Source organism: Lactuca serriola, chromosome 4 (genome assembly GCF_051521515.1).
Source record: "Lactuca serriola cultivar US96UC23 chromosome 4, Lser_US96UC23_V15, whole genome shotgun sequence".
NCBI classification, from domain to species: domain Eukaryota; kingdom Viridiplantae; phylum Streptophyta; class Magnoliopsida; order Asterales; family Asteraceae; genus Lactuca; species Lactuca serriola.
Genome location: NC_136411.1, coordinates 301,166,831 through 301,229,891, shown reverse-complemented (window position 1 = coordinate 301,229,891; position 63,061 = coordinate 301,166,831). Strand labels below are relative to the sequence as shown.

General features: G+C 40.0%; 1 protein-coding gene across 1 annotated transcript; it reads left to right on the top strand.

The window, feature by feature from the left end:
- The first annotated feature begins 44,602 nt into the window (after positions 1-44,602).
- Positions 44,603-47,081, top strand: LOC145097205 (protein ALTERED PHOSPHATE STARVATION RESPONSE 1-like). The gene is made up of 4 exons (XM_079034726.1): positions 44,603-45,528; positions 45,618-45,847; positions 45,938-46,146; positions 46,257-47,081. The coding sequence occupies exons 1-4, from the start codon at positions 44,769-44,771 to the stop codon at positions 46,996-46,998; spliced, it is 1,941 nt and encodes a 646-aa protein (XP_078890852.1). The 5' UTR covers positions 44,603-44,768; the 3' UTR covers positions 46,999-47,081.
- The last annotated feature ends 15,980 nt before the right edge of the window (positions 47,082-63,061 follow it).

Below are 63,061 nucleotides of genomic sequence, written 5' to 3'. Positions count from 1 at the left end.
AGGAAAATAAAGTAATGGTGACGACTTGATACCTCCAAATGTTGCTAACTGAGGTAGATTTATGATTCCCACGCCTTCCTTGCTCCTAGTCTCTTGCTCTCCAAGTTCTTCCTATCCAAAAACCGCCTTTCTAAAGCTTAAGACACACAAGGATGAAGCACCACACAGATTAGGGTTTTTTGAGCCCTCAAAGGAATATAAAGAGGCCAAAGGAGGCTTATGCTTCCTTAAATAGGGTGCAAAACCCCGAGATCTAGGGTTTCTTCTGCCAGCTCCTACTCGTCGAGTTCTTCATGGACTCGGCGAGCAGGCCACTAAATACGCGATCCCACCCCGCTGCTTATCGACGAGTAGGGCAACCAACTCGTCGGGTGGATCTTAAAACCAAATAAACTTTCATTTAAGTCAATACCTGAAAATCGGGGCATTACAGTTAGGCTACGTCAATGCTGATTATAGGAGGATAATGAGATGGACGTCAAGGGATGGCGGGGGTCCCAAGGGTTAGAGACAGAGCTTATCATCTTACTACATAAGAGGTGAGAGCAGCATACGTCGATGTCGTTGATATGTATTCATTTATGTGATGTTACTTGTGTCCTTATTGTCCCGCATGTGGATTGGTACATTTTAGTTTTGTTAGACTCATAGGCGAGTTGTCCATCTAATTTGCTTGATGTTAGTTTATGATCTTAGTAGCCGATGGTAGGACGTTTATAAGTTTCTTTCTTTATCTGAGAGCTATTTATGATTAGAATTACACAGACTTAGCATTTTAGGCTTAGCCCAATGACATGTTCTTGTATGATTGGGGTTTTTGGAAGGAGTTAATTATTTTAAAGACTATTTGATTACATATTATTCATAGTTACTTAGGATCCATGTTAGTATGGGTTGATTAAGTGGGTTTAGGGCTTCAATTGATTAAGGGAGGTTAGTCGATTCGAAGTGAGGGAGAGCTATATTTTGAGGGGTAAGAATACGTGTAGCAACACAAATTTTTGTATAGATGAGAAGACCAGGAGGATACAACAGCAAATACACATGATTTCTGGCTTTTTTGGGTGATGTGTAGAGAAAAGAGAAAAAGAAGACAGTTGTTGGTGATCAAAGATCTAGCACAGTTTGTAGTGTGATATATGCTTAGAATATTGTTGGTGCCATTGTTTTAGTTGTCTATGAATGATGCATCTTTTATAGGAGTTGAGGTTCAACTGACATTTCGAGGACTTAAGAGAGTGATTCGGGGAGACTTTAGTTTTTTCTTTTAAAGAAGAATTGAGGATATCAGTGTTGAAGGATATGTAAAAGAAGGTTAGATAGGCTTGGGTTATGGACTGGGATGGGAACCCTTAGGCTATTCTTGTTTGATTAGGGCATGAGGATTTAAGGCACGATCCAAACACCTGATCGAAATTCCTTAAGTTTTTTAGGGTTTTGATTCATGTTCTTGTTAGAATATTCTTTTATAGTGTTAGTGGGGTGATGGTGGAATGGCTCCGAACACCAGTTCACAGTCTCGAAGTAGGATTATGACGGAATGGCTTAGGCTATAAACCATCAGGCTTGGGGTGGCATGCAAACTAAATGATGCTAGTTCGTTAGTCTTCAGGCCTGGTAAGAGTATGGCATCATTTTGGAATCATAAGCCTTTTATTGTATGCATTGAGTGGGTGGAACCCAAACGATGCTATTAGATGAGGTGTATAGGTCCAAAATTTCTATTCATTCTTATGAAAATAATATGTATAAATACTTGCAAGAGGATTTTATGTGGCAAGGTATGGACTGGTATATGGTAGAAGGATAACATAAGGTTATAGTGTGACTATAGTACACGTAAGTGGATGTAAGGCCATAGTTGGTCTATTGCATTTCATGAATGATAGGATGTGTGTATTCAATAGTGTTGAACGTCCGAAAGTCAATTCGAGCACCAAATGCCTTCTGGGCATATTTTTGGAATGTGGATTCCACTTGATTTATTATGGATGTATTAATCTAGGTTATTGGCTTCATAGTGGCTCAATAGTGTTCATCGTTGGAGCAAATAGTCTGAATCTATGCCAGGAGGGTGATTGCCAGTTTTAGAGTGGTAGTTTAAGAAGTTCCAGACTGATGAGTTCCTAGTATTTAGTGGTTTTGCAAGGATTCAGTTTGTCAAATGAACATGCAATGGACTTATCCAAAGCTATAAATTCTAGATTTAACATATTATAAACTGAATTAGGGTTTAGAGAATACATTTGATTGTTATGTAGCAATAACAATCTATTCCTCCTTGTAATTGGCTTCAGAAAGCTTAGTGCCTCAAGTGTTGCACCTCTAATGGAGTTATAAACACCACTAGCAATAAGGATGAAGAAGGAGAAGAGGAGAGGCACCCAAAAACGTCTATAAACCCTAACGAATCAGTTAGCCACGTTTTTGGTACCCTAGGGGTCCTTAAATATGCGAGGCTATTAGGGTTTTGAACTTAGGAGACCCAAATCTGACTGCTTAGGCTCTAAGCAGCCCATGGACTCCTTTCCTTAGAGCCATGGACAAAATCTTATGGGCTTCCCCATAAATTTCGTCCACTCCACTCTATGGAGTCCATTAGCCCATTCTTGCAACTATCTTATAATTGCAACATCAGTCCCCTTTATTTAATTAATCTCTTTTAACCACAAAATTAATTATCAATTAATTATTGACTAATATTAATTAAACAATATGATTTCTCCTTTAATATATTCTTCTTACACTATATTAATAATTCATAATTAATCCTTTCTCTCCTTAATTCTTCCTACAAGTTGCTATGGTGAAGGCAGCCCAAAAGGACCATGCTCATAATCGGTTGAAGAACATACCAAAATAGTTATGGACTTAGACACTAATCCAACACCCTCTACATCCTCCATCCTTATATTGAAAACCATTTTAGTAATTATTCCGAAAATTCCCTTGATTTGAGACTGGATTCACACGATCGTTCCTCCAATTCGCTCAAACCAAGGCTCTGATACCAACTTGACACATCCAAAAATATTACGCCAAATTTAAAATTTTTCAATCATAAATAAAACCAAATAGTATTTGTTTACAAAATGTTTTCAAGTCATTATTCATCAGAGTGTCCCAATAACTAGATCAAAAGGATGAGGAGCGGTATGGTCACGCCTTCGCCTTGCCATGATCTCCTAAAGTACCTGAAACAATAAACTGAAAACTGTAAGCCCGAGGGATTAATGAGCTACCCCCAAAATATAAATACCACACCGATAATACCATATCAGTAATAGACAATCAATAACATGCATATTGGGCCATCGGCCTGAATGGACCGCCCTGCAGGGCCTACAGTGTATTTGATCCTATCCCGAGCCTTCGGCATGACTGGACTGCCACGTGGGCCTATAGTCTCCCCGGACCGCTCATAGGGTATGTTGGCCTTCAGCACAAAGCAGGACCGCCTCAACCCAACCAACAAGCAAATAATCAAGTGCACATAACTATTATATACTGGCATATACAAACATCAAACTGATCATCAATCGTAGAAATCTCTCGTAACTAGAGCACCGACCTAGCAGGTCACTAACATACCAATCCCTACGGATCATAAGAGAATAATATACTGTCTATCCTGATTCCGATCTAATAGATCATAACCACATGTAGCACACCGTAACAATAACAACTTAAGGGCCGACCTTGGTGCCGTAGACCCTATTGGTATAGTGAGGATAACTCACTGTGCATATGTCGACTCGGTAGATGAACCCCAACCCTCGGATCACTGTCAAAAACTCCACCACCTATTACCATAATATAATCATACCCATAAGTTCTTAACCTTTCTAGGTACCCCAAAAGCCAACTAATCAAACCCTGGTCCAAGTCAAAGTCATCAGTCATGGTCAACAGTCCATGTTGACCCTAACTCGCCGAGTACCCTCGGCTACTCACCGAGTTCCTTAAAGTAATTGTCCACTCACCGAGTCACCGGAGTGACTCGTCGAGGTCCTTCGGTTTACGATCGAAACCCTAAGGCCACTCGTCGAGTTCCTTCTTGCAACTCGACGATTATACAAGCATACATAAATTAGGGAAACCTCAACCGACCTGCCGAGTTGTTCATACAACTCGTCGAGTTCTATGGCAATCTTCATCGAACTCGCCGAGTTATTTATCCAACTCGTCAGGTCCAGGCCTATCTTCATATGATCCCCCGAGCTGACCTTGCGACTCACCGAGTTCCTTTTGTCCTTAAGCCATAAAGACTCTTTTAAGCCATGCAGTGGCTCCAAATTATAGATCCAAGCTTCTAAGGCATGCATTTCACGTAAAGTTGCAAACTTTACATGCATGCATGGCTAAAAAGGCTCTTAATGTCAAATCCAAGCTCACAATCGGGGTTTCATACTCAAGGAGGCTTCAAACATGACCAAGCTCGAAGATTTATGACTCTAGAACCCAAGAAGGGTCCAGATCTGAAGTTACAACTTCTGATCTAGCTCATATTCCACACTATCATCTCCATCAAACCATAAAAACCCTAAATATCAACCAAATGAGGTTTAGAAGGAAAATGAAGTAAAGGTGATGACTTGATACCTCCAAATGATGCTAATTGAGGTAGATTTATGATTCCCACGCCTTCCTTGCTCCTAGTCTCTTGCCCTCTAAGTTCTTCCTTTCCAAAAACCTCCTTTCTAAAGCTTACGACACACAAGGATGAAGCACCACACATATTAGGGTTTTCTAAGCCCTCAAAGGACTATAAAGAGGCCAAAGGCGGCTTATGTTTCCATAAATAGGGTGCAAAACCCCAGGATCTAGGGCTTCTTCTGCCAGCTCCTACTCGTCGAGTTCTTCATGGACTCGGTGAGTAGGCCACTGAATACGCGATCCCACCCTGCTGCTACTCAACGAGTAGGGCAACCAACTCGTCGAGTGGATCTTAAAACCAAATAAACTTTCATTTAAGTCAATACCTGAAAATCGGGGTGTTACAGTTAGGCGACGTCAAGGCTGATTATAATAGGATAGTGAGATGGACGTCAAGGGATGGCGGGGGTCCCAAGGGTTAGAGACAGAGCTTATAATCTTACTACATAAGAGGTGAGAGCAGCATACGTCGATGTCGCTGATATGTATTCATTTATGTGATGTTATTACTTGTGTCCTTATTGTCCCGCATGTGGATTGGTACATTTTAGTTTTGTTAGACTCATAGGCGAGTGGTCCATCTAATTTTCTTGATGTTAGTTTACGAGCTTAGTAGCTGATGGTAGGACGTTTATAAGTTTCTTTCGTTATCTGAGAGATATTTATGATTAGAATTACATAGACTTAGAGTTTTAGGCTTAGCCCAATGACATGTTCTTGTATGATTGGGGTTTTTGGAAGGAGTTAATTATTTTAAAGACAATTTGATTACATATTATTCATAGTTACTTAGGATCCATGTTAGTATGGGTTGATTAAGCGGGTTTAGGGCTTCAATTGATTAAGGGAGGTTAGTCGATTCCAAGTGAGGGAGAGCTATATTTTGAGGGTAAGAATATGTGTAGCAACACAAATTTTTGTATAGATGAGAAGACCAGGAGGATACAATAGTGTTCATCGCTGGAAAAAAAAAATTTTCTGGGCATATTTTTGGAATGTGGATTCCACTTGATTTATTATGGATGTATTAATCTAGGTTATTGGCTTCATAGTGGCTCAATAGTGTTCATCGCTGGACCAAATAGTCTGAATCTATGCCAGGAGGGTGATTGCCAATTTTAGAGTGGTAGTTTAAGAAGTTCTAGACTGATGAGTTCCTTGTATTTAGTGGTTTTGCAAGGATTTAGTTTGTCAAATGAACATGTAATTGAATTATCCAAAGCTATAAACCCTAGATCTAACATATTATAAACTGAATTAGGGTTTAGAGAATACCTTTTATTGTTATGTAGCAATAACAATCTATTCCTCCTTTTAATTGGCTTCAGAAAGCTTAGTGCCTGAAGTGTTGCACCTCTAGTGGAATTAGAAACACCACTAGCAATAAGGATGAAGAAGGAGAAGAGGAGAGGCACCCAAAAACATCTATAAACCTGAGGAATCAGTTAGCCACGTTTTTGGTGCCCTAGGGGTCCTTAAATATGTGAGGCTATTAGGGTTTTGAACTTAGGAGACCCTAATCTAACTACTTAGGCTCTAAGCAGCCCATGGACTCCTTTCTTTAGAGCCATGGACGAAATCTTATGGGCTTCCCCATAAATTTCGTCCACTCCACTCTATGGAGTCCATTAGCCCATTCTTGCAACTATCTTATAATAGCAACATCAGTCCCCTTTATTTAATTAATCTCTTTTAACCACAAAATTAATTTTCAATTAATTCTTGACTAATATTAATTAAACATATGATTTCTCCTTTAATATATTATTCTTATAATATATTAATAAATCATAATTAATCCTTTCTTTCCTTAATTCTTCCTACAAGTTGCTATGGTGAAGGCAACCCAAAAGGACCATGCTCATAATCGGGTCAAGTACATACCAAAATAGTTATGGACTTAGACACTAATCCAACGGTCTCCCACTTGGATAAGTCTAATAACTATTATGCATAACTTTAGAACCTGATCAGCAATCGTAGCTTTCAAAAGCCGCTGTCAACTCTGATCTTATCAAATACGCATGTCCTTAAGATAAGGGATCATATATTCCTCTATTCTTCAAGATATTGTATAGACACGAAGCATGAATTTAAATCATTCTCTCTGTCTATGTATTGTTTCCTGACATCCAATTTATGACGACTGACAATAGGCTACAATTGAACACATCAACTTAGTCCCGACATGGCCAAGCGCTTAGGGTGTCATCACTAAATCATCGAGGGCCCCACATATATCGCTTTTATCCCACTTTGGGTAAAAGGAATGGATAAAGTTCGACTCAAATGCTCGCTTGCACCTACTGATTGAATCATACACAACAATAAGTTTTATAACACCAAATTACTAGTGCATTTACTTATTATCAATGTGCAACCGACCACCAAATAACAAATCACACGTCTCGGTTTCAAGAATATATAATGTTATCGTCTCACTAATCACCTGTGATAAATCCATGAAGTGATTCAAGTGAGCATGGGTTTAATCCAATACTTTAATCTTATCAAAGCACTCACGAAATCTGCAGCAAACTTGTGCTATGCCTAAACATTTTAGACAATCTGCAGACAGATTCATGACAGTCTTGCTTCATACCTACTTCCAATGTATGATCGACTGTGGAGGTTCGAATAACCTTGTTATTCTGGAAGTCAAAACATGCAAAGTGAAACACAACGATAATACTTAATCCTATATGGTCCCAAACTTTTGAGTATAAATAAAACACCTTTTATTTAATCACCATATTGATTACTCATTATTCATTGTTTAATGTTTCAGATAATCAACTTGACACTTGAATTATACTAAAAATTGTCCCATGCTCCAAGCATGCACACTTTGTTTACCTATGGTCCATACTTTGTGAAATAGATCAATGGAAAACTTTTCCAATGATGCTCATTTCACAATTCTTTATCCTCATTGTTAGTGTAAGAATACAAATTCTTGCCACGATTAGAATATGTTAGATTCTAACATTTTATGCAATGATCCTTTTCGTGAAGTCACAGCACAAAAATCACAAATACTTAGCCAATGACTTATGGAAGGCTCTATTGGAAATTGTTACAAAACAATTCTATAGATGTGATGTCTCTCACTCAAAGTACATTTCTTTGAACATCCTTCTTACATAAAAATTTCCAATCTTAGACATAAATTCCTAATTTCCAACTCCCAGTATGGAAACATTCCATATTTTCCATATGACAACTCATTTTAAATAGAATCTTATCTATCCATAATAATGTCAATCTGGTCCATCCAATACTATACTTCCAACTACTCACAAGCGAAAAATCCTCGGTGAACCTTAGATCATCCTTTGATATTTGTTTAATTATTTAGTCAAAACCAGTTCTAGTCTCTTTTCCCTTTTAATGCGCTAGGCATTCGGAAAATTTTAGAATGGTAAAATATTATAGCATACGTAATGGATCCTATACTCTAAACGTATGGGACATGATGCATAATGTCTTACATAAAGACGTGATACTTTACTAGTCTTATTGCCATAATATTTTGTTAACCATGTTCTCACAATTCGAACTATGAAGAGGGATGCCGTAATCATAATTGAATTTTGAGAACACACTATGTATCCTTAACTAAGTTTATTAACATTTCTCGATCTAAGCTTTAGATTTTGAAATGAAGTATAATATTCTCTCCCTTATTTATTGCAAAACAACTTTTCAACCCCTACAACTTTGCAAGGTGAATCTTTGTTTTCTACAATTAATATTGCTAACTCGCAATACTTAAAATAATAATCATGCTCCCATTAACATGATGATTATTACCACACAAGCATAACACTTATGCTCCCATTAGCTTTGAAATGTATTCAGAAAAACACTTGAACTTCTAGAAAACAATACTTATTGAATTCTACAAAATTCATATTTCTAATACTAGATGCTTCGATAAGACTTTATCAAGCTTCTTAAACTCATATAACTTTCCTTAAATAGCTTATATGTGTGTCTAAACAATTCTAGAACTCAAGTTACAAAGTCCCAAAATGTTCAGACTAATTGCCAAATCTCATAATTCGAACTATGAAAAGGGATGCCATAATCATAATCGAATTAGAGAATACAAATTTTTACAAACGCTATTTCCTTAAAATCTCTCTTAGTGAAAGCATTTCCTCACGATCATTATTACGAACGGAGAGAAACCTTATGACACTTAGATTTTATGGTGTATGTGTTCTTATCTATGTGAATTTGCCAAAACCAAGGTTGCGACAAATCCAAACTCATATGGACTGAACTTGTTCAAACTCGATTCCTTGCCTCATGGCAGCATGGATGCCTACCATGTCTTCCAAGCAATTCACCCTTACATATAAATGTACTTTCCATTGATCAAGGTGCTTTGTCTTTATGCAATCAAATGAGAACTCATATAACTCACATGCATAATTAACTCAACTGGACTGACACAGAAACAAGAGTATGTCTGCCACGGTAGGTTATAAACCTCAAGTCGCGAGCTAGTGATGATCAGGTTTATTATTGATTTGTTCTTGAACCTTTTCAAGACCATTAAGACTCCCACTATCTCCTTGACATATAAGATTCTCTTGCCAAGAAACATTTATTGACAAACAAATGTTCAAGAGTTAGTGTAGCTTTTTATCAAGTTTAACACACAATTGGTCCTAGTTGGAATTTGTCTTATCCAAGACATCACAACTTACCAATTTCAAATGTATAAGAAACTTTCTTATTCTACATTTTATAAGTGTTACAAACCTACCAAAAACATGTCACTCAATTCACAATCTTGGAGTATGACTCTAAGACTTGATTTTGGAACGAAGTATGATTGACTTCTTGATTTAACCATTTCAACAATTTTAAATTCCTCTTCTTAGTCAGACAAATGCACTAAGACCCACTTAGAGGATTAATTTGAGATATGGTTCTTAATCATTAAGACGATCATAAAACATGATAAAAGGTACTCTCCCTTCTTCTTAGAATGGATAAACTTTTATCTTTCTGCCTTATTGGTGCTTCTTATTCGTCCGCCTTTCATTGAGACCTTTCTAATGATGTAGAATTATACTTAAACTTATAAGCATAACCATATTCACCAAGCTTTTGGCAAATCACAACGAATCTATTATCTTTCTTTGTGGTGGACTAGAAAATTGCACAACATTGCAAACTTGATCTCTTAGTCCTTCACTTGACTCTTTGTCAATGAATTAGTCTTAAATTTTCAAATATAAAGTTTCTCATTCATCTCACAAACCAAGTTGCATGATTCCAAGTTTCTGTCCAATTTGAGACTTGGGCGATGAGAAACTCTCCCTATTTGGTAAATTCTCGACATTTCCACAAATAACCTAATTAAGGATCAAATCCATCACTGTTAATAATAGAAACGTTCAAACATCAATTTTTCATACAAGCCATCGCAAGGATAAATAAATAAGACAAAATAAAAATTTATTTTATTGCAGAAAAATTTGTCCTTACAATGCAATTCAACTGAAAACTATGCTATTACATATTTCTTAGCAATCTATTCTAACTCTAAAGTAGCGGCTCAAAAATCCGATCTTTGAATCCATGTGATCGAAATCCATTTCTTCATGATCAGATTCAACACATTTCTTCCTTAAGCTTCCTTTCTTTTCTTCGATCCTGCAAAACATCAAAATTTAATCTTATCACATCATGTATTAAGAATCAAAAAGTAGGAACTTATAAAGTTAGCTAACGGATTTTACCTGAAGTAGAGTCATACGTCTTGACTCTCCCATCTCTTAGATCTCTCAGGTAAACAGGGCAGCTTCGTCTCCAATGCCCCTTCTTTTGGCAGTAAAAGAAAATAAACTTCTTTGGCACAACACATGGGTCAATCTCATCCTTTTCTGGACTTCCAATATTGCCAATGTCCTATGAAGTTTGGGAGTTCGATTGACCAATCAATTTTGCTTTACCATTGCGCCAAATCATTGCTGATTCGGACGCAATAAGCAAATAGGTCAAATCCATGAGGGTCACGTCGTGTTCCATCATATAGTACTCTCTTACGAACTCACTATATGAGTCAGGAAGTGTTTGAAGAACCCAGTCTACAGCCATCTTCCTTGAGAAATCGACACCCAACATTCTTAACCTGTCAATATGTGACTTCATCTTTAAGACGTGTGCACACATAGGTTGCCCATCTTCATGTTTTATTGCCATTAGGTCTTCAGTGAGCTTGAACTTTCCTTCGATCACGTGGGTTAGGGAGAGCAGTAGGAGGAGGTGGAGGAAGTGAAGAATGAATCTCATTTCCTTGATCGTATATTGGAACGTCATCTTCATTTGGAAATTAAGCTTGTTCCAAGGGAATTGGGAAGACCATTGTTAGATTTAGACATCTACAAAACGGGAGAAAATTCAAGTCAGTTGATAAGAATCCTTGATGTAACACCCAAATGAAACATCAAGGCTAGGATCCAACACAATACTCTACAACCTAGAAGAGGGATGTCGTAATCTAGTTGCAGAATATTTGAAGGTTGGTAAATGACGATTTACCAATTTCCACCATGAAAAACAAAAATGAAGTTTAAGTTTTCAATGAATTGAAACTCCTAGATCTTTTGGAATTCACTAAACTTTTCAATGGCATGTTTAGTCTCGATTATTCCCTTCAAGTTTGCGACTGGGATGCCGAGGATCACAAACAAGGTGTGAATAACCATGCGAATCAACATGGTGCACTTAATGCTATTATCACCTAATCAATGTGCCGGTTAGCAACACACGCTCCATTGATCTATGATAAACATCAAGACACCATTCTCTACCAACGTCAACCCCAAATTAGTTTGCCGGTTAACCACGCACGCTCCACTAACGTTTGACGAGGGTACGAAGTGTAATTCCATGGATTAGCATACAATTTCACATTTTACCTAAAGTAACTATGATTTGGGAATTTGTAAAAGCATTTAGTTACTTTGTACTTCATTATACTTATAATGGAAGTTTTCGTCCTATCCTACATGTTCAGCTAATGACCCTCCACCAGTTAAGAGTGCGGTGGGTAAGAGTGGATACCCATTCAATCGCCATTTTATAGGCAATTTCCTTAAACACCCCTTATAGACCAGCTTCGTGAATGAGGCCTACTAACTTACATATAGTATAAGGGTGTATTTTATACTTTTAAAATACTAGGTGGTCTAATTTAATAAAGTATACGTTTAATTTAGTTAAATGTAAACCAAAACTTTATGGAATTATTAACTCCCTTTTAATTATACATTTAGTTAACTTAATAAGATCATAAGGATTTAATTTGAACTTTTCAAAAATACTAGGGTTTTAGAATTTTATATTTCAAAATTAAACTTTTAATCAAATTTTAAATTCCAAAACTTGAGGGCAAGTTTTTAAACTTTTCAAAACATTATGGTTTAACTATTTAAATTTCAAAACCTAAAACTATTAAGTTCAAATTTAAAACTATAAAACCTTAAGTGTGTAAGTTGAAACTTTTTCAAACTTTATCAACAACATTCTAGATCAACAATTCAAATAAGGCAATTAACAATTAATAGATGGTTATCTAATTTTGACCTAGTCCAATTATATGCAAGATAATTCACCAAATAACTTAAATAATTAAACATTATCTTATAAGGAAACAAATATTTGATTAATTGGTAGTTATCTTATATTTTGGTAAGGGTATTCACCGAAAATCGGATTTTATCAATTAAAAACGTTTTTGGTAATAATCCTAAGCCAAAACAGCAAGAAAATTGCGAAAATCAGCTGGCAGACTCGCTGACTCGTTGAGTCAGCACTGGACTAGTCGAGTACCCAGTCTCTAAGCAGCCCATGGACTCCTTTCCTTAGAGCCATGGACGAAATCTTATGGGCTTTCCCATAAATTTTGTCCACTCCACTCTATGGAATCCATTAGCCCATTCTTGCAACTATCTTATAATTGCAACATCAGTCCCCTTTATTTAATTAATCTCTTTTAACCACAAAATTAATTATCAATTAATTCTTGACTAATATTAATTAAACAATATGATTTCTCCTTAAATATATTCTTCTTACAATATATTAATAAATCATAATTAATCCTTTCACTCCTTAATTCTTCCTATTGTAACGACCGAAAAATACAACCAATTTTAAATTTTTCAAAACAGCTCGATTTCATTAAAATCTTTACAGAAAGGTTTACAATACAAATCATTTAACGTGTTCCCAGAATCACATCACTATAAAATCATGAGGAGCGGTACGATCACGCCTTCGCCTTGTCACAGTCTCCTGAAGAACCTGAAAAACATGAAACCACAACTGTAAGCCCGAAAGATTAGTGACATATCCCCAAAATACCAACCACAAATACCATATACACATAACATGCCATAACATATTCGATCACAGAACAACCATGCACTTTGGGTCCCCTGTGTGACTAGTCCGCCGCACCGGCCTACAGTCCACCTGGTCCACCCTCCGAGTCTATCCACATACATCGAGTCTACAGTGTGATTGGTCCGCTCGCTCCCGGGCCTTCAATCCACCTGGTCCACTCTCTGAGTCTATAGTATGACTGGTCCGCCCGTACCGGGCCTTCAGTCTCTCTGGTCCACTCTCCGAGCCTTCGGCATGTCTGGTCCGCCCTTTCGGGGCCTACAGCCTATCCGGGCCGCTCGCTGGGCCTTCGGGACAACCGGTCCGCCCTGGGTATCTTGGCCTACAGCACACAGTAGGACCCGCCTCAACCCAACTCCAGTCCAAACAACCATGTGCACATATACATACAATCATACAACAATCCACAGTCAACAAGCAGATCAACAGATCACATAGCATATCATCATCCTAACCAGGATACCAACCTAACAGGTCACTAGCATAGCATCTCCCTATCTCTCAGGATACCGAACTCTATCAGGTCTCTAACATATACCATCCTAACTCACAGGATGCAAACATATCAAAGCAGCAACATAGCAACAACTACCCGGATCTCAATCCGATAAGGGCCGACCTTGGTGCCTTAGACCCTGTTGATATAGTGAGGATAACTCACCTCGAAACTGCCGACTGAACAGATAACCCGGACTGCTCCGATCACTGATACGATCTCCACCACTGGACAACCGCCAATGGACTGAACTCAAAACAACAATCAACAATTACCAATATGCCCCTGGAAACCACTGGTCAACCCTTGGTCAAAGACAAGGTCAAAGTCAACCCCTGACTGACTCTACTCGCCGAGTCAACCCGATGACTCGCCGAGTCCCCATATCAGAACTTCTCTCAATCCGCGACCTAACTCGCCGAGTCACCGCGAGACTCGTCGAGTTCAACAACTCTAAGTCCACTCGCACACAACTCACCGAGTCATCCCTTGACTCACCGATTCTCGACTCGACCAGAAAATATTGGGACTCTTCGACAAGACTCGCCGAGCTCAAGAACAGACTCGCCGAGTCTAAGGCTGTCTTCAACCTACTCGCCGAGCTGTTCATACAACTCGTTGAGTTCCAGGCCATCTTCATCCTACTCGCCGAGTTGTTCATACAACTTGTCGAGTTCCAGGTCATCTTCAAGCAACTCGTCGAGTACACCTATGTGACTCGCCGAGTACCACTGGTCTGAATCCATTCAGAAGCATTCCAGGCCATGCAATTGCTCCAAAACATAGATCTAGCCTCCTACAACTCATCCATCATGTAAAGTGGCAAACTTTACGTGAATCCAAAGAGATCTATGCATTTTACACATTAGGACTAAGGTTTGGGACATGATAGCTTCATCCAACACTCAACACAGGGACTTTCATGCATTCCAACTCTTCTCCATCCCAGATCTAAGGTAGCAACCTCAGATCTAGCCTCTAAACCCCAATAGATCCAAAAGATATGATCTCAACACCCCCAAAATGAAGAATCTAGACAAAAGCAACTCAAACAATGGAAAGATACCTCAAAAGGAAGCTCCAGGAGAAGATTATCCCGAATCCTTGCAAAGCCCTTTGATCCAAGCTTCTTCTTCTTTGGAATCTCTTCAACAACCACCTCTTCAAGCTCCAAATTGCTCAACAATGGTGCTTCTCCACGATTTTAGGGTTTCTGGAACTTAAGGGGGAACAAAGAGGCTGGGAGGAAAACATAATGATCTTTATATAGGGCTCAACCCCGAGAATTAGGGTTTTCTCCACTCAGCGCCTACTCACCGAGTCCATCTTACTGACTCGCCGAGTCGGCTACTTAACACGCGACCCAGTCGCGACTCTACTCGTCGAGTCCACCCATGGACTCGCCGAGTCACTCATTCCCAATTACTCTTTTAGCCCTTCCACTCTACTCTTGATATTTCGGGATGTTACAATTCTCCCCCACTTAAATTAGGCTTCGTCCTCGAAGCCTACAACAATTCAGTCCCAAAGATACTCCCACAACGCGCCACCTGGTCTTAACCTGGCCAAGTCCCTCAAGGCATACCCATCGAAACTCAAACACACTTTCTCTTTCCTTATGGTGTCCTGACCACCGTCTCGAGCCGGGCACCGGTTGTACCCTCTGATAATCACACTCAATAACCGCGAATTACCCATGACGCATCACTGCCCCAAATCTCAACATTCACTCAACCCATAAGGGCTTAGAAAGCCATGAACCATCGGATCCCCGATCCGGATCCCACTCTATCCATTCCGCGACGACGGGAAGACCCAATCTCAATCTCAGAGCAACTCCCACGAGTTCTCCTCTTGCATTCACATACACATGCTGGACTTCTCCAGCACCCTCAGGTTGGGAAAAACCTGATACACTGATGATATCCTCCAACATCCCCCAGGATGAACCGCTAATACATATCCAATACCTTGATCAGAATCACACTGAGAGCCCAAGGCTCTCTCCCTGCATCCCTTCCGAGCCTCTTGGCTCTACATCTGCGGAATTCCTCCGTAACCTCAGCAGACATCCCAAACCGGATGAGCTTCTATTCCACTGCCGCAAACACGCTACTCAAAAAAACCATACTCGAATTACTCTAATCATAACTCTACTCTGCTGCTTTCACTTCCGTGAAATTGCACTCCCTCTCGGAGTTACACACCTCTCTCACTTCCTTTTCCAAGGAATCCACTTGGCCATGTTGCCACTCCAACAAGTGCCACGGTGCTCGCCCAACGCTGCACCATCCTTTTTAGCGTATCCGCTATCCATCCAACACATATACTCTGACTCTCATCGCAGGGACTCCCAAGCCCCTGCACTATCTCAACTAATCAAGATCACTACCCGGGGCCAGACCTTCTAATGCAAACACACTGCAACGAACACAATCCATAACCTCACACTGAACCAACAATACCTGCAGAGTCTTCAGCATGACTGGACCACCTCACCAGGCCTTCAGGCCATCTGGACCACTCTCTCAGAACCTTCAGCCAATCTGGACCGCTCTCAGTGCCTTCAGTTTGGCTGGACCGTTCTCCAAGCCTTCGTGTAACGACCCGTCTCCGGTATGATGATTCCATAATATTTAATTAGAAGTTTGCAAGAGGGACTCGGCGAGTTCATAGCCTGACTCGCCGAGTAGGGACGGTATTTTAAGCACGTGTTAGTCGGCGACTCGGCGAGTCCATATTCAGGACTCGGCGAGTCTGCCTGCCTGGAAGAAACCCTAAATCCCCGGGTTGCTCACTATTTAATCCACCTTATAGCCCCCATTCTCGCCTCCTTCACCCTCAGAAAGCTGTGAGAAAACCCTAATCCATCCTTGAGTGATCTAAGTGTTCTTGTGTTAAATTTTGAAGGCTTGAAGAAGGAGAAGAAGAAAGGAACAAGGAGAAGAGGTGTAGAGCAAAGATCCAAGGGCAAATCAGAGTTCTTTGACGTATTCTTTGGATTCCCTCCTGTTTTATGCTTTTAACCTCCATTAGAACTCTTCTAGATCTAGTTTGACGCTTTCCTCAAGCCTTATGATTGTATGGATACCCTATTATGTCGAGATATCCTTAGATCTATTCATTTAGGAGTTATAGAGCCCAGATCTATTGCCTTTTTGAAGTTACCTTGCATAAGAACCCTAGATCTAGCCTTTATTATGCTTTTTGAGCTATTTTAGCTTCATGGACGCATATGGGCACATAAAGATGGAATCTTTACGTGCTAATCGAGTTAAGGGAGTCCAGATCTATAAGTTTTATGCACTGGATTCAAGCAGAATCGAGTTTTGTGTTGCTGCATGAAAGCGACTCGGCGAGTCGAGTCGCGAGTCCCCGTTTTTCCCCTTTTGAGTGATGACGAGTGGAAGCCTGTGAGTAGTAGAGTGGACTCAGTGAGTTGGAGAGCAGACTCAGTAACGGAGGGACTCGGCGAGTTGTTCATACAACTCGGCGAGTCCAAGGCAATCTTCTTAAGCTCAAGAACAACTCGTCGAGTTGTTCATATGACTCGGCGAGTCGGATGAAGATTGTCTGAGTTCTTGGATCGAGAGGGTACTCGTCGAGTCGATGCCATACTCGACGAGTAGCCACGAGTAGGGTTGAGAAGTGAGACTAGAGACTCGGCGAGTTGGCGGCCCAACTCGGCGAGTCAGGTCAACTGTGGGTTGACTTTGACCGAGAGGGTTGACTTTGACCAAGGGTAAAAGAGTCATTTTACCCCAGTGCAGTGTTTAGTATTTGATTGAGTGTGTTTGTGGCCTTGTAGCCGGGGAGATACCGGAGTAGCAGCAGTTAGCTTCCAGAGCGATACACACAGCAGCCAGTTCACGAGGTGAGTTTCCTTCAAGTAGTAACGGGTCTAAGGCCACAATGCCGACCCGTTTAGCTAGCAGTCAGCTTCGGACCTCGGTCCGATGTAGTAGTTAGTATGTTTGATGCCTTTGTGGTTCAGACAGGGTTATGTGTTTAAGCTAGATGATATGTTTATGCTATGCCCAGTCAGCTTCGGACTTCGGTCCGATGTCAGCTTCGGACTCTGGTTCGATGTAGGGGACGTAGGTCCCAGTCAGCTTCGGACTTCGATCCGATGTCTCAGTCAGCTTCAGACTTTGGTCCGATGTCCTAGTCAGCTTCGGACTCGGTTCGATGTAGGGGACGAAGGTCCCAGTTAGCTTCGGACTTCGGTCCGATGTTCCAGTCAGCTTCGGACTTCGGTCCGATGTAGGGGGCAAGGCCCCGGTTAGCCGGATTTCGGTCCGATGCAGTGGGCAAGGCCCAGTATGTGCTTTATATGTTATTGTGTGGTATGTGGTAGTATGGGGGAGCTCACTAAGCTTCGTGCTTACAGTTTCAGTTTTGGTTTCAGGTACTTCCGCACGCAAAGGGAAGAGCTCGGGATGATGGCATCGCACACACCACAGTTACAGTTTTTATCCTGGGAGTTGATCAGCCATCTTAGATATGTTTTGATACATTCGTGACACCGTTTTTCTCAGTTGTATTTTAGTATGGTTTTGAGATTTTCAACGCATGGTTTTATTATGATATACTCCGTATTATGATTTTGGCTATATTAAAAATGAAATTTTCGGGTTGTATTTTTGGGTTCTTTCAAGTTGGTATCAAAGCCCTGGTTTGAGGGATTCGGATACACCTCCGGGTGCATCTGAACTCAAACTAAGGGAAAGATAAAAAGATTTTCAAAAAGAAAAATGTTTTCGAATGAAATTTTGAAAAGCACTTAGAAAGAAAAGAATTTTTAAACAAGATAAGGGTGTGGTGCATGCGATCAGCCGAGCTCAAGTAAGTACTCCCAAATTACTAATACAAGTCTTATTACTATGATTAATTGTTCCAGTTTCAGTAGAACAACATGCTAGTATAGGACTAAGGATCTAGGAGGATGCCTTATGTGCCTGCTATATGTGTTACAGCTTTATGAGAATTGCATGCTAGTATTGAGTAGACAGCAGTAGGATAGCATGTTTAGGTTATGCCTGGTAGCGCGAGCTTAGCATTGTATGCTAGAGTAGCTTCTCGTTATGAGAATAGTTTTTCCGAGTATGGTTCCCTTATCCAAATGCTGCTTGCTTTGTGCTTTGTGGGACTCTGAGTGGTGGGAGTTAGCCATTAGGTGAATACGTCACATCACGTGTGATCAGGGTTGAATAATCTTAGAGTGCTGGATTTGGCCCTATTGCGCAGCTCTTGTCTGAGTCCAACCGTTGTAGGGATGAGTCTTTTACTCGAAGGATTATCTGAGCCTCATTGCATGTGATGGTATTCAGGTGGTGGCTAATCAACATTACAAGGAGGCCATCGGCAACTGAGGACTGGTATGAGTGGATTCAGCGATTTCCCTAAGGCAATCCTAGGATGAGAGTAGCAGAGATCAGTAGTAGTAGAAGTGACTTGGTGGAGTCAAGGCGGTTCTTGAGGAAAGTACGGATAGATGTGGAAGGTAGTATGGGCCCGTACTACTGAAAGCAGAGGATCCGTACTCGAATCAAGGAAGGATGAGACAAGACCAGGAAGCTAGTAGTAGTATCAATGATCCCTTGAGATATTTCAGTTTTCTGATATTGCTATGATGTGTTTTAGTATGGTGGTTTTGCGTCCGAGGATAGCAGCCGGCAGTGGAGGTGCCGGGGAGGGATCAGGATCAGGCTCGGGGAACGAGCACATGGATGAGCAGACCAGAGAGTTTCTTTCTTCAGAGATTACTCGTATCATTTTAGAGCAGACTCCTGTGATCTTCGGTTCGATCAAGGAGGGTATCCTAGAGCTGATGGATGAGAGATTGGGCACCTTCTGTGCCGAGGTGGCGGCCATGATGGGGTCGCGCACACTTACCTTCAGGGAGTTCAGGGCATGTGGAGCTCCAGACTATCACGGGGCGAGGGACCCCATAACGAGTACTAGATGGTTGGCAGATGTGGCCAACGCGTTCCGCACTAGCAGGTGTCCCGAGGGGGACAAGGTCAGATTGGCGTCCTGTCTTCTGAAAGACAGGGCACGAGATTGGTGGGAGGAGGTCAGACATACTATGGGAGATGATGCAGCATTGGATGCCATGACTTGGGCTGATTTCTCTACCAGGTTCAGGGCAGAGTTTGCACCAGTTATTGAGGTGCAGCGGCTAGCCAGAGAGTTTCAGGACCTCACCCAGACTACAGAGACCGTGGCGGAGATCACCGCCAAGTTCAGGGAGAGGGCTCTTCTTGTTCCTCAGTATGCAGCCGATGAGGAGATGAAGAAGGCCCGTTATCATGAGATGTTGCGGAGCGATATCCGCCAGTTTGTGAGCCGGTCCAGCTGTAAAACGCTGGATGACATGATTGCTAGGGCTCGGGAGAGAGAGATTGATCTCGAGATGGAGAAGAAGAGGAAACCGGAGGCGGTTTCGGGTACAGGCAGTTCGGGCAAAAAGCCCAAGGTTTCAGATCACAGGTCCAGGTTTCAGCCAAGCCACAGTCGATGTGGCAGGTGTGGGAAGATGCACGATGGGGTGTGCAAGGCAGGGAGTTCCGGCTGCTTCAAGTGCGGTCGGACTGGGCATTTGAGCAGGGATTGTACGGCCCCTGCTACTGCCGTCGCAGCATCAGATCTGATTTGCTTTCAGTGCAATCAGAGGGGACATAAAAAGTCCCAGTGTCCGAGTTTAGCTGCAGTAGGGAAGGTGGTTGCACCTGCCCCTGCTACTTTGAGGATTACAGATGGCCGACAGGGCCGAGCTGAGGCGCCAGTGGCGAAGAGTAGAGCGTTTCAGATGACAGCAGAGGAGGCGCGAGCGACTCCTGATGTGGTGATGGGTATGTATCTTCCCTTCATCTCTTTATTTTATCGATTGATTATTGCTTATGATTGTATGTTTTATATAGGGTCGTTCTCTGTGAACGACATTTCTGCTATGGTATTATTTGATTCGGGGGCTACCCGATCATTCGTATCGCTTGCGCTTAGCAAGAGATTTAGCAAAGCTCCAGGGGAGCTGGATTGTCCACTAGAGGTTGAGATAGCAGATGACAGGACCGTGAGGGTCGGCAGAGTGCATAGAGGGTGTTCTCTTCAGTTGTTTGATGAGCAGTTTTCGGTGGACCTGGTTCCTATTCCCCTGCGAGGGAATAAGGTTATCGTGGGCATGGATTAGCTAAGCCCCAATGGGGCGGTGATTGATTGTGAGCTTCAGCTAGTGAGGGTTCGCACTCCCAGTGGGGGAGAGTTAGTGATTCAGGGCGAGAGGCCACAGCGCGGACCGACCTTTTGTTCCGCCACAAGGGCGAGGCACTATTTTCAGCAGGGTTGTGCTGGTTATGTAGCGTATGTCTTGGATGCTCGGGAGAAGGGCAAGACGACAGTTGATGATGTTTCGACAGTGCGAGATTTCCCGGATATATTTCCCGAGGATTTACCGGGAATACCTCTTGAGAGGCAGGTTGAGTTTAGGATCGACCTGATTCCTGGTGCGGTTCCGATAGCCAAGGCACCGTATCGCCTAGCTCCCCCTGAGATGCAGGAGTTGTCTACACAGCTGCAGGAGCTGCTAGACAAGGGTTTCATTCGGCCGAGCAGTTCGCCTTGGGGAGCGCCGATCCTGTTTGTGAGGAAGAAGGATGGGTCGCATCGTATGTGTATAGATTATCGGGATTTGAATAAGGTGACGGTGAAGAACCGTTACCCACTTCCGAGGATAGATGATTTGTTTGACCAGCTTCAGGGAGCGTCTTGGTTCTCCAAGATCGATCTACGCTCCGGGTATCATCAGGTGCGGGATAGGGATGAGGATGTGTAGAAGACTGCTTTCAGGACCAGGTATGGTCATTATGAGTTTGTGGTGATGCCATTTGGGCTCACCAATGCCCCAGCCGCGTTCATGGATCTCATGAACCGCGTGTGCAGGCCGATGCTGGATCGGTCAGTGATAGTATTCATAGATGATATCTTAGTATATTCCAAGACGCAGGAGCAGCACGAGGAGCACCTGAGGGAGGTGCTGGAAGTTTTGAGGAGGGAGAGACTTTTCGCAAAGTTCTCCAAGTGTGAGTTCTGGTTGCGCGAGGTGCAGTGCCTTGGTCACCTCGTCAACCAGAAGGGTATTTTGGTGGATCCGGCCAAGATAGAGGCCGTGATGCAGTGGGAAGTCCCGAAGTCTCCATCTGATGTTCGGAGCTTCCTAGGGTTGGCAGGGTATTACCGGAGATTCATTCAGGATTTCTCCAAGATAGCAGTGCCGCTCACCTGACTGACCAAAAGTCGGTGGTATTTCGTTGGGGGCCTGAGCAGCAGGCAGCGTTCGAGACCCTCAGGCAGAGATTGTGCGAGGCTCCGATCCTTACCTTACCAGAGGGAGTAGAGGACTTCGTAGTCTATTGTGATGCCTCAATCACAGGTATGGGAGCAGTGTTGATGCAGCGAGGCCATGTGATAGCTTACGCCTCGAGACAGTTGAAGCCTCACGAGGCTAATTATCCTACCCATGATTTAGAGCTGGGGGCGGTTGTGTTTGCCCTCAAGATTTGGAGGCATTATCTTTATGGGGTCCGTTGTACTATCTACACGGATCACAAGAGTTTGAGATACCTTATGGATCAGCCGAGTCTAAACATGAGACAGAGGAGGTGGTTGGATGTGCTGAAGGATTATGATTGTGAGATCCTTTACCATCCAGGGAAGGCCAATGTGGTGGCCGACGCCTTAAGCCGCAAGGTGTCGGCAGCCCCTATCAGAGATTTGTGTTTGAGGATGACAGTGATTACTCCGTTGTTGGAACGGATCAGGGAGGCTCAGGTTGAGGGCCTTAAGGAGGAGAGACAGAAGTGTGAAAGGATAGTGGGTCGAGCATCTTCGTTTGATTATGACAGTCGGGGATTGCTGACACTTCATGGGAGAGTGTGGGTACCGTACTGGGGAGGAGTACGGCAGGTGTTGATGGACGAGGCTCATAAGTCTCGATTTTCCATTCACCTAGGGGCGACGAAGATGTATAGAGATCTTCGACCCGATTATTGGTGGCCCTGCATGAAGCGGGATGTCGCTTGGTATGTTGAGAGGTGCCGGACCTGCAGGAAGGTCAAGGCGGAGCACCAGAGGCCTCACGGCAAGATGCAGCCGTTAGACATTCATGTGTGGAAATGGGAGGACATCACCATGGATTTTGTCACCAAGCTTCCCAGGACCGCACGAGGAGTGGATTCGATATGGGTAGTAGTGGATCGGTTGACGAAGAGTGCTCATTTTATCCCAATCCAGGAGAGTATATCGGCAGAAAAGTTAGTCGATATCTATGTGCGTGAGATTGTGGCACGTCATGGAGTGCCGGTATCGGTGGTGTCAGACCGAGATGTCCGTTTTACATCCAGATTCTGGAAGCGGTTCCATGACGAGATGGGTACTCGTCTCCTTTTCAGCACCGTTTTCCAGCCTCAGACGGACGGGCAGAGCGAGAGGACGATTCAGACTCTCGAGGACATGCTTAGGGCAAGCGTTCTGGATTTTGGTGGCAGTTGGGATACGTATCTTCCGTTAGCGGAATTTTCGTATAACAACAGTTATCATGCGAGCATTGATCGACCTCCCTTTGAGATGCTTTATGGGAGGAAGTGCAGAACCCCGATTTGTTGGGGCGAGGTAGGTCAGCGGGTCATTGGAAGCACAGAGGTGGTGCTCAAGACGACCGAGTTGATCCAGCAGGTCCGTAGTAGACTGCAGACTGCGCAGAGTCGGCAGAAGAGTTACGCCGATAGGAGGCGTTCAGACTTGGAGTTCCGGGTGGGTGATATGGTCCTTCTGAAGGTCTCACCCTGGAAGGGTGTTATCAGGTTCCGGAAGTGGGGCAAGTTGGGTCCCAGGTTTATTGGTCCTTTCAGGGTTTTGGCCAGAGTGGGTCGGGTTGCTTATCGGTTAGATCTTCCTGAGGAACTTAGTCAGATCCACAACACGCTCCATTGATCTATGATAAACATCAAGCCACCATTCTCTACCAACGTCAACCCCAAATTAGTTTGCCGGTTAACCACGCACGCTCCACTAACGTTTGACAAGGGTACGAAGTGTAATTCCATGGATTAGTATACAATTTCACATTTTACCTAAAGTAACTATGATTTGGGAATTTGTAAAAGCATTTAGTTACTTTGTACTTCATTATACTTATAATGGAAGTTTTCGTCCTATCCTACATGTTCAGCTAATGACCCTCCACCAGTTAAGAGTGCGGTGGGTAAGAGTGGATACCCATTCAATCGCCATTTTATAGGCAATTTCCTTAAACACCCCTTATAGACCAGCTTCATGAATGAGGCCTACTAACTTACATATAGTATAAGGGTGTATTTTATACTTTTAAAATACTAGGTGGTCTAATTTAATAAAGTATACTTTTAATTTAGTTAAATGTAAACCAAAACTTTATGGAATTATTAACTCTCTTTTAATTATACATTGAGTTAACTTAATAAGACCATAAGGATTTAATTTGAACTTTTCAAAAATACTAGGGTTTTAGAATTTTATATTTCAAAATTAAACTTTTAATCAAATTTTAAATTCCAAAACTTGAGGGCAAGTTTTTAAACTTTTCAAAACATTATGGTTTAACTATTTAAATTTCAAAACCTAAAACTATTAAGTTCAAATTTAAAACTATAAAACCTTAAGTGTGTAAGTTGAAACTTTTTCAAACTTTATCAACAACATTCTAGATCAATAATTCAAATAAGGCAATTAACAAGTAATAGATGGTTATCTAATTTTGACCTAGTCCAATTATATGCAAGATAATTCACCAAATAACTTCAATAATTAAACATTATCTTATAAGGCAACAAATATTTGATTAATTGGTAGTTATCTTATATTTTGGTAAGGATATTCACCGAAAATCGGATTTTATCAATTAAAAACGTTTTTGGTAATAATCCTAAGCCAAAACAGCAAGAAAATTGCGAAAATCAGCTGGCAGACTCGCTGACTCGTTGAGTCAGCACTGGACTAGTCGAGTACCCAGTCTCTAAGCAGCCCATGGACTCCTTTCCTTAGAGCCATGGACGAAATCTTATGGGCTTCCCCATAAATTTTGTCCACTCCACTCTATGGAATCCATTAGCCCATTCTTGCAACTATCTTATAATTGCAACATCAGTCCCCTTTATTTAATTAATCTCTTTTAACCACAAAATTAATTATCAATTAATTCTTGACTAATATTAATTAAACAATATGATTTCTCCTTAAATATATTCTTCTTACAATATATTAATAAATCATAATTAATCCTTTCACTCCTTAATTCTTCCTATTGTAACGACCGAAAAATACAACCAATTTTAAATTTTTCAAAACAGCTCGATTTCATTAAAATATTTACAGATAGGTTTTCAATACAAATCATTTAACGTGTTCCCAGAATCACATCACTATAAAATCATGAGGAGCGGTACGATCACGCCTTCGCCTTGCCACAGTCTCCTGAAGAACCTGAAAAACATGAAACCACAACTGTAAGCCCGAAAGATTAGTGACATATCCCCAAAATACCAACCACAAATACCATATACACATAACATGCCATAACATATTCGATCACAGAACAGCCATGCACTTCGGGTCTCCTGTGTGACTAGTCCGCCACACCGGCCTACAGTCCACCTGGTCCACCCTCCGAGTCTATCCACATACATCGAGTCTACAGTGTGATTGGTCCGCCCGCTCTCGAGCCTTCAATCCACCTGGTCCACTCTCTGAGTCTACAGTATGACTGGTCCGCCCGCACCGGGCCTTCAGTCTATCTGGTCCACTCTCCGAGCCTTCGGCATGTCTGGTCCGCCCTTTCGGGGCCTACAGCCTATCCGGGCCGCTCGCTGGGCCTTCGGGACAACCGGTCCGCCCTGGGTATCTTGGCCTATAGCACACAGCAGGACCCGCCTCAACCCAACTCCAGTCCAAACAACCATGTGCACATATACATACAATCATACAACAATCCACAGTCAACAAGCAGATCAACAGATCACATAGCATATCATCATCCTAACCAGGATACCAACCTAACAGGTCACTAGCATAGCATCTCCCTATCTCTCAGGATACCGAACTCTATCAGGTCTCTAACATATACCATCCTAACTCACAGGATGCAAACATATCAAAGCAGCAACATAGCAACAACTACCCGGATCTCAATCCGATAAGGGCCGGATCTCAACAACAACCGCCAATGCACTGAACTCAAAACAACAATCAACAATTACCAATATGCCCCTGGAAACCACTGGTCAACCCTTGGTCAAAGACAAGGTCAAAGTCAACCCTTGACTGACTCTACTCGCCGAGTCAACCCGATGACTCGCCGAGTCCCCATATCAGAACTTCTCTCAATCCGCGACCTAACTCGCCGAGTCACCGCGAGACTCGTCGAGTTCAACAACTCTAAGTCCACTCGCACACAACTCACCGAGTCATCCCTTGACTCACCGATTCTCGACTCGACCAGAAAATATTGGGACTCTTCGACAAGACTCGCCGAGCTCAAGAACAGACTCGCCGAGTCTAAGGCTATCTTCAACCTACTCGCCGAGCTGTTCATACAACTCGCTGAGTTCCAGGCCATCTTCATCATACTCGCCGAGTTGTTCATACAACTTGTCGAGTTCCAGGCCATCTTCAAGCAACTCGTCGAGTACACCTATGTGACTCGCCGAGTACCACTGGTCTGAATCCATTCAGAAGCATTCCAGGCCATGCAATTGCTCCAAAACATAGATCTAGCCTCCTACAACTCATCCATCACGTAAAGTGGCAAACTTTACGTGAATCCAAAGAGATCTATGCATTTTACACATTAGGACTAAGGTTTGGGACATGATAGCTTCATCCAACACTCAACACAGGGACTTTCATGCATTCCAACTCTTCTCCATCCCGGATCTGAGGTAGCAACCTCAGATCTAGCCTCTAAACCCCAATAGATCCAAAAGATATGATCTCAACACCCCCAAAATGAAGAATCTAGACAAATGCAGCTCAAACAATGGAAAGATACCTCAAAAGGAAGCTCCAGGAGAAGATTATCCCGAATCCTTGCAAAGCCCTTTGATCCAAGCCTCTTCTTCTTTGGAATCTCTTCAACAACCACCTCTTCAAGCTCCAAATTGCTCAACAATGGTGCTTCTCCACGATTTTAGGGTTTCTGGAACTTAAGGGGGAACAAAGAGGCTGGGAGGAAAACATAATGATCTTTATATAGGGCTCAACCCCGAGAATTAGGGTTTTCTCCACTCAGCGCCTACTCGCCGAGTCCATCTTACTGACTCGCCGAGTCGGCTACTTAACACGCGACCCAGTCGCGACTCTACTCGTCGAGTCCACCCATGGACTCGCCGAGTCACTCATTCCCAATTACTCTTTTAGCCCTTCCACTCTACTCTTGATATTTCGGGATGTTACAATTCTCCCCCACTTAAATTAGGCTTCGTCCTCGAAGCCTACATCAATTCAGTCCCAAAGATACTCCCACAACGCGCCACCTGGTCTTAACCTGGCCAAGTCCCTCAAGGCATACCCATCGAAACTCAAACACACTTTCTCTTTCCTTATGGTGTCCTGACCACCGTCTCGAGCCGGGCACCGGTTGTACCCTCTGATAATCACACTCAATAACCGCGAATTACCCATGACGCATCACTGCCCCAAATCTCAACATTCACTCAACCCATAAGGGCTTAGAAAGCCATGAACCATCAGATCCCCGATCCGAATCCCACTCTATCCATTCCGCGACGACGGGAAGACCCAATCTCAATCTCAGAGCAACTCCCACGAGTTCTCCTCTTGCATTCACATACACATGCTGGACTTCTCCAGCACCCTCAGGTTGGGAAAAACCTGATACACTGATGATATCCTCCAACATCCCCCAGGATGAACCACTAATACATATCCAATACCCTGATCAGAATCACACTGAGAGCCCAAGGCTCTCTCCCTGCATCCCTTCCGAGCCTCTTGGCTCTACATCTGCGGAATTCCTCCGTAACCTCAGCAGACATCCCAAACCGGATGAGCTTCTATTCCACTGCCGCAAACACGCTGCTCAAAAAAACCATACTCGAATTACTCTAATCATAACTATACTCTGCTGCTTTCACTTCCGTGAACTTGCACTCCCTCTCGGAGTTACACACCTCTCTCACTTCCTTTTCCAAGGAATCCACTTGGCCATGTTGCCACTCCAACAAGTGCCACGGTGCTCGCCCAACGCTGCACCATCCTTTTTAGCGTATCCGCTATCCATCCAACACATATACTCTGACTCTCATCGCAGGGACTCCCAAGCCCCTGCACTATCTCAACTAATCAAGATCACTACCCGGGGCCAGACCTTCTAATGCAAACGCACTGCAACGAACACAATCCATAACCTCACACTGAACCAACAATACTTGCAGAGTCTTCAGCATGACTGGACCGCCTCACCAGGCCTTCAGGCCATCTGGACCACTCTCTCAGAACCTTCAGCCAATCTGGACCGCTCTCGGTGCCTTTAGTTTGGCTGGACCGTTCTCCGAGCCTTCGTGTAAAGACCCGTCTCCGGTATGATGATTCCATAATATTTAATTAGAAGTTTGCAAGAGGGACTCGGCGAGTTCATAGCCTGACTCGCCGAGTAGGGACGGGATTTTGAGCACGTGTTAGTCGGCGACTCGGCGAGTCCATATTCGGGACTCGGCGAGTCTGCCTGCCTGGAAGAAACCCTAAATCCCCAGGTTGCTCACTATTTAATCCACCTTATAGCCCCCATTCTCGCCTCCTTCACCCTCAGAAAGCTGTGAGAAAACCTTAATCCATCCTTGAGTGATCTAAGCGTTCTTGTGTTAAATTTTGAAGGCTTGAAGAAGGATAAAAAGAAAGGAACAAGGAGAAGAGGTGTAGAGCAAAGATCCAAGGGTAAATCAGAGTTCTTTGAGGTATTCTTCGGATTCCCTCCTGTTTTATGCTTTTAACCTCCATTAGAACTCTTCTAGATCTAGTTTGATGCTTTCCTCAAGCCTTATGATTGTATGGATACCCTATTATGTCGAGATATCCTTAGATCTATTCATTTAGGAGTTATAGAGCCCATATCGATTGCCTTTTTGAAGTTACCTTGCATAAGAACCCTAGATCTAGCCTTTATTATGATTTTTGAGCTATTTTAGCTTCATGGACGCATATGGGCACGTAAAGATGGAATCTTTACGTGCTAATCGAGTTAAGGGAGTCCAGATCTATAAGTTTTATGCACTGGATTCAAGCAGAATCGAGTTTTGTGTTGCTGCATGAAAGCGACTCGGCGAGTCGAGTCGCGAGTCCCCGTTTTTCCCCTTTTGAGTGATGACGAGTGGAAGCCTGTGAGTAGTAGAGTGGACTCAGTGAGTTGGAGAGCAGACTCAGTAACGGAGGGACTCGGCGAGTTGTTCATACAACTCGGCGAGTCCAAGGCAATCTTCTTAAGCTCAAGAACAACTCGTCGAGTTGTTCATATGACTCGGCGAGTCGGATGAAGATTGTCTGAGTTCTTGGATCGAGAGGGTACTCGTCAAGTCGATGCCATACTCGACGAGTAGCCACGAGTAGGGTTGAGAAGTGAGACTAGAGACTCGGCGAGTTGGCGGCCCAACTCGGCGAGTTAGGTCAACTGTGGGTTGACTTTGACCGAGAGGGTTGACTTTGACCAAGGGTAAAAGAGTCATTTTACCCCAGTGCAGTGTTTAGTATTTGATTGAGTGTGTTTATGGCCTTGTAGCCAGGGAGATACCGGAGCAGCAACAGTTAGCTTCCAGAGCCATACACACAGCAGCCAGTTCACGAGGTGAGTTTCCTTCAAGTAGTAACGGGTCTAAGGCCACAATGTCGGCCCGTTTAGCTAGCAGTCAGCTTCGGACCTCGGTCCGATGTAGTAGTTAGTATGTTTGATGCCTTTGTGGTTCAGACAGGGTTATGTGTTTAAGCTAGATGATATGTTTATGCTATGCCCAGTCAGCTTCGGACTTCGGTCCGATGTCAGCTTCGGACTCCGGTCCGATGTAGGGGACGTAGGTCCCAGTCAGCTTCGGACTTCGATCCGATGTCTCAGTCAGCTTCGGACTTTGGTCCGATGTCCTAGTCAGCTTCGGACTCGGTTCGATGTAGGGGACGAAGGTCCCAGTCAGCTTCGGACTTTGGTCCGATGTTCCAGTCAGCTTCGGACTTCGGTCCGATGTAGGGGGCAAGGCCCCGGTTAGCCGGATTTCGGTCCGATGCAGTGGGCAAGGCCCAGTATGTGCTTTATATGTTATTGTGTGGTATGTGGTAATATGGGGGAGCTCACTAAGCTTCGTGCTTACAGTTTCAGTTTTGGTTTCAGGTACTTCCGCAAGCAAAGGGAAGAGCTCGGGATGATGGCATCGCACACACCACAGTTACAATTTTTATCCTGGGAGTTGATCAGCTATCTTAGATATGTTTTGATACAGTCGTGACACCGTTTTTCTCAGTTGTATTTTAGTATCGTTTTGAGATTTGCAACGCATGGTTTTGCTAAACATGGTCACGATAACAAACCATATGATTACTGACATGAATCCGCTCTCCAATCCCTTAGATCTTTGCTCCATATCATCTTAACGGCCCTCTGGCCGCCTTTTAGACCCTCAAAACGGCAGCTATGAAGTTTTCTTGTTGCACAAGTCGAAGTGGAATATTATAGATTATTCCAAATGGTGGAATGATATGGGGTATTTATAGTTGACGGAGATGGAATTTATATGGAATATTAGAGTTGGATTGGAATAAGGAAACTAATGGTGGCTTAGGGATTAAGCAAATAAAAATAAGATAAGTGGTGTTTGGGGAATAAGTAACTTGGAGGGAATTTCCGTCCAGCTTTTATGCTTCATCTTCAAGGCCGATTTTGGATAAGATAAGTGTCGAATTAGCCAAAATGTCCTTCTCACATAAGTCGTAGGAAATTTCGTCTGGTTTTCAGAACATTTTGAATCTCGTCAATTGGACTTTTGAGTCATCAGATATACCCGAAACACTGAAGAGGGGTCAATTTGCCAGCAATATCCTTTTTGCATCTTTTCAGCTCCATTCTTTTCCTTTTGCATTCCAACTCCCATTTTTACTGTAATTGAATATTTCAAAGCATATTAAGTATCTTTTAGTTCTAAATAATAATAATAAAGGCTAAAATATTAAGATATGTTATACATAAATATATATAAAAATACACATATCAAGTCCCCTAACCATAAACTGTCAGCACTCCCCACTAGGATCTCGGATCGTCACCAGCTGCTGCTCGCAGTCTATCACCGCCCCAACACGGCTCAACCAATCCATGCCTACGATAACACGTACATCCCCCATCGCAATCGGGACCATATCTATCGGAAACCCAACACCGAAGATCTCAAGTACACATCCCCAAATCACCTCTGTGGCATACACTACTCGCTCATCAGCTATGGAAACATGCGAAGGTCGACCCATCACCTCTCGCTAAATACCGATGTGCCTACTGAAAGCTAATGATACAAAGGACCGACTCGCTCTTGAGTCAAACAACACTAAAGCTGGTACAGAATTCACAAGGAAGGTACCTACGCATATCATGATATAAGCACAATATCTCAACATAAAAATAAATACGTGAAAGAATACATACCAGCCACGACGTCAGGTGCTGCACGAACCTTTTCTGTTGTCAGCTAGAACGCCCTCCCTCGCGCCTTTGGTGCCTCGGCCTTCACCGGCCGACCCTCACTAGCTCTCGCAGCAGCAAGGGCAGATCCCTGAGATGCTCCCTGTGTTGTCCCTCGCAACTGTGGACACTCCTCCTTCCGGTGCCCGGTCTGGTTGCAATGAAAGAAGACCATGAATCCCATTGGGAAATCCTTGGCGATATGCCCCTCTTTGCCACACTTGTAGCAAGCACCAGCCCTACAAAATCCATCATGACCTTTGCCGCACTTTCCGCAAGTGCAGCCCTTCTAAACCCCAGACCTCGAATCGGCGGGCTTGGCCCGCTTGGCTGTCGGCTGAGACTGTGTCTCCAATTCAATCTCCCTCTTCCGAGCATTTGCCTGAAGCTCAGCAAATGTCCGGTATGATGAGTTTGCCACAAACTCACGAATGTCTCTCCTCAGAATGCTAAGATAATGGCTCATACATGCCTGCTCGGTCGACACGTGCTCAGGGTAGAACATCGCCCTCTCGTGAAACATTCGGGTAATCATAGTAACTGACTCAGTACCCTACCTGAGGGTCAAGAACTCCTGAGCCAAACGCTCCCGTTCCATCGGGGGGAACATACTCTTCATGAAACATAGCGGTGAACCTCTCCCAGGTCACCACAGCAAGCTCTGCTGAAGAATAGTGTGCTGTCACGAACTTCCACCAGTCCTTCGCCCCCAAGCGAAGCTGGTTTAGCGCGAACCGAACCCTCATATGCTCCGGACGTGAACATCTGTAGAAGCACCCCTCCATGTCAGAGATCCACCTCATCGCGGTTATCGGATCCAGAGTCCCATCAAAATCTGGTGGCTTCGTGTTGCTGAACTCCCAGTACAACAACGAGTCACCCCCTGCGGCCTGGCAGCAGCAACGGCCGCAGTGGCTGCTGCAACAGCAACATCAGAAAGAGTAGCATACCATTTGTCAAAAGTCTCAATCAAGGTGGTCTTAATAGACCCAAACAACTCTGGAATCTCAGCCCTGATGGCCGCAGCCACCTCATCGTGGATGATCCTACGGATCTCCTCATCAGTCGTCCCACTGATCTCTAGTGTGTGGCGTGTCCCAACCATGATCTACCTCTCGCAGGGGGGTTTATCAAGCTTGGGATATCAGGCTTGATCAGTACTTAAATTTTCAATAGAGGATTTAATTTTCTGTTGATATCAGGCTGAAATCAATAGAGGAGTAGAGTTCACGGTGGACTCACCGAGTCACCCACTTAACTCGACGGGTCACTCTCTAGACTCACAGTCTCGGGACTACTCGACTCGACTCTTCGAGTCTGTTCAAGGACTCGGCGAGTCCAATCCATGATCAAATTCAAATGGCTTCCTGAGGTTAGATCTGATGCTCTACTCAAGAGATCTATCCTTTCTAGTCCCAATAATCACGTAAAATTTGAAGCTTGATGCCCATGCAAAGGCTCCAAGGTTCTATTTGAAGAAATGACCTCTAATATGGCATCCTAAGTCCATATTCACCAACAATCCTCATAAAGCTCGAAGGGGTAAGGTCTCTGGACCTCTATGGATCTAGATCTGAGACCACAATACGAAAAGGAACCATATACTCAACAAAACCATCTACCAAAGGGTCTAGAAAACCCTAACTCTCTAAACAATCACCAAAACAGAAGATGGATCGAGATTATACCTCAATAAGCATTCCTAAGCTCAGAATTCCTCCAAATAGCACCTCCTTCAGCCTCCTCTTGATCTTGATCACCTTCTTCTTGCTAAACCAATGATAGAAAGAGCAAATATGGCCTCTCCTTCCTCACAAACGATTTAGCTCACTTAGGGTTTCTCTCAAGGGTCTGGTAGCCGCAATGGGAGGCTATGAGTGACCTTAAATAGGCTCTAAAACCCGGGAATTAGGGTTTCAATTTCCAGCGCAGACTCGGCGAGTCAAATGCCCAACTCGTCGAGTCTGGTCGCGAAGATTCGCGGAAACTGCCTCACCTACTCAACGAGTTGTGGCACCAACTCGTCGAGTCCCTCCTTTTTCTTGAATAAATAATTAAAATTAAATTATACCCGAAACCCTGGATGTTACAGAGAGCATGGATTAGACATAGTCATTGTCCCTAGACCGAGAGTATGGATTAGACATAGTCAACTATCATTAATCCGGGGGCATGGATTAAGACATAGTCAGTTGTCATTAGTTCGGGAGTATGGATTAATACATAGTCATTCGTCCCTAGTCCGAGAGTATGGATTAGGAATAATCATTCGTCATTAATCCGAGAGTATGGATTAGTTATTCGTCTCTAGTCTGAGAGTATGGATTAGGCATAATCATTCATCATTAATCTGAGAGTATGGATTAGTCATTCGTCCCTAGTCCAAGCGTATGGATTAGGCATAACCATTCGTCATTAATCTGAGAGTATGGATTAGGTAAAACGGTTAATCTTAGGTTTGAGAGTATGGATAGTCTCGTTGTGAGGATCGACGGGGTGGGATAAGAGTTGCTTACACATATATGGTGAAATTGTATGTTTTGTGAGTTCTAAATTATATATATGATATAACATTGTGGGATTTAAATCCCTATGTACTCACCAGGTTTCCCAACCTGACCCACTCAGTTTATCTATATCACAGGTGTCGATATGAAGTGACATTACACTGAGAGATTAAGGAGATATAGATCACTAGTGTAAATGAATGTAAGTTCTGTTTATGCTTATGTTTCTGTATTGACGATGACATCCCAAACGTTTTAAAATGAATAAAATACGTTTCTTCGAAAATGTTTTGATAACGTATTTATCGTGTTTTCTGGTAACAAATTCCGCAACATTTTTATGAAAAGAAGTACTCTGATTTTTAACAAAGCATAAACAAAATCGGTCTTTTCTAGCCGTGGAAAATGGGGATGTCACAGTTGGTATCAGAGCATTAGTTTAAGCGAACTAGGAATTTGTAGGAAATTTCTAGACTTAAACTTAGAATGCTAAGCGATGATTGTGAGATGAGTGTCTGCTATATTTTAGACACAAGCACTAGTTTATTTTAGGAAAGATGCCTAAAATGTTTTATGTGCTAAATGTTTTATGTTATAGCTATAAAGATGCCTTATAAGCTATTATTTGTTCGGATCTATGGTCTGTTGCCGACCTGATCTGGAAATTTTATGTGTTCAGATTTCTAAACGTTTGATTACAGTATTAGAAATGGCATATAACTTTTCAGTGTGACAAGGAGATCTATACGTCTATCGTAAATAAAATATTTCCTATCTTAAAATTCTCGCCTCGGTACACCGAACGTCTGCTTGGGTGTACAAAACATCATAGTGAAGACAGACTAGGAAATATCCGAGGAAGATGACAACTTAAGCCTAAGAATGTGATGGGTCATGCATCAGTCGTTGTGCCTGCACCTGCACCCGAACCAATCACAATGGCAGAAGTTCAGGAAGTGATGCGAACCATGATAGACAGAGAAAATAGAGGAAATGAGATGCCTTACGATAGTGAATGATACCTATCAGAAGATATCATAAGAGGTATCTTGCCTTTAGAATACGTCTAATAAAATAGCAGTACGTCTAGAGAAGTACGGTACATCTGAATGTACACATTTGATTGACGGGATGATAGAATGATTGGTGTAATTCCTAAAGTTTTCGTATCATCTGGAATTTCCACCAACAATTGAGTTGAAGCAGAATTGATGATTGAAGATACGCATGAAAGAACTCCTAGTAGAGTCTAGGGAAATTTTTATGATTATTTGGACACACTCGTATGTGTTAAATTGTTTTATGATTTTAGGCCTTGGGGACTGCGAGAAAAATACTTGGGACGAGTATGAGTAGGTGTGAAAGGTAGTAGATGCATATACTAATGGAAGCACAGAACTCGCGCTTGGATCAGGGAAAGTCACAAGGTTACCAAAAAGCTAGTAAATGATTTCATTTTATTCAAGCATGTCATTACCATCATTTCGGTAATGACTAAGAATATTGTTGTTATTCCGACCCTAGTGGTCATATCAAATTGAGTTCGACTACGATGAGTATGATACGTGGTTCAGAAAACCAAGTTCGATGTAGCATCTGACTTAAACCAAGTTGTAGAATATGTCTCAAGGTTTCCGTACATATAAAGAACGCCGAAATCCGAGTTATAACAAAGAAGTTATGGCTCGTCGATGTTTTACGGCAAAACCGGCACCACACCGGGAAGCGTAAATAGTAAATTTACGATGGAGAGAATTTTAGCCTTAGAAATCTAAACCAAATTTGTAGTATACGTTAATCGAGAACATCCATAAAAAGAACGCCCAAATCTTACTTCGTATGAGGAAGTTATGATTTTTCTAAGATTCGGCTTAACAGTACACAGCCCAAAACACGAATTTTAGTTCGAGCGGTTTTTGGCTTACGCGACCTAAATGAGAGTTGAAGATCTGATTAATAGGAACTCAACGGTAAAAATATAGACAAAAACGGAATCCGTATGAAGGAGTTACGAATTCTTCGCGGTCATTTAACAGTCTAAACGCCTCCTACTGTTAAATTTGAGATCAATAGAGAATTAGCCGATGGAGTCTAAATGAAAGTTGTAGATCTTGATTTTACAGTCTAAATGCCTCCTACACACACACTCTCTCTCTCTCTAAGCTCCCTAACCCCCCCTAAAAGCCTAGGTAAACCCCCTAGCACACTAAGGAAGCCTCGAGGCTCCCGGAGTCCTGAGAAAAGAGCCTTTTGGCTCGGGAACGCTGCTCCAGCGAAGCCCGGTTTTTGCGAAAAATCCGCTGTTTCGTCAAGGGATAATTATTTTAAGAGTAACGAAGTGCTGTCCGAGTGCCGACTCACCACCTTACCAGGTGAGTGCATAGTCCCTTTCATGAACATGATTTTAATATAAGTATTGATTGAAGTATTAATTATATGTTTATGTGCGAGTTAATTGATGTTGCCTGAAATATGTGTTAACGAACATACCTGATTATATATGATGATTTGGGATAAAGAGTAAACCTAAATTAATTATGAGGAATATTGGGTAGTATTTTCTTACGAGTACAAGTGAGTTATACTTAGAGAATAGAACTTTAGTATATGTCATTTATCCGAGAGCATGGATTAGACATAGTCATTGTCCCTATTCCGAGAGTATGGATTGGACATAGTCAACTATCATTAATCCGGGGGCATGGATTAAGACATAGTCAGTTGTCCTTAGTCCGGGAGTATGGATTAATACATAGTCATTCGTCCCTAGTCCGAGAGTATGGATTAGGCATACTCATTCGTCATTAATCCGAGAGTATGGATTAGTCATTCGTCCTTAGTCCGAGAGTATGGATTAGGCATAATCATTCGTCATTAATATGAGAGTATGGATTAGTCATTCGTCTCTAGTCCGAGAGTATGGATTAGGCATAACCATTCGTCATTAATCTGAGAGTATGGATTAGGTAAAACAGTTAATCTTAGGTTTGAGAGTATGGATAGTCTCGTTGTGAGGATCGACGGGGTGGGATAAGAGTTGCTTACACATATATGGTGAAATTGTATGTTTTGTGAGTTCTAAATTATATATATGATATAACATTGTGGGATTGAAATCCCTATGTACTCACCAGGTTTCCCAACCTGACCCACTCAGTTTATGAAGTGACATTACACTGAGAGATTAAGGAGATATAGATCACTAGTGTAAATGAATGTAAGTTCTGTTTATGCTTATGTTTCTGTACTGGCGATGACATCCCAAACGTTTTAAAATGAATAAAATACGTTTCTTCGAAAATGTTTTGATAACGTATTTATCGTGTTTTCTGGGAACAAATCCCGCAACATTTTTATGAAAAGAAATACTCTGATTTTTAACAAAGCATAAACAAAATCGGTCTTTTCTGGCCGTGGAAAATGGGGATGTCATACCATGCCTATCTTCATATGACTTGCTGATTCAACCTTGCGAATCGCCGAGTTCCTTCAGTACTTAAGCCATAAAGACTCTTTTAAGCCATGCCGTGGCTCCAAATTATAGATCCAAGCTTCTAAGGCATGCATTTCATGTAAAGTTGTAAACTTTACGTGCATGCATGGCTAAAAAGGCTCTTAATGTCAAATCCAAGCTCACAATGGGGGTTTGATACTCAAGGAGGCTTCATACATGACCAAGCTCGAAGATTTATGACTCTAGAACCCAAGAAGGGTCCAGATCTGAAGTTACAACTTCAGATCTAGCTAATATCCCACACTATCATCTCCATCAAACCATAAAAACCCTAAATATCAACCAAATGAGGTCTTGAAGGAAAATGAAGTAAAGGTGACGACTTAATACCTCCAAATGATGCTAACTGAGGTAGATTTATGATTCCCACGCGTTCCTTGCTCCTAGTCTCTTGCCCTCCAAGTTCTTCCTTTCCAAAAACCTCCTTTCTAAAGCTTAAGACACACAAGGATGAAGCACCACATAGATTAGGGTTTTCCGAGCCCTCAAAGGACTATAAAGAGGCCAAAGGAGGCTTATGCTTCCTTAAATAGGGTGCAAAACCCCGGGATCGAGGGTTTCTTCTGCCAGCTCCTACTCGGCGAGTTGACCACTAAATATGCAATCCCACCCCGCTGCTACTCGACGAGTAGGGAAACCAACTCGTCGAGTGGATCTTAAAACCAAATAAACTTTCATTTAAATCAATACATGAAAATTGGGGCGTTAAAGTTAGGCCACGTCAAGGCTGATTATAGTCTGATAATGAGATGGACGTCAAGGGATGGCGGGGGTCCAAGGGTTAGAGACAGAGCTTATCATCTTACTACATAAGAGGTGAGAGCAGCATACGTCGATGTCGCTGATATGTATTCATTTATGTGATGTTGTTCCTTGTGTCCTTATTGTCCCGCATATGGATTGGTACATTTTAGTTTTGTTAGACTCATATGTGAGTTGTCCATCTAATTTGCTTGATGTTAGTTTACGAGCTTAGTAGCCGATGGTAGGACGTTTATAAGTTTCTTTCGTTATCTGAGAGCTATTTATGATTAGAATTACATAGACTTAGAGTTTTAGGCTTAGCCCAATGACATGTTCTTGTATGATTGGGGTTTTTGGAAGGAGTTAATTATTTTAAAGACAATTTGATTACGTATTATTCATAGTTACTGAGGATCCATGTTAGTATGGGTTGATTAAGCGGGTTTAGGGCTTCAATTGATTAAGTGAGGTTAGTCGATTCCAAGTGAGGGAGAGCTATATTTTGAGGGTAAGAATATGTGTAGCAACACAAATTTTTGTATAGATGAGAAGACTAGGGGGATACAATAGCAAATACACATGATTTCTGGCTTTTTTGGTTGATGTGTAGAGAAAAGACAAAAAGTAGACAGTTGTTGGCGATAAAAGACTTAGCGCAGTTTGTAGTGTGATATATGCTTAGAATACTGTTGGTGCCATTGTTTCAGTTGTCTCTGAATGATGCATCTTTTATCTGAGTTGAGGTTCAACTGACATTTCGAGGTCTTAAGAGAGTGATTCGGGGAGACTTTAGTTTTTTCTTTTTAAGAAGAATTGAGGATATCAATGTTGAACGATATGTAAAAGAAGGTTGGATAGGCTTGGTTTATGGATTGGGATGGGAACCCTTTGGCTATTCTTATTTGATTAGGGCATGAGGATTTGAGCATGATCCAAACACCTGATGGAAATTCCCTAAGTTTTTTAGGGGTTTGATTCATGTTCTTTTTAGAATATTCTTTTATAGTGTTAGTGGGGTGATGGCGGAATGGCTCCGAACACAAGTTCACAGTCCCGAAGTAGGATTATGACGGAATGGCTTAGGCTATAAACCATCAGGCTTGGGGTGGCATGCTGACTAAATGATGCTAGTTTGTTAGTCTTCAGGCCTGGTAAGAGTATGACATCATTTTGGAATCATAAGCCTTTTATTGTATGCATTGAGTGGGTGGGACCCAAAAGATGCTATTAGATGAGGTGCATAGGTCCAAGTTTTCTATTCTTTCTGGTGAAAATAATATGTATAAATACTTGCAAGAGGATTTTATGTGGCAAGGTATGGACTGGTATATGGTAGAAGGATAACATAACGTTATAGTGTGACTATAGTACACGTAAGTGGATGTAAGGCCATAGTTGGTCTATTGCATTTCATGAATGATAGGATGTGTGTATTAAATAGTGTTGAATGTATGAAAGTCAATTCGAGCACCAAAAGCCTTCTGGGCATATTTCTGGAATGTGGATTCCACTTGATTTATTATGGATGTATTAATCTAGGTTATTGGCTTCATAGTGGGTCAATAGTGTTCATCACTGGAGCAAATAGTCTGAATCTATGCCAGGAGGGTGATTGCCAGTTTTAGAGTGGTAGTTTAAGAAGTTCCAGACTGATGAGTTCCTGGTATTTAGTGGTTTTGCAAGGATTTAGGTTGGCATTTCTGTGGTTGGAGACACAGTAGTTGCATTTTGTGTGAGCATAGATGATTAGATTAGAATTAGTGATGTTGTCTAGGTTTCGAATGGTCTCGGGAAACCCAAGGTGATGGTGTGTAGGCATTATCCATAGTTGTTCAAGGAGACAGATTTCAGGGAAGAAATCCAATTAAGTAAGGGAGAGTTATAACGCATGTTTTCGGAATTGCTATGTGTTAACCTAAGGAATATAAGAATGTATGTTTTTAGGAAAAAGCCCTTAAGTGTGACTCGTGTTTTTGAAGGTGACGATGTGAAATGTCACATAGAACACGACACGTTTAAGTAAGTAGAATGGTGTGCCACCACAATCAACTCAAAACCCTAAGGCCTTATGTTTTGGGTCCTAGTTAAAGGTTACTTCTAGGTTTTCATTCTTATCAGCCTCTATCCTTCCCGAAAACTCTAGTGTAGCTTCTTTCCATCCTTATTGATTTTGGTGTTCTTTGGTGCTATTTGAAAAAGAAGGTGGTAGTTTTGGTACAAGTAAAGCGAGACCTAGCCAAGCTTCTACACTATTATCATCTTTTGGACCTTGGAAAGGTATAAAGTTTCAACGTTTATGCTTCTTTATCTTAGATTTAATTGTTTCATACTCTTTAGTCCTTTTTTGTCATGATTTTCATGGAGTTTGGAAAACTCCAAGTCCAAAGGTTGTTAGGGATGTTCTCTAGACCTTTTTGATGGGAACAGAATGCATGGTTGAGTGCATTTTGTCCCATGCAAGTTGGTTTTTGACCATTTTAGGCTCATTTTGAATTAGGGTTTGTTATTGTGCTTGTTTGAGCCATGAATCTTGATAAATTTAGAAAATTTATCCAATATGACCCTTGTTTGATTCAAATCTAAGTGTTATAATCCTTGTTTGAAGGGATTAAGGACTTAAGTAAAAAGGTTTTTAAGCTAGGAAACATGGCACATTCCTTAGATGGTCGTGACACATCTCTCAAGGTCCGTTAATGAATGTTTTCTCGTGTAGTGGACGTGACACGTCCATAGCTGGTTGTGGTGCATTTGGTCATTGATTTGTTGACTTTAACCGTTAAATTTTGAATTTTGACCAATTTGACTTTTGGTCAACTTTGATGGATTTCTATATTTATCTAATGATTGGTCTCAGTTTAGTGTTAAGTATGGTTACATCTAGTTGTTTCATTGTAGAGGATGCTGTTGAGATTCTATTGTTGGACTTAGGTGAGTTTTCTTACTATACTATGTATGACATTATATGCTAAATGTGTGGTAGGATGCATATGTTCTATTAGTATACGATTATATGATAGGCTATAATAGTTTTGTGTTAGTATATATGGCATGTTTGTTTGGTTGGGATATTGTTAATATTGGTAGATCGTTGAGTGAATGTTGTAGGGTTCTTACATAGTTTAAATTATATAGCCTTAGACTCTTGATCTGGCCATATTGTGTGGTTTTTTTTGATATATTTCTTTTGGGTAGGATCAATTGTTAGACTGCTATCTTATTTCCCTACTACGTATGACTATGTATTGATAAGGTGATCTGTCAATACTAACAATAGCTTTTTATATGATTATGGGATGACATTGAAAGATCTTTATGACCAAGAGTCATTTTAGAATGATATTTGCTAATGACATATGATCCTATAGGGTCATACTTTATAGCACGTTACTATTAATTTATTATTTATTAAAGTAGTTTGATTATTAATAAATATTATCGACACTTGTATTTAATTGGAGAATTATTATTTTATGAAAATAAAATTTTAACAAATAATTTGAGAAATTATTATTTATAGGAAATGATAATAAAAGAAAACAAAATATAAATGTTATGCACAACTTTTTGGGCAATTAGAGTAACTCATTTAGTTGGAATATAACTAACTAGTTGTGGACTTGAGTGAAAAACACATCTTGTCCCTACCTCTTTTCATCTTTTCATGAACTCTTCATTGAGTTAGGAGGCTATATTTTTGACTTCTTATTCCACCCATGCTCTCTTACAATAGGTTACTTGTACACATAATCGAAGTATGGTCCTTCCCATGCATGTGTTAGTTTATAAGAAAGTGCAAAGAGGAAAACTTGCTAGTTTTTTCTTAGAATTCGTCTCTTTTGTTTTCTCTAAAAGTCATGGGCTTCTTTCCTCTCCCCCCTCTCCATGTCTTGAACTTTGGTGCATATTCTTTGATAATTAAGTTTTTTCTCCTTTAAGACTTATTTGGTATAAGTTTTAATGGCTTAAGAACAACTCAATACAAGTGAAGAGTTACATGTTTTAGAGGTTGATCCTTGCTTGGTGGATACATATAGAGAGCTTCTACTTTGGAGCTTCTTGCCTCACTTCATCAACTTCCAATCTCTCATGAGAATCAAAGTCTTCAAAGGTTGTAGTCTTTTTCCTTTCTATGGTTGATTTAATCTTTCCATGCTTTGCAAAATGATCATTGGTGGGTTAAAAAGAGTTTTAAGTTTATTCTATTTTTAAATCTTCTTTTTCCATTTTTAGCATTTTTGGGAAAACGATTTTGAATGAAACCCAACATTGAGAACATGTAGTTGCATGATGGCTAAGAGCCTACAAATTGTTTGATGGCTGAGAGTCACGATTGTATGATGGCAGGGATTGTATAGTTATATGTATGTGGAGTTGTGAAATTTTTGTGATATGTATTGTATGTGTGGTGGAACATGTGGTATAATGGGGAATTTAATAAGCTTTATACTTACGTTGTTAAGTTAAATATTTTTCAGATTGTTCACGTGCGAGAGTGAAGGACGCGACGTGACTATACATTTGCATCAGAGCTATATTGTTTTTTGAGCCTTCTACTGGTCTTTATAATTAAACTCTACTTTAATATTATGCTTTTGAAACAAAGAATGTTATGATATGTATTTAAAGGTTGAAGCTTTGTTACTTACAAAGCAATTAGAAGTGATATGAAACTTCATTGGATATTTCTTCGTAACACCAAATATACCTTCCTTATTCTTCTCCAAGTTTCACTTTCAAGACTCCAAAAGCACATGAATCAAGGAAGGAGGCTAGGGTTTGAGTTGTTAGGGTTTTCTAGAGGATGGAGGTGGATAAGAAAGGAAACCCTAGGAGGTGACTTTAACTAGGACTCAAGTCCCAAGATTTGGATTAGGCTAATTGCAGCGACACGTCTCGCCAATATGTAGATGTGTTGTGCCGGACGTGCATCCGTCACTTCGCAACTACCAAAAGAACGTGTTACATCCATGCTCAATATCAGACTATCCTTAAGTCTTTAAATCAAGTAAAATATATCCGAAAGAGGCATTAAAACTCTCCTCCACCTATCTGGATTTCATCCTAGAAATATCTTAATCGTAAAAAGTTATATGGTTCTAACCATTTGTTACACTTTTAAAAACTACTTTCTATGATGTAGATGGAGAATGACATTGTCATCTTTGTACAAAATAGTTCGAAGCAAGTCTATCATTACATTACTTGACATAGTATAAAATCATAATGTTATGTATTGGTATGACATTTAAAACATAACTTCATTTTAAACATTCATGTGTCACACAGAAAAGCAATCATAGAAGTGAATCCAGAGACAAACAAACACATGTGAAGTAATTGATGAAATGATTTTACCACATTTAGATAGATTATATTAAGACGTTCAACACATAATCTGTTCAACAAATCATTTGATAGACTGATGGTAATCGTCACTTTTAGATAGATTATAATAACGTCTTAAACATATAATTGAATATCTTATAATATCTGTGACATAAATTTGTGTGAGACAAATTATATGGACGATGATGAGTTTAGATAGTCATCATTGTTTTGTGACAAATAAATGGTTACAAATACTTTGATCATTTGTTCCGTAAAGTTTAATGAAGCTTATTTTTATTCATAAATTAAACTAAGAACTTTGTAAAATTTTGGTGAAAGATAAAAATGTTAATGTAAAAAAAGTTGGGATTTTTCATATACTATGTAAATATAAGAAGACTTTTATGAAAATATCAGAGTAAATAATAGTCGTACAATATAATATAGTTGAATTGAATATGTTTGCAGGTATTTTATGCGTTAGTATACATAAAATTAAGTTTTGAGACATTTTTTAATAAAATGAGCCAAAAAATGGTAATACATTAAAAGTGATTAATATAAAAAGTCACTAATAGTAAAATAATGTTATGAGTTAATTGCAAATAATTGAATATTGTCGAGTACTTATAATTTTAATATTTTACATTTTATTTTGTAATAACCCGGAATTAATAATACAATAAACTATCATTTAAATAAAAGATGAAGATATATAATTCAAAAATCAATCTGTTGTTAAATTATTAATTTAAATTGTAAAATTTATAGTTTAAGTTTATCTAATTAATTAAACGCTAAATGTTTTAATATGTAAATTTGGTTATATACTAAAAGATTGGCTAAAAAGACACCTCACATTGTAATATGGACATTCTAATTGATTTTTTTAAATATTTTTATCGGATGAAATTGTTTTTTTTAAATATTAAGCTAATTTAATAATTACCGAAACCATAAAAAAATAATTTTTCTTATAAACCCATTAATCTAGTACTATGATCTTTCTAAAATTTAGAAACTCTTAGAACTTTTAAGAACATCATGTATTTTTTTTATATCCAAACAAAATGGGTATAACTTTTAAGTTATAATTTCTTGAATCAAAATAGCTATCATAAATTCAATTAATAATACAGGTTGTCGTCAACTAAAAACTTGGGCTATTTGTGTTCTTTGTCACTTTCTTCCCAAACGACCCTGTTGGGTTCATTTCGGTTTTCATTTGTAGATGTTTCGTCGTTTTTACAAATCATCCAAAAAAATTATCATCAATTCACCCCTATCACAATCCACCAACCATTTTGCCTTTTCAATCCACATTCACACATGGGTTGTGTTGTCTCCTTCCGAAAATCCGCCGCCGGCGAAGACGACGATGACTTACTGGTGTCGGTGTGCAGGGAGAGGAAGAGACTGATGAAATCCGCCGTGGATCGGCGGTACGCGCTTGCCGGAGCACATTGTAAGTACAATCAGTCACTCTACGCCGTCGCATTAGCCCTCCGGTTGTTCGTCGCCCGGCATTCTTCGTCTCCTTCTTCCCGATTCCTCATCACCTTCCCTGAGCCCTCTACGAACCTGCACCTTACTCAATCCAAACCCACGGCGGTTCCGGAAGCGGTAACAGAAGTCGTTGAAGAAGAAGAGGCGGAAGAGACGGAGGAGGAGAGTAACGGTTCAGTTTGTGAGCATTTCTATGACGATGGTACGGTGGCCCCCACACCTGCACCACCTGTAGTGACGTCATCAGGTCATGAGCAGAATCCGGATGAATTTGGTGGTTGGGATTTTTTCAATCCGTTTCAGAATATGATGGTGAATGATGTTGGTGTTGAGCACGAGGATGAGTGTCAAAAACGGAAGGCGGAGGATGTGAAGGTTGCGGCGGCGGATGCTAACGTGAGCCTGAAGGTGATTGATACACATACACCATCACTATCCAATGAAGATGATAATGGGAGGGAACTGTTGGACGCACTAAAAGACGTCGAAGATCATTTTCTAAAAGCTTATGAATCTGGTGTTGAATTCTCAAAAATGCTCGAATTCTCCAATGTGGGTCCTCTTGATCATCTTCATTCAAAAGGTATTACTGTTTAAAAACCTTTTACCCCATCCATCGCAATTCACCATTCACCAAAAGTCAATTCGATCTAATTTTTCTTTCACTGACAGAAAGCTCCGAGAAGTTTATTCCATCGATCGCATGGCACAAATCGGCGATAACCAGATCACCATCGTGTAGAAGTCTTCTCTCTAGCAGCTCCCGGAGTTCATCCACATGGACGGGAATCAACAGTAGCAGTGATATCTTCGAGGAGACCGGAGGAATGGAATCCGGCAGCCATTTATCGACGTTAGGGAGGTTATACGCTTGGGAGAAGAAGCTTTACGATGAAGTTAAGGTATTATAACAGATAACAGATCGTTGAATCATAAAACCTCAAATCTTTTGCATTTGTTGAGTTATTATCAATGATTTCGACATTTTATAGGCTGGTAGTGAAATTAAGAAGCATTACGATCGAAAATCTTCCCAATTAAGCGGTGAAAATGGTAGCAACAAGCATGGAATTGAAGACCAAGTCAACGATTTGTACTCCAGAATGTTGGTCAGCATAAAGATCTGTAATTCCATCTCGAAACGAATTGAGAAGGTGAGAGACGACGAACTTCAGCCACAGCTCATCGAGTTGCTACATGGGTAAGAATCTTTCACCACTGAAACTCTGAAACACAACTTATATCAATTCCGAAGTTGGAACTTTCCTTTGACTTTTTAAAGTCAAAATGGTGCTAAAACCGATGTTGCAGGCTAACAAAAACATGGAAATCGATGTTGGAATCACACAAAATGCAAAGCCGCACGATGTTCGAAGTCAAATCATTCCCAACCGCCGGTTTCACCAATGACCGATCACGTCATCTCGCAACTCTCCAACTCGAGGCTGAAATCCAAAATTGGCAATCAACATTTTCGAGTTACATTGCCTCCATAAAAGCATACATTGAATCATTGACCGAATGGTCAAACCGAACCCTAACCGCTGTACCCGAACCCGCAACACCACCACCCGTATTCACCATTTCCCGAGATTGGTTAATCGTTACAAAGAATTTGCCCGATAAAGCCGTGACATATGCCATGAAAAGGTTCTCCAAAGACCTTCGGGCTCTATGGGCCCAACAAGGGTTCGAGCAGCAGCAACAGCAAAAAGTTGAGCGACTTGTTGTGGAAATGGAGAAACGAGTGGTTGGTTTTGAGAGGGAAGAGAGGAATATCATAAACTTGAAGCCGTTGAATGTGAAAAATAAAGTTGATGTTTTAGCCGAGAAAAAAGATAAATTGGATAGTTTTCGGAAGATGGTGGAAACCGAAAAGGCGAAACATAAGGATTGTGTTGAGGAAACGAAACGAGTTATTTTGGTGGGATTTCAGACTGGATTTTCTTCGGTTTTTGATTCTTTAACGGAGTTTTGCGAGATTTGTGTGAGGAAGTACGATGATGTTGCACGAAATGCAACATCGGGAACAAAATTGATTCGTGAAAGATGAGGTTGTGGTTTGTAAAATGTCATTTTTGCTCATATGTATCTTGGGAACACAAATAACATAGATTTGATCTCTTCGCGGTTTAACGTGTTTGTCTTCATATTGATATCGTTTTTGGTTTTGTATCTATGAAAAACTAAAAGGAAAGATGATATCTAAAGATTCTTTTAGAGAGCGAAAATCAATTCTTGTGATTTTATACTTTCTTAATCACCATTATTGATTACAAAAATTTATCAATAAAATAACGGTAATCTTACATGTAACCTTTGCATTTTCTTAAATGAAGGTAATTTATATCCGTATGTGATACATTTATAATCGCCTTAAAATAACCAAAAAAGAGTGACGAATGGTTATAATTTAAACATTTATTATAGAATAATTATTGCTTATGAAGACGTTCTGAAACTGTTTTTTGAATGACCCACAAAATTTGCAATTTAATTCAAAGAAATTACATTATGAATTTGAAAAAAAAAATAATAAGGAAAATCTCATATATAATTAATCAATATTGTGAAAGATGTGATTATTTGAAATGGGGCGAACGAAATATAGACCATATCGAAACCTAAATGGTCTGAAATTAGGGTATCAGATCTCGAAATAAATTGTAGGTAACAGTTTCAATACAAATAACTAATTTTTCAACACCAACAAGCCAAATTTGAAGGTGTATAACTCAGTTAATACTAAGCCAATTAAGGTGATTATGAAGCCTACTTTTAGTCAACACAAAGGAAAATATGCACACACAAAAAAATCATTTGTTCTCGTAGGAGAGAGATATGAGAGTTAAAAGATGACGAAAGTTTCAGCATAAACTTAAAATTGTTGAATAAACAACAATAACATCATTTGTTTAGGGCACTGTGACTTAACTAATATTAATACAATTAAAGTGATTACATATCCTAAATTGCAGCTAACACGAAGGAGAATATGAAGTGAATCCTGAGCTCGTATGAAAGATATGTTAGTTCAAAGATGACAAAATTTTATACACAAAATAAAAGTGCTGAAAAACAGCCCGAATAATCCATGTTCAAATGCACTGTAACTCAACCAACATTAATCCAATTAAATGATTCATGAGCCTAAATTGTAGGTAACCCAGAGAAGAATATGCACGAAAAAAAAAAAAATTCAACTCATATCGAGCTCATATGAGAGAGATGTGGTAGTTCAAAAATGATAAAAAGTTTTGGTTTGGTCCATAACTTTCCTCTTTTTTTGGTACCGAGTACCAAAGTACTCAATCTCGTTTTACCCATTTTGAAAGTACCGAGTAACATCTCAAAACTATATACACGATACCGGTTCGGTTCGGTACCAAAGGTACTTTCTCTCACCCAAAATTTAAAACATCCATCACATGTGTTGTTTTTAAAAATATTTTGTAAAACCAAATTTGAAAGTTCATAATTGTTCAAGAGTGTAATAATGTGGAAAATAGGTCCGAAAGTCCAAGTACACATAAGTTTGTTGATAAATTTGGAAAATAACAATTCGCATTAAAGCAATAACCAAATATAGACATTTCAATCAAATGTCTTCTAAAAGTACAAGGTCTTTTATCTTCAGTCTTCTCCAAAGCACTAGTATGAGTACATGTCAAAATACAATTGTTAGGCTGAGAAATCCTAGTAAGTATGCATGAGGCTGACTCTTAAGGAGTGTTGGATGATGATGATCATCCAAACGCAAAGTCAACCCTCGAAGAATAAGTTCAGAATATTCCAAATCTGGTAGTTCCACTAAATAAAAGTCTAGGATACATCGTTAGAACCATAATTCAATATGTACAAAGTTTCCAATAATTCAATAATCCAAAGCGAATGATACATTAGACCAATTTTCCAAAGGTCCAATAATCCGGTAAATTCAACATTCCTAAATATATAGTTTAGTAAAGTCGAGAATATCCAAAGTAGAATAATTTAACAAATAAAAAAAGTAATACAAATGCATCTATTTCTAAACCTAAATTCAATTTGAGGTCCAAGCTCAAAATGATAGATAAAGTGGGCTCATGCACACTAGACCCATCTACTTAATACATTTAATATCCCCCAAACTAAGTAACTTGTGAAGCATCCCACAATCACCATACAATGGGTAGCTAGCGTCCATTATGCATAATCATGGATATCTACAATGTTCTAAAAATCTCGTAATGGCTTCTCTAAGATGTGTCATGGCTCAAAGGCTCATATTCAACCCTACACCATAAAAAAAAACTCTGCCTTAAGTCCTATTGTAACGTCCTGAAAATTACAAAGAGATTTTTCATTTTCAAAATAGAATAATTGATTAAAACATTTTTACATAAAAGAATAAGTGAAATCCAATTATTAAAAACCATAATATTATCAGAGTCGAGTTACAAAGATGCATAAATAATATCTTCGATGCGAGTTGATATGGACATATTTAATTATAAAAGTCATGTATTATCTTAATACTTTATGTTGTTTTTGTCTCAAATATTAAACAAAAGGTACTTAATTATTTTAAAATTTCATTTTCAGCAACAAATAGATGATCGGAAGAAAAAGGAAGCGGAACAAGCAATTAAAAGCCTGGAATTTGGATTTTGAAGAAAGAAGGCAAAATTGAAGAAGAACTTGGCAAGTTTATCCTAAAACTCGTCGAGTTGATATGAAGAATCCTGACAAAATAGTGTCTTGCCGTACACGCGATTTTAATGAAAAACTTGGCAAGTTTGGATCCTCCAACTCGACGCGTTGAGCCTATATGGAAATATTATAGCAAGAGACTGTCATGTATTTATTTAAGACATTATGTATCGGATCCCATATGCTTCGTATATATGATCGATTACATATGCTATAATATTCACTTGTTCTTATTTGTCCAAATGCCTAGGGTATTGAGAGGGAAAAAGGACTAGAAAAAGATGTGACTAAAGTTGTTAAAAAACTGCCAAGAACAGTTTGAGGTTTACCAAAAGATTGGTTGCTTATGGACAATTGGAAGTATAGTATTTGGACAGACCATATTGACATAATTATGAGTAGAGGTGATTCTTGTTCAGAATTGATATTCATATGGGAATATGGAAATATTTCCATAATATGAGTTGGTTATTGAAATCTACATGTGAGTTAGAAACCTTAATGCAAGGAAGGTGTTCAATGAGTTACCTTGAATTTGATACTTCATTACCATGAAATTGTTTTAGTAACAAAGTTTCAGTGGAGCATTTTGTGACATCGTTGGCTAAGTCTTGGTGACTTTGACGCCATGTCATCACAAAAGGATATTGTATGCAAGGTTAGATTGTAACACATTTAGTGGTGACAAGAATTTAGAATTCTTACACTTGTAATAAGGATTTGGATTGTGATAAGAGCATCATTGGAATTATGTCCAATTGATCTATTCACAAAGGAAGGACCATAGAGAGACATAGTATGCATGTTTATAACATGGCATGACTGATGTTTAATTCAAGTGTTTAGTTTGATTGATCGAAACATTTTACAATTAATTAAGTCTAATGAATATGGTGATTAAATAATAAGTGTTTTATTTATATTCAATAGTTTTGAGACCATAGTTAATTAGGTTATTATTGTGTTTCATTTCGCATGTTTTACTTCCCGAATAATTGGATTATTCAAACATCCAAAGTCGATCATACTTTTAGAAGTAAGTAGTGAATCAACACTGTCATGAATCAGACTATAGATTGTCTAAGGGTTTAGACATAGCAATGGTTTGGTGCAGTACTCATGAGTACTTTTGAAATGGGGATTTAAGTATTGTATAAACCCACGATCAGAGAATTACTTCATGAATTTTATCACGAGTAATTTTGAGACGATAATATCTTATATCTTGAAACGGAGATATATGAGCTATTGTTTACGATTCATTTGTGCATTGATAATACGTAAACCCATTAGTAACTTGATGTTATAAAAACGTATTGTTGTGCGTAATTTGATGAGTGAATAGTGCAAACATATAAGTCAAAGTTTATTCATTCCTTTTGCCCTGACGGGAAAAGCGATATTTGTGGGCCCCTCGATGATTTGATGATTACATCTAAAGCGCTTGGCCAAGCCTGGACTGAATTGATGTGTTCAAATTAGTAGTCTGATATCAGTCATCATAAATCGAAAATCGGGAAACAAAGCTTGGACAGAGAGATTGATTATAATCCATGTCTCATGTCCATACAATATCTTGTAGAATGGAGGAATATTTGATCAATTTTCTAAGGACACGTTACTGACTAGGTCATAGTTCGACAATGACTTTTGGTAGCTAAAATTTGCTAGTCGACTTAGTAGTTATATTGGCAGTTATAGTTATTAGACTTATCCAAGTAGGAAACTATTGGACTAGGTGTCTAAGCCCATAACTATAATTGGTATACTCTTGAATTGATAGTACTATAATCCTTTTGGGTTGCCTTCAAAGCTAGCAACTAAATAGGATAACTTTTAGTGAGAGAAGAATGATTTATTAATTTATTAATTGCTTAATAAATTAATTAGAAATCAAAATAAATAATTTATTAATGTATGATGGATATAATATATTAATTAGAAATAATATTTTTTTAATTAATATTTAATTAGAAATAATATTTTTTAATTAATATTTAATTAGAAATTAGTTTTGAATTAATTTTGGGGGTAATGAAATTAATTAAATGTGTAGGGACTACAGGTGACAATGTTCAATAGTTGAGCATTGGACAATTCTATAACCTCTCTGAAGAGGGGGAACATTTGGGGATAATGGAATTAATTAAATGTGTAGGGACTGAAGGTGACAATGTTCAATAGTTGAGCATTGGGCAAATCTAGAACCTCTCTGAAGAGGGGGAACAAAATCTAGAGTGCTCATAGGGTTTCCTTAGGCTCTAAGGGTGCCTTGGATGCCTTAGAGAGGAAGTAAAGGGATTAGGTGAAGGGTTTTGAGCATTCTAACACTCCTAAGGTGTACATGCAACCCTAGAAACCTTGGATCTATGTTTTACTATGATACATGCAAATTTTCTTTTCCAAGGTTCTTAACCTAACTAGCATGGCATGGGGAACTTTTAAACATAAATGCTAGTAGAAGAACATACCTTTTTGTTGTTTGGATTCCTTGAGAACCTTGTGAGCCTAGCACCATAAGTGTGATGCCTCAAATGTCTCACACAGCACCACACCACTTGGAATAACCTTGAGAGAAGTTCACTAACATTCAAAATTCGGCTAGCCCTCTTGTACTTGCTTGTAGTAGTGCCGATTTTGCTAGTCAAGGGGTCTTTATATAGTTGTGACACAAGTAGGGTTACACCATGTAAACTCTAATTGTCATGGCTTTCCATATTCCATGATCCATGGGTTTGTAACCTCCATGGACTATCCATGGAGCACCTTATGGGTTTTAGCCCAATCCATAAAAACCATAGATCATTAGCCCACTATACAAGAATAGATGATTTACACAATCAACCCCATATATTTAATTAGTCTCTTTTTGATCACTTAATTAATTCCAAATTAATTCTTTGATCAATACTAATTAAATAATATTATTAATATATATTAGAACTTATAATATATTAATAATCCTTAAGTGTCCTTTCTCTCATTTAGTCTATCCAAGTGTTGCGATGCCATGCAACCCAAATGGACCATGCTAATCGGGTCAAGTACATTCTAGAATTAGTTATGAGCTTATACACCTAATCCAACAGCCTCCCACTTGAATAAGTCTAATAACTATAACTGCAAGAATGACTTCAGGAACTGATCAGCAATCATAGCTCTTTAAAGGTCTCGCGGAACTGAGAGGATGATGATATGCCATTTAAGATAAGTGATCATATAATCCTCTGTTCTAGATATCAGCCGGACAAATACATGGAACAATGTATTACTTATTGTCCAACAGTTTGTTTCCCGATTTCCGATTTGTTTGACATAAAACTTAATTGAACACATCAACTTAGTTTTGACCGGGCCCGATACATGGTTCAACACAAAATCATCAAGGGGCCCAGATATCGCTTCTAATCCAAGAAGGAACAGATAAACTTCGACTCATATGCTTGTTCTACTACTTGTTGAATCATACACAAAGGCACATTTTATAACATCGAGTTACCAATGAGTTTTCATACAATCAATGTATATCCAACTCATAGGCAACAAATCATATCTCTAGGTTTGAAGACTTATATGATATTACCGTCTCACGATCACTCGAGATAAATTCCATGAAGTGATACAAGTGAGCGTGGGTTGAATCCAATACTCAGAACTTATGAGCACTCATGAGTGTTGTAGCAACACTTTGCTATGTCCAACATCTTAGACATCTACACACCAACTCATGACAATCTTGATTCATATCTACTTCCAACCTATGACCGACTGTGGTGAATTTGAATAATATGATATACCATAACATAGTTATTCTGGAAGTCAAAACATGCAAAATGAAATGATAGTAAACGATTGACAAAAGATAGCAACACTTTACTCATAAATAAACAACAACTTTTATTCATCATCAAATTTCAATTACACTTTACACATTTCAAAGCTATCTAACTACTAAAAACTAATATCATCCTTCAGCCCTATGCGCCTCGCATGATGGAGATGCTTAACATGTTACAACCTGAAATTTCTTCTGTTCAAACCGTTTAAAAATAAATCAATTCATATTTATTTCTACTCTCGTTAGTATTCTTTTGGGTCTAACCGAATATTCTAAGCTCAGTACAATCGAGGTTTGGTTTCAAGAACGAGAGTTTCCAAGTCATATCGTAGCATCCGGGCCAAACACCCCTTCAAGAGGAGTGTACGGCCGTAAACTCGAGTTTACGGCCGTACACCCCACCCACTCCCCTTGGCCGAAAACTCACCCCTATATAAGGGATGCTTGGCCTTCATTTATCACTTTACCCACTTCAAAGGCTTTCTCTCTCTACTCTCTCTCTACATCCATTGAATTTTCTTCAAGATTCTCAAGATTGTAAGTGTTCTCCACCTTGAATTTAGTTTCATTCCTCTATTTAGTGGTAAATCCATGTTCCTATCTCGTTAATATCATATTTTTCTAGATCTTCTCTCTCACCAAGAACATCAAGAACACACACTAGTTCTTGGTGGCTAAAAACCCCATTCCAAGCTTCCTAATAGTAAGTAACTACTTCCTATGCTTGATATCTACGAGAAACCTTTGATTTTCACCTATAAATCGACCCAAAAAAGCATGAACACGAAGGGTTTATGGCTGTAAACCCATGTGTACGGCCGTACAGACCTCATGGGCCGTATTCCTATTGGGCCGTAAACCATGGGCCGTAAACCCATGGACCCAAACTCTTGGGCTGAAAACCCCACTGGGACGCAAACCCGTGACCGTACAACCTTTGTTGTGACCGTAAACTCCTCTCGTTCAATCACATGTGATTGTAACACTTAGTTCCAAGTGTTTCCTAGTCCCTAAGGTGGTTTCCTTCCATAACAAATAGTTTTATGCCCTCATCTAATACATATATGTGCTTCTATATGTTGAATAGGATTCGTTTTTGTCCGAGGCTTCATTTAACACTCAGCAATTCTTATCGACTTACACTCGAATCCCACGTCAAACAGTGAGTTCATACCCCTATGCTTTCATGGTTTTTAAATGTTTTCGGGGTGGGGGGGGGGGGGAATACAAGCCAAACATAAATGTTTTCATTGGATCAAAATGATGCAATCTATACAAATCATCAGTTTTCATAAAGCGATTAGATACTTAATCTCTTTTCTATTATGTGGAGCATAAGGGACGTATTCTAAATTTAATTGCATAGTTTTCTGAACAGTTCATGAATATAACATTACAATCAAACTATAATGGGTATAGTTTAGGGGATTTCATTACCAGTTTCACAGATGCAAACTACTACACGGTTGAATACATAAACTATGATAAGTTTAATTTATGACACACATTACAAGAGTAAAATAGTTAATAATTATTTAAGTATAATTATTTTTACTCTACAAAACATACATCGGATTTACATACAAAAGATACATTACGCTCATATATTATTACTTGTAAAGTCATTAACCTAATTGGGAGACAAGTGCTTGGGCGCTTACATCATTAACTAAGTGGAGGACTACCCTTATGAACCAGAGTTTCCTGGAGGGAAAGCGTGGCTTTTGTGTCTAGATCTATACAGAACTGACTATCCCACACCTTGCTGCTAGCTACAATTGGACCGACAGGTCTACGGGTGACAAATGTCATAAAAGATATCGACGTCCATTTCACGTTGTATCAAGTTTAATTATGGTCATAAAACTCGCCAATAATAGAACACTTTTACGTAATAATATACTTCTCATGAACAATTGCTTTAATAACATAAGTGCAATACTTATGCCTTATAGTTTCTGAACCATAAAGCAACAACACACGCATAGCAAGGAAAATAAGGGATTTTTCCCAGACCAAACCTCATTACATTACATACTAGCGGTAGCAAGGGTTTTCAAAACAGAATATACTTCATATGCTTGTGGTAGCAGGGTTTCGATACGATTCATGCTTTACATATAATGAAAATCAAGCATTTATACAAATTCAGAGACTAGTTTTCATTACAAAAAGTATGCTTATGAACTCACCAGCTTTATGCTGATACATTTTCAAAACCGCTTGTATTCTCAGGACAACAATAGACAGGTACTCTTGCCAGCTTTTGGAGAGGACGGAGCATTTTGGAGTCTCGTCTCTTACTTTTGTCATATACTAATGTATACAAACTATGTTTTTCAAACAGATGTAAATATTCATATGTAATGTAATGGTTGTGTTTACTTTGATTACTATGATGCAATTGTTGTGATACTACACATGACGTCATCCACCTCCGGACGTTTCCGCCATTTGTTTTTACGGTTCGGGGATGTGTCAGATTGGTATCAGAGCCATATTTTATAGTAAACTAAGTATACCGAACCTTACATGGTATACAACTATAAACACTAAGGGGCCGATGCACTCTGAACTAAAAGTATACTTCAAAATATAAGTATTTTACAAGATGTATAGAAGTATACATATGTACCCGAAAGAAAATCACGAGTAGCACAAAACAAAAGTATTTGGATGTTGGACACTGCGGTTAAACCGTGGCAGTTATGTAATCATGTCTAGGGTCAATATAGCCTAATCAAATATATTTATTTGAGACATGACCAACATGTGCTTGGGAGTGACTGTGATGTTGCAGTAGGCCTAAAACTTACCAAGTATCCATACAATAAGATATCGATATAACAAAACATACCACTTAAGAATACTATTGGAGTATTTTAGTAGATTCAAATGCATTGCAGAGATTCAATTCCAACTGTTGCTACTCATTCCTTTAGCGATAATTTACTTGCATTAGTAACTCTTCCTTGTTTATCGCTCAATAGACACTTTATCTATTAGGCTGAAGTATATCTTGCTTCATATCTGTTGATTCAAAAATCCAGGGGACTTACCATCCTCTTCTTCCTGATCATTTTTAGAACAAGATGCCTCCGAAGAAAAGACCCAACAAAAAGAACAACAATACCCCGATGGATCCGACACTGCCACCTCCTCAGTTCAATCTTGCCGTGTTTCAGGCAGCTGTTACAGCCGTAGTGGTTGCCGCTATGTCGCAGATAAATCCTAGCGGCTCTAGCAGGTCGGGAGGCGGTACTCATCCCCAAAATCATGAAGGTAGTCAGGGATACCAGAATGAGTGCTCCTATAAAGACTTCATGAACGCAAAACCCACATCCTTTGACGGCAATGGAGGTGTTATTTCTTTGACTCGATGGTTCGAGAAGATCGAATCCATCTTCGAAATTTGTTCCTGTTGCGAAGGCAACAAAGTGAACTTTGCCACTTGCACTTTCACCGACAGAGCATTGACCTGGTGGAATGGTCGAGTTAAATCCCTAACCCTACTAGTGGAAAATGCCATGGGTTGGGAAAGTTTGAAGGAAATCATGCTTGCTGAATACTGCCCAAGGGTCGAGATGTAGAAACTAGAGCACGAGCTATGAAACTTGAAGATGAAGGGTTCCGATATTGCCTCCTACACAGCTAGATTCTGTGATCTAGCTCTCCTCTGTCCGGGAATGCTCACCTCGGAAAGCAAGAAAACAGAGAGATACATATGAGGATTGACACCCCCAACACAATGAAACGTCCTGGCTGCTAGGCCTACCACTTTCGACAATGCCAAGTGCCTGGCACAGACATTGATAAATCACGAGGTTGATCTTGATAAGGTGGCAGCCACTCCCGAACCAACAAAGGCAAGTGTTGGGAAAAGAAAATTTTGGAAGCAACGAAAGGGCCATAGTACCGCTGCCCCTGCAACTCAAGCACCTACCGATAGATATGCTGGTACCCTTCCTCGGTGCGACAAGTGTAATTAACATCATAACCCTGGTCCATGCCATGAAATGATCTGCAACAACTGTGGCAAGATGGGTCACACAGCTCGAGGCTGCAAGACACAAGTCCAACCCACTAACCAGGCCCTTGGAGTAGGCGTTAGGCAAGCCTGCTATGGTTGTGGAGAAGTCGGGCACTACAAGAGAAATTGCCCCTAGACAACAATAGCTGGAAACACTGGGAGGGTGTTAGCAATGGGCCAGGTGGAAGCAGTTGCAGATCCCACCGTTGTTTCGGGTACGTTCCTCCTGGAAGACTCTTATGCATGCATTCTTTTTGATTATGGTGCGGATAGAAGTTTTGTCAGTCATGTATTAAACATCTTCTCAAACATAAACCTCAACCTTTGACCGAAACATTTACTGTTAAGATGATTAACAGAAAGAAGGAGAACACTAATGACATATTCATAGGTTGTACCCTTACCCTAAATGACCATTCCTTTCCCATCGACCTAATGCCAATTTCCATAAAAAGCTTCGATGTCATCATCGTCATGGATTGGTTGATCCCCAATTGTGCTGATATGCTTTGCTATGAAAAAGCTATTCGTCTCAATCTTCCCTCTGGCGAAGCTCTCATCATCTATGGAGATAAACTCAGCTCAAACCTCCGTATCATTTCGTGCATCAAAGCTCAAAAATTTCCGCGAAAGGAGTGTTGTGCATTCCTAGCCCATTTGTAAATGAGAAGCAGGAAGTTAAAGACCTTGAGAGCATCCCCGAAGTCTGCAACTTTCCTGATGTCTTTCCCAAAGAGCTTCCGAGAATTCCTCCCGAGCGCCAAGTCAAATTCTGAATCGACTTAATCCCTGGAGCTACTCCTGTAGCTAAATCGCCGTACCGTCTAGCGCCAGCAAAAATGAAAGAATTATCCAGCCAGCTCAATGAACTCCTCAACAAAGGATTCATCAGATCGAGTTCCTCGCTACAAGCTTACTGTTAAAAATCATTATCCACTTCCCCGAATCGATGACCTCTTCGACCAACTTCAAGGAGCCAACTACTTCTCAAAAATAGACCTAAGATCAGGGTACCATCAGCTACGAGTCTTTGAAGGTGATGTTCCCAAGACAACATTTCGGACTCGATATGGTCACTACGAGTTTGTAGTAATGCCCTTTGGTCTAACTAACGCACCAACGGTATTCATGGACCTGATGAATCGGGTGTGCCGTCCTTCCCTGGACAAGTTCATAATAGTGTTCATTGATGATATACTTGTCTATTCCCGAAGCGAGGAAGATCACAACTAGCACTTGAGGATAGTGCTGGAAACTCTAAGGGCAGAGAAGCTATATGTGAAATTCTCCAAGTGCGAATTCTGGATACGAAAAGTAACTTTCCTTGGTCACGTTGTAAGTGAGGAAGGCATACATGTGGACGCTTCCAAGATCAAAGCGATTGAGAATTGGTCAGCACCGAAGATGCCCACGGAAATCCGTCAATTCTTGGGCCTCGTTGTGACAACCCGAAATTTCCATTCTGAACAAACCATATCAAGCCGATAGAAGTTAGAACAGTTTCAGTGAAATTCCAGACTTCGGGTATAAGTTTGGTAGTTTTTCAGGATTTACACTTAAGGAGATATCAGGAGAGTGGATGCACTAGGGTTTTGTGCAACACTGTTATTCCAACACTCTGTTATATTAGAAATCATTTCGGGAATAAAAATATTTTCTGCCAAAAATATCTCAGGACTATAAATAGAATTCCGAACCAAATTCATTCATTATTCGCATTTCCAACTAGAGAAAAGCCTTCTCTCTCACGGATCTTCGGGTTTTTATCCCAAATCATGAGTACACTTCTCTAGTTGTCTTATAATGCTTATTATGTGCTTAATAACTTAGATTACATATCAAATCTGTGAGATTCGGGAGTTTACCGCCCAAGAACGTTCTTGGAGAGTAAACTCCAAAATGAGGCTTAAATGCTACCTAGTCTTTTCCCCATGATAAGTAACAAACTTAGGCTTATTTATAAATGTATTTAGGACTAGAAAACAATCCAAAACCCCAAGATTTGGGAGTTTACCGCCCAAGAACACTTGGGGAGTACACTCCATTTTAAGAGCCAAAAGAGTCCCAATGCTCCTCAAAGCCTCGGATCTCAAACTAGAAGCCTACATTACATGTTTAGACCACCAAATCAATCAAGATTCAATGGAGAAAGAGAGTTCACGGCCCGAAAGGTTCTAGGGCCGTGAACTCCAATAAATGGTGCCAAATGGTGCCATAATTCCTCCTAAAGCCTTGAACAATTGCCTAGAACATATCCTATGTGAGTATGGGACTTGAAAGCATCAAAAACATCATTCCAAGGGAGTTTACGGCCGTAAAATCCAAGGGAATATGGTCCCAGGGCCGTAAACTCCTAAAAGGAGTTATATAATGCCCTAAACTCTTCCATAGACCAAGCCATTAAGTAGAAATGCTTATTAGGGCCTTATAGAGCATCAAACATCAAATGGACACATAGGTATGAGTTCACGGCCGTAAACTCATTTGGTAGTGTCATTAGGGCCGTGAACTTCATGGTGGAGTTTTCCTTGAGCCCTACACACAATAGCTTCCCCTACAAACACTTAGATGCAATCCTAGAGGCTAATAACACTTGATAAAGGTGTTTAGCATGTCCTAGGGTGTCTTGACTTGTTTATTAGTTGTTTATAGACTAATTTGTTACATATATGTGAAATTATATGTAAATTAGGATCATAAGTGTGTTCAAGACTTCACTTGAAACCTAGCAGTCCTACCTCTTCAGTTCATCAGTATCACCCACAACAGGTGAGTTCATACCCCTTAATCAAAGTTTTAACTATTTCTAAATGTTTTATGGGGGAATACAAGTAGAATCATGCCACTTATTATATCAATCACATGTGATTAACAAGCAGCATTTAAATGATTTACTACTCATTAGCCGTTTTACCAAACAGTTTCCTTCAAATGATTTTCATAAACACTTTATATGTTTAAAACTCCTTTTACACTGTACATTTTACTCTGTATATTACATTTCAAACTCATTTACAATTGTGTTTCAAACCAATGCTTCTTTATACTAAACCGTTTTATCAACCCCATGCCTTCAAAACCCTTTTATAGATCGACATCAAGTCGATCTTTTCCTAGAAAATATTTATGTTTAAAGGTTTTTACAAAACTTATTTTATGCTTTTATATTATAAATTGCATGCCTATATATGTATAATTATATAAGCAATGTTTAAAGGACTTAGAAAGGCTATCCACCCTATTTCCTTTTTCTCGATTTGGATGTGGTCTGGTGGGATATCGGGTACTCGTCCGAAGGTCGTTTAAATATTAGTTATATATCATGTGTACATATATAGTCATAAAAGGTCTTCCAGTTCATCCCATGCCCTTGGGTAGCAAGGGTATACATCCATGTTCATACGTCCCAGTTAGATTACTAGTAAACTACCATATGGGTAGTTTAGGAAGATACTAGAACTATTACTAGAACGCGATATCATACAATGAGTCAGTTCATTCATGAGTCTATACTTGCTAGATAGAGAGCACATACATTACAGCTAGAACATTTCATTACTATGAGTACATATACAACTATACTAGAGGAAGAACATATACAACTATACTAGAGAAGAGAACATATACAACGATACTAGAACGAGTACATTACTATACTTGCTAGGTAGAGATCACGTACATTACAGCTAGAACAGTTCATTAAATCACATATACATGAATACATTAATAATTGTGATCCACTGTATTGGAGCATGCCTTAAATGTCATGGCCCGAGTTGTAGCCAGAATTCTCTTGGAGGGAGAGCGTGAGTTTGCGTATAGATCTATACTGGATTGACTATCCTACACCTTGTTGCTAGCTATAGCCGGACCTGCAGGTCTGCGGGTGCCAAACGTCATTCCGTTTTACGACCATTCGTATGTCGTTGTTACCAGTCGATAGTATGGTGCAATTAATCACATGATGCCTTAATATAAATCCGGTTTAAGGTAGTTAGTACAACAGTAGTTCTTATAACGCTACATTTTAGTACTACATTAATTTTCCCTGTACATATATTTAGTGATCATTTCACTTAAACACTTAATGTAAAAACTATATTTTGTTAATGATAGTTACACTTGGGAAAATTACACACTTTTACATGAAACGAACATTTAGAACAGTTAAGTCTTGGTAGAAGACTACATTGAGAATAGTTAGGTATTGGTAGAAGACACACTTTACATAATAGTAGGAATCATAGGGATTTCTAGGGTTTTTCAAACGTTTAGAGTAGTTTTACAAACATTTTTACACTTACAGTTCATATACATTTTAATACTTACAAATTCTTACATACAAATTAAGACACTAAAATACTTATGATCTCACCAGCTTCAAAGCTGATACTTGCTTTCAAAATTACTTGTATCCTCAGGTCATCATAGACAGGTACCGATGCAAGGATTAGGGAAGATGGAGCTCGTTGAAGACTCATCTTTCATTTTGATTTATGCTTTAGTGTTTATCAAAATTTGACAGAACACACTTGTATAATAATTATATTATTAATGCAATGGATGATGTTGTTTCTTGTTTATTACTTTTCATTGTTGTGCTACTGTACATGACGTCCTCTGCCCCGGAACGTTTCCGTCGTTCTTGGTTTTGGGGTGTGACAGATTGGTATCAGAGCATTGTTTATAGTGAATTAAGTATATCAACCCATAAAAGATATACTAACTATAAATACATAAGGGATTAAAAATACTCTGACCAAGAGTTTATACTTTAAATAATAAAATATTTAATAAAGTATACGTGCCTGCATTCATACTAAAATCTGTGTCACTAGGACAATACAAAAGAATTACGATTGTTGGGCAACACAAGTGGGCTTAGAGACATATGGTCAAAACTGGGAAGATATAGCCTGATCACCTATATTATTCGAGGGTTGACTAGCATGTGCCTAAGTGTAGTTGTGTGGTTGCAACAAGTCTAAAATGTTACCAACCCTACCACAATGAGAACAGTAGAACATAACATTAAACTTAAAATACTATAGGAGTATTTGGTGTTACTATAAGTACGTTATACTTGAGAACTAAAACGGGATCTTCATTACTAAGTTGATAGCTGCTAAGTGGATACACTGAGGATATATGTAATTAGGATGTTATAGGCTTAGAATCTGTGAAATTTTACTTTACCCCTATTCTGTGTGAATATGGAGTTAAGGTCACTTATTCGAAGGCCTATCCTGTTTCGATTACATATAACTGGTATGCACTTCATAAATAGCGATGTAACTTATGAAGATTTTCTAAATAATTATCTAGATAGTTCGTCTAATAATTATTTTCTTACCCCAATTCTCGCGTAGATAACATGGCTGGACTCCATCCCCACGGCAACCAATACCTCCCGAATGAGGTCATTTCTGGATGGTTTGGAGAAGAACCAGAGAATGATCATCCTATCCCTTTGAATGATCACCATGATTAAGACCCTTTGGACGATGCTAACTCCGAACCTAAGGTTGAGAACCTACCCCAGGCAGCTCCCGTTCC

What these genes read in the sequence shown, in the direction of transcription:
- LOC145097205 (XM_079034726.1), top strand. Translation starts at nt 44,769, where the DNA reads ATGGGTTGTGTTGTCTCCTTCCGAAAATCCGCCGCCGGCGAAGACGAC. An exon ending in TGATCATCTTCATTCAAAAG is followed by an intron (nt 45,529 to 45,617) that starts GTATTACTGTTT and finishes TTTCACTGACAG; the next exon opens with AAAGCTCCGAGAAGTTTATT. An exon ending in CTCATCGAGTTGCTACATGG is followed by an intron (nt 46,147 to 46,256) that starts GTAAGAATCTTT and finishes CCGATGTTGCAG; the next exon opens with GCTAACAAAAACATGGAAAT.